Raw genomic sequence first — 72,089 nt, 5'->3', positions numbered from 1 at the left:
ATTCAATAACACTCACAAAACAATTACTGTATATTGACAATCATGTTACGCTATTTTTAAAATGTTCCCTTTTTCATAACTTCTACTTCTCCACTGCGATACGCTGGTATATATATAAATGTATATATATACCCGATCTACAGTACATACTCGCATAGACAAGCCATACGCTGTGGCGCAATTGTAGAGTCTTCGCCTCTAATGCCGACATTCGAGGTTCGATTCCCGAGAGGGGATGCACTGAGTATGTACGCGCGCTACCCGATTCATTTTACCTTCGCATCTCCTTGGTTTGGGACGTATGAAAAAATATTCGGTTAACGCAGAATCATGTTACGCTATTTTTAAAATGTTTCCCTTTATTAGCACAAGCACAGCTGAGAAGCTTCGATGCATGTACTCCATAACGCTTAAAAATAACGCATTTAATCACACTTTCAATTCCAAGCAAACGGAACTTTTGTCAATGCATGATTTCCTGGTACATCCATTACACTGATGCACACATCACAGCTACAAAAATGTTAGAGTCGGAATAAAGCGCGTTCCTACGACTGATCATTTCGACTTCCCGAGCCCTTGATAAAAGCATGGTTTTGTGCACACTGAAAAGCAAGCAAAATTAGATGCATTACAGAAAGTGGACTTTGTGGCTCTTACTGGGGATCATTGGACTTCCGTGACCGTTAGTAATTCTAATTACATCTAATTACAAAATGTTCAATGATCACACTGTTTTAGCCTAATGTACAAAATAATTTTGGCTAATGTTACTCAGAGTTTAAAGATTAAGTTGGTCAAATTACCTTTTATGTTTCTGACTTATTTTTTTAAGAAGAAAACTGCACTTTATGTTGAAATTTTGGTTATTATTTAAAGACAATACTATTCTGAAAATCTACTTAAAGTACTTAAACTACCACTTTATTTTTAAGTCTGCCCAATTTTAACCAGGGATGATATTTTTGTTTCTGTTTTGAATTCAAATGCAGTTTAAAGGCTTTTTTTTCAGAAATTAAAACAGCTTCAGTTTACAATATTCATGTCCATGTCTATTATTTGATTCTGTCGCCCACTAAAACACTTTTAAATTAAAAAAAAACATTTGCGATTTGGGGCAAATTTACGTGTGCGATTACATACGATTAATCAAGATTAATTCTTACACAGCCTCTAATTAATTGGATTAATTTTTTTAATCGAGTCCCACCCCTAATATATATATATGTGGATATATATATGTAGATTTGTATATATATGTGTATATACAGTATATATGTAGATATGTATGTGTGTATATGTATATATATATAACTGTATATATATGTGTATAGATGTGTATATATATATATATATATGCCAGCAACACTAATGACAATGACAAAACAATTACATTGTCAATCATGTTACGTTATTATTAAAATGTTTCCTTTTCTTTTTACTTCTCGCTGCCAATCGCAGGTATTTTGCTATATATATATATATATATATATACAGATATATATATATATATATATATACAAATATATATAAATATATATATATATAAATAGATAGATATGACAACAACACTCATATCAATAACAAAACAATTACATTAACAATCATCTTACGTTATTTTTAAAATGTTTGCTTTTCTTTTTCATAACTTCTTTAACACACTACTTCTCCGCTGTGAAGCGCGGGTATTCTGCTAGTCTATATATATAATTAACTAAGGCAAGACAACCATGGAAAGCATGCTGGAAGGGGCGTGGATTCACTAAGCCACCGACAAGTGAGACACCTATGGCGCACGCAGGAAGGAGCCACGCCCACCAACTCCAAGCCCATTGGATACGACGACGACTCGCAGGGCCACGCCTACCAACTTGGACGCGACGACACAGAAAAAATGGCGTCATTTATATTCGTCTATCGTAGAGGCCACATGCAGTGCAGGTCAGGTTAATGTCATGTGCATGTCATGCACCTCCGAGCTACGTTGACTGTTCATAGAGACATGTTTCTCACGGAGGTGAATCGCCATATGCAGCGTGTGAAACGGTTTGCGAGGGGTATCCCATGGGATCCTTAAAACAAACCTTTACAACTGAGGTTAATGCACAATGAAGTAAGCAGTCTTTAAAAACCAAGTTTTCGGTTACGACGCACAACCACGTGCACCATAGCAAACTGTTTTACACGCTACATACAGCTATTCGCATCCGCGACAAACATGCGTCTTCTTAGATGCTCCTGCAGGAACAGGGAAGACGTTTCCCTGCCCACCAACACTCCTTTTTCACCGGCGGCGTCTACCCTCGCTCTCTAGGCATTCACACTGCCTGCCCATTTGCCCGGACGCAAAAACTCACCGACCACCCAGTATGCACGTCTGAGCCACGCGGCGTTTGTTATGCTGCGGGTTCACTATTGTGTTGTATTCTGCTCTCTCTAGACTTCCATCTTTTCATTCACTTACTGTTGTATTCTCACACCAACCTGTTTTAGACATCCGTGTCTTTCCAGAACTGTTTAGCATTCAATAAATAATTCCGCACAACATTTACCGTGTGTCTACCCAGTGCAGAGAGGCGTGGGTAAGCCGTTGACCCCCCTCTTACCGTGGTCGGGTATCTTGGTGGATTATATATAGAAAAGCAGCCAAAACTGAGGGGTATCCCATAAGGTCCTTAAAACATTCCTTTACAACTGAGGTTAAAACACAATGAAGTAAGCAGTCTTTAAAAACCGAGTTTTCGTTACGACGCATGACCGCGTTCACCATAGCAAACTGTTTTACAGTACATGCTACATACAGCAATTCGCATCCGCGACAAATATGCGTCTTCTTAGATGCTCCTATACAAAGGCAGCCAAAACCGCACAGAGCAATGAAAAGTCCATCTTTTCATTCACTTTCTGTTGTATTCTAACACCAACCCGTTTTAGACAACCGTGTCTTTCCAGAAGTGTTTAGCATTCAATAAATAATTATGCATGACATTGAGCGTGTTTCTACCCGGCGTGGGCAAGCCTTTGAACCCCATTCGTGCTGCAAACCGTGGAATTCCCACTAAGTGCGACTCATATGCTCCCACTGCTTACGTCCCAACCCTTTGTACACACCCCCCTCCCACCTCGCTACTACCGTGGCCGGGTGTCTTAGTGGATTATATATAGAAAAGCAGCCAGATCCGCACAGAGCAATGAAAAGTCTACGTCAGTCACACGTACATCTGGACTGTATAAAGATGACGACTCAAGTGATGAGTTGTAGGTGGGCACATGAGCGGGCAGTGCATACTGAACTAGAAATCAGCAGACTAGCATGACGGACAGAGCTGAATGGACGTCCTTCTCCTCTCCTCTCCTCCCGTTCCAACCTTCGCGCCGTGCACCCCCATCCCTCCATCTGGCAGGAGGAGGCACGAGGATGGTCCGCCAGTTTTCAGTCACGGACGATTGTGTGTTGGTTCGTTCCGTGCATTGTTACAATGTTGCTTTTCTTGCTGATTTATTACATTACCAATTTTTCAAATGTTACTTTTCTCCCTGTGCTTAAAAATCATTCAAAAACGGCCTGATTATGCGGCGTATGGTACGCCGCGGGTTGGCTAGTGTATTTATAATTTCCCTAGTTGTGCCATATAAGAAAATATTATTCACTCAAGTAAAGGTATAAAATCATCCAGATTGTGCAAATCTTTTATGATCAAAATTGGTTTTCTAAGGAAGAGTCTGAACAAAATGAGAACTTCATAAACAGAAGCCTATATTAATCAAGTGCCTCAGAATAGGAACATGGTGAACCACAATCAAAGTGTAACATAATATGTAAAATGCTGCTTTACAATAGTGATGATTTGGGTATGTCACAACTAACAAAATCTCAAACTTTGAACCAAACTTAGAGGTACAACATGTGATGTAATACACAGTGTCACGCATGCGCATGGAAAACAGCTTTAAGGGCTTTGGTGATGGTAATTACCTGCAGGACAGAGTTACTAATGCCGTCTCTTCTCCTCCCTCTGCAGAATGGAAAATTTACAGCCACTGCATCTCTGACATCACGTCCATGTCTCTCTGCCTAGACCTTTCCCTTTCTGCCTCATGACCTCATAACCCAGAAATTGGCTATCTTGAGGCAGTTCTGTAATGAATGTGCAATTGCGAAGACATTCCTGCAATTGTGTTTTTTTTCCCTTAAACTACTATCTGTAAAAGCCTGCAAAAAATTTTGTTCTCCCTAAACACCCTACTGTTCCTAAACACATTCGAGGATCCTAGTATGATCTTATCACTACACCGATTGCCCGCCGATAACCGCTTTTGTTTTGCAAACATGTCAATTAGTGGCACTCAACCTGCATTCAGCCATCCCCCATTCAGGCAGCTGAAGCCATCCTACAGGCAGAATTTTCACTTTCAACTCAAGTCTGCATTGAAGGTTTTATCCAGCAATACATTGCAAGGAATTATTAAGGTAATGACATATCATTATGTGAAATACATACATTTAATGTGTGTTCCGTGCCTACAACAATCTGTGTAAATGTGGGATGACATAAGAAATGTGAGGCAAGAAATTTTGTACACATAGCTAAAATAGATTATTTTTTTGTTTGGTATAGTAATAATGACATAATGTTGACGTGAAGTGTAGAATGTGTAAAGACTGAAGTCCAAATATCAAATAAACAGTTTCACAGAAGGTATAACAAAACAAGTATGCTTTAATTCAAGATTAAAACCAAATAAAAAGAAACCATTCAAATGCCATGTTTCTGTGAATGTGTGAAGACTGTCCAAACAGAATTTTCAAATAAGGACATTTTCATGTGCATGCGTGTGTGTATGTGCGCATGCGTGAGAGAGACAAAGACAGATTCAATGTTATTCAAGTGGTTACTCGAATGAAAAATAAACACTTTCAAAAAAGGTGTAAGGAAGCAAGTGTGTTTTATTCAAAAATAAAACTGAATAAAAAAAAAATCAAGTGACATGTTGCTGTGAAGGGGTTCAGACTGTAAAGTCCATTGTGAAGGATGGCTGGACATATATTCCGGACAACACCTCCAAGCCGCCAGATGGAGCCCTCCCAGTGGCATAGAGGTTCCCAGAATTCCAGCAGAGCCTCATGGACCTTGTAGTTTTTATAAACAGCCCTGCTGGATATCATGGGGGCCACCAGGAGCCACTATAGGGAGGCTTGGGGACTGCTATGTGCCCTATAACTTGGAACTACGTCCTAGACACGTGATCAGTAGGAATGACGTGCTTCCGGTGTGAAGAAAAAGACTTTGTAGCTGACCCGGAAGTGATAGGGAATCTCATGGACTGTATGGTGGATTCACTTCTGGGTCAGGAGATATAAAAGGACCATGGGAACTCCCAGACGACAAGCTGAGCTGGGTGGTAGGAGGGCAACACGTCTGGGAGTGGAGGAGTGTGATTTATTGAATTTGTATTTTTTATTGAGGATAGTGGAGTGGTGGTGCTTTGTGCACTTTATTATTATAATAAATAATAATTATTGGACTTTTTACCTAGTGTTTTGGTGTGGTACCTGAGGGTTCAAGGGAGCGATAATGCCCACTACTGCTACACCATATATCGTTGTCAAATAAATATGTGTTTCACATTCAAGCAGTTATATTTGATATAATAAATATATTTCCCTAATTTGAAAAATAGTCTGTATAAATTTGTTAATTAGAAAAGTTAATGCTAAATGGCAAATAATGTCTGTTGTGCCATTATAATTACCTTAGCGTCACATAAGTGTGATAGTCACAAATGTAAAAACCTCACATTCAGGCAGTATATTTGATATAATACACACATACATTTGATTTGTGCCTACAAGACCTAACATTTCTTATTTCAAAGTACATTTACACAGATTGTTTATTGACATATAACACACATGAAATGTATGTACAGTATTTCAAATAAAGAAATATCATTATTTATATAATTCCTTACAACTCTTGGCTAGATAAAATCTTCAATGCAGGCTTGAGCTGAAAGTGAACATTCTGGCTGGAGGATGGCTTTGGCTAGCTGAATTGGGTATAGCTTAGTGCAGTTTGAGTGCCACTAAATGACATATTTGCAAAAAAAAGGCAATTATCGGTGGGCATTTGGTACAGTGATAAGTACATTGGAGGTTCCTCGGGTATGAAAGGAATAGTACGGTGTACAGGGAAAATGAAATTTTGGCAGGGATCCTGGTGTTAAGCCTTCTTAACCCCCTTATATGGGGTCACCAAGTTGGTGCCCCAACTCTTTATCGTTGTTTGTGTCCTTTTTTACAGTGGCATAGTTGGCAGGATTTTGCAGGAAAGTAACTGAAAAGCAAGACCTGAACACCATCAGTGAGACCATAATGGCAGAGCTCAAATGCTTTAGTTTCCAGTTAAAGGAGCAATGGACTCAGGTTGCCGAGGCAGAGCACATGTGTCTCGCCAACAGGAGTGGTCATACACTATGTCACAGGTATTGTTACTGTAACACCTGTGTTATGACATTAGGACATATTTTCTTATTTTTCAAAGAACACCCTTCCAAAAGACACTTCCACTGGGAGTGTACGGAATGAGCACACATACTGGTGCTGTTTCTGAAATGGGAAGCACAGCAAGCTTATTACAAACTTGACGAGCAGGCTGCCGCTAATTATAATTGCCTGAAAGTCAAGATGTTAATGTGACATGGCGTTACACCAGACCAGCAGGCAAGATTGTGTATGGAGTGGAGATCTGACTCCGAGCAGCCGTCTCGCTCCCAGGCATTTGACATTTAGGGGAAAGTAAGGAGTTGCTTGTGACCAGAGGTTCACAGTGCAAAAAGGGTTGTAGAACAAGACAAGTTTGACATTATTGTCAATGCCCACCCTGAATTGCTTATCCAGCCAATCTGGAGGCTAGAATATAAGAACTTGGAAGCCCTCATAGAAAGCCATGAGTGGCTCAGGGCAGTCTTGCAATGTGAGCGATCAGAACAGTCTACTCAGCAACCCATCTAGACTGGACAAGTCGTCAATTCTGAACCTACCTGTCGCGAGAAGATCCCTATGGCAGAGTCAAAGGACAGGCACACACACACCTCCTCTCCACTGTTTCCAGTGTGGGAAGATTGGGAACACCATTCTCCACCTCCTTCGACTCAATGAGCTGAATGACTGTAGCTGGGCACGAGGAGGAAGGTATTGAGTTTTGGTTAATCCCTTATCCCTTCCCTATACAGGAGTGGTGGTGAATGAGCATTGGATTGCTGCACTTACTGTATAGATTCCAGCAGCAACATTTCCACTGTTGCTCACCAATATGTGCTTCTGTGACAGTGGAATACTGGCTTGACCAGTATAATCTGTATCCACGGGGTAACCCAATTGTACAAATCTGCATCTTCAATCATAGCATATAAGTGCACAAGACATATATTATAGGTGGCTGTTATGTGCAGCCCACCTTATCCTGTGATACTGGGGTGGGACTGGTCACACAGTAAAAGTGGAAAAGCACTCACCACTTGTAGGATTGTACAAGACCTTGGTATAGACTGAAAAAACTCATCTCAAGTTGTCTCCACTCCACGCTCTCTGCCAGCTAAAGAAGACAGTCATGTTGCTTCTTAGCATAATGCAGGTGAATACATGCTGACTCATGCCATCGTCTCTACAGAGACGGATGCTAAGACGTCATGGTCAATCACCCCTCCCACTGAGGTCACCTTGGATCCGTGCTTTATTTTACAGGCAAACTCCAGCTTCTTTTAAAATAAAACAATATACCAATGATTACCTCAAATTTGCCAAAAATGCAGTTGTTCTGATTGAAAAACAGTGCACTAAACATCCAATGCCACCAGGGCCGATTTTGTTTTGAATAACGACTTACTCTATCACAGAGCAGAACATGAGGGTTAGGTGAGTTCATTGTTGCTAGTGCCGAAAACCTTCAGACCCATCTCTTAGGCACCCATTTGAGAGCCAAGAAGATGCTTGAGCGAATCAAGCTCAGATTCTGTTGGCCAGGGGTCAATGAGGAGGTCCACTGCTTTTGTATTTCATGTTCAGAATGCCAACTGTTGCTGATTCGTAAGAAGGATGGTGCTCCTCTTGTCCCCATGCCGCGAATAGAGGTCAATATAATAGGACCCCTTGAACCCTCAGCCAAAGGACATAAATACATCCTCGTTTTGGTAGATTATGTTATGTGATACCCTAAGGATATCCCCTTGAGAGTAACTAATTCCAAAAGCATTGCACTGGAATTGGTATGGGTCTTCATGCCTGTCGGTATCCCTAAGGAAGTCCTAATGGACCAACAGACACCATTCACCTCGGAGACATTCAAGTAGGTTGTCAGATTACTCAAAATTAAGCACTTAAAAACCTAAGTATGCCATCTTTAAACTGATGGTTTAGTCGAGTGCTTACATCAGATGCTCAAAAAATTCTGTTCACGGTGGTCAGTGAAGATGGGGAGAAGTTAAGGAGAGAAAAAAGGCCGGTCAGCTGTTTGGAAAAGCAAAGCTGAAACTGTGGTAGGAATGGGAACCCAGCCCCTACTCCAGTCAGACTTGTTTTTTCTTTTCAACAACAAGAGATCTAAGCAGCCATCTTGTACATCCTAGAAGTGGTGAATGAGCAAACAAGAAGGACCTTTCTGATAGCACACAACATCATAAAGGAGCCTGAGGTGATAGTCCAAGAATGCCTGTACAGTCCCCTGGAAGCAAAGCGTGCAGTAGTGTAGCTTGAGATCAAGTAAATGCTAGAACTAGGTGTTGATCGAGGAGAGTTTTAGTCCCTGTTCTAGCCCCACCATCTTGATCCCAAAGCCAGGCACTTTTGCAATGACTTCCTCTGGCTTAATCATGTCTCCTGATTTGATGCTTATCCGATTCTATGAATGGGCGAACTCCTCGAGCGGCTTGATAAAGCCACCATTGACAGGACAAAAGGGTATTGACAGATTTCTTTATTGGACTCTGCAAAGGAACAGACCATATTCAGCATCCTTAGTGGACACTGGCAGTATGATGTCCTTTGATTTGGGATTCATGGGACACCAGCAACCTTCCAGGGTCTGGTGGAGAAAGTACTATATGCCCACTGCTCCTTTAGTGCTGCCTATTTGGGTGACATGTTATTTACTCTGACACATGGGAGAAACATATGCATCATGTTCAAACCATGATTCTGACACGAAATAACCCCAAAAATGTTTCTTCGGGTTGATGGAGGCCAAATATTTCAGCTATCTGTTGGGCAGGGGTATGGTCCAACCACTGTATTCCAAAGTAGGTGCCATTCTAAGATGGCTTTGTCCAAAAATCAAGTGAAAGGTCCAAGCTTTCTTGGGATTAGCGGACTACTACTGCCAGTTTATACCCCAGTTCTCTGAGAGAGAGCGGCACCCTTGAAAGATTTAACGAAAAAAGCTGCCCCCCAACACAATGGTATGGGATACAAACACCAAGGCTGCATTTTATGACCTAAAATAGACCCTTAAATCACCACCAATTCTGATTCTGAAAACTTTTATTTGCCTTTCATCCTCCAGACTGACACTTCAGACACAAGTCTAGGTGCCATGATGAGCCAAAGTGTTGATGGTGTTGAACACGCCATCTTGTTCCTGAGCTGGAAACTGCTGGACAGGAAAACCAGGTATACAGCTGTTGACTGGGAAACCTTGGCAATTAAATGGGCTATTAATCAGCTGAGATACCTCCTTCTGGGCTGGAAATTCATGCTTCTAACTGATCATGCACCACTCCAGTGGATGGTGGTGTACAAAGAGTCGAACTCTCTTGTCACCAGATGGTTCTTGGACCTTAAACAGAATAAGTTTAAAGTCCTACATTGTAAGAGCTCCAAGCACAATACTGGTGATGCTTTTTTTTAAGTTCAAGATCTCATGGTTCAGAATGCCCGACTCGACATGTCTGGGCTAAGGTGGGAGACAGTGTCACATGTGTGCACATTGGAGACTGCTTAAGGGTTTTTGTTATATGTATCCACCGGACCAGAGGTTAGCACTGTATACTAATGTCTGCTCCTCTCTTCTCTCTGAAGAATGGAAGATTGTTAGCCCCTCCATCTCTGATGTCACATCCTTGTCTGTCCGCCTGGGCCCTCCCCTTCCTGCCTCCTCACCTCACAACCTGGAAATCGGCAATCTTGAGGCAGTTCTGTGATGAACGCACATCTGCGAAGGCATTCCAGCAATTGTTGCATTTTTTTTTTTTTTGTCTTAAGCCTTTCATTTACATGGTGTCATCAGGTTGGTGCCCCAATTCTTTATTATTGTTTATGTCCTGTTTTACAGCATATTTATACATTTCCATGCCACTTCACATGAGTTAATATTAAAGCATGCTGCATTCATGCAAACTGGTATGAAAATAAAGATCATTACCCCAAGTGTGGATGGGCACTCCTGTGGACAAGGATGCAAACTGTATTGTATATTCCAGCATATTACCCTGAAAATAAGTGGGGCAGGATAGGTGACTGACAATGAAATGTGATACAGATATGCTGAGCTCTGTATTCTATGAACACCGGAAATTCCCCATTACATTTTACAAGCTAGTACTGATCTGTTGATGAATCAAGATCACAGCACCAGTGACAGTTTTTTTTTTTGGCAGAACTGCTGCTTAACCATTGCAAACACACTCATCTTTGAGAACGTGGCTTCTAAGAGTAGTGATTGCTATGTCCACCAATGTGGGATAGCAAAAATCAAGATTCATGGTAATTTGAACTAGTCTGTGTAACATCAAGGGCTTTTAATATCAGAGACTTGTTTACCTAAGCATTGATACACGTGAAAGCTAGTAGGTAAAAGGCAATGCACAAACATATGTTATGTTGCACAATTGCACCCAATGTTCTGAAATGAGTAGTGATTTCTGTTGTTCTTTATAGTAAATGCAAATCATTGATAGCACATTCCTGGGGAATTTGAGTGCCTTCATTTAGGCTCCAATTTGTTCCCACAGTCCAAAAGCCTATAAAACTGTTACTTTCAGGTGACTTTAGAATTGTGTGTATGTGAGAGTCTCAGTTGCCTAATGTGGACTGGCATCCAGACCAAACTGAAACTCTATTGTGCAAGTGTTGTTGTTGGCATAGGCTCCCGAGACAGAAAACAGCTGCTAGGTAGGCTATTTTCTTTTAACAAAAGAACCCTTATTGAGTAGCAGGGAGACATCTTTAAGAGATAAATGTAACAATCATTGAATTAACAGTAAATCTACTAACAGTTTGATGTAGCAAAGCCATTGTTTACTGTATAATGAGCATGTTCAGAGAATTTTATTATTTTTGTATATAAGTCTAAACTTCAAAAGACTGAATATCTTGTCATTATTTTTATATTTTGTTTCGTTTATATTTGCTAATTTCTTCTAGTACATTTAGGCTCTACAGGAGTCAGTACAAAAATAATACTATAAAAATCAAAAGCTGACAACATTTAGAAATCAAAAAGGTCTTATTATTTTTATTTTGTATTTGGTATTAAAAGTTATTAATACACACACCATATATAAAGTAATTTCACATTGGTTTTAGATAATACTGAAATTATTTGTTTTGGAAAGACTATTGCACACAAATAATGGTCATATACAGTATAATTTGCCAGGTGATCAGTTTTGGTGGCTTCCTGAGCGTTTCACTCAAAATAGGCACATTGTGGAGGACATTTTTTTTTATTTGATGAGCTGTAATGTGATTTCTTGCAGTTAAGGCCCATGTAACTAGATATGCACTCTTTTTTTGGCTCATTTGTCTTGTTAATATACATTTTTTTCTGATAATCTGGCATAATCAGTAATCATGGACACGTATTTTCTAATAAGTTTGTAAATACTGCTTTGGTTCTAAAGCTGCATCCAGTGAAATTAAAGTGGACACTAATTTGTGACCAGGAATAAAACGTAACAGATCCTGTCCTGTAAGGTACCCCTTTGCCCATTATGAACTACTGCCCAGAAAAAGATCTGTGCCTGTCACTGATTATCAGTTACTATATCTTAGGGACACGAGTTAATCTAACATGCACTTCAATGAAAAGAAAAAAAAGATGAGGTGCAAGAAGAATATGCAAACCCCGCACAGACAATGAACAGCATTGAAAGGAACCTAAACTTCTAGGGTTATGAGATAATATTACTAATGTCAGTACCAGCACAACACCACAAGGAGGTGTGAAAGGCTCTGGCTTCCTATGAGCCTGTAAAAGGAGAAAGTGGGCATGATAAACTGAGGAATGGATAGGCTGATTTAAAAAAAGAAACAATTATTTTCATGTTAGCATGTGTCTGGTTTATCTGCATTGTAAAATGTTCAATAGCATATTTAAACACCAAGCTGCAGGTGATGTTGAGATGTTTGGAGGAAGGTAATGAGAAAAAGAGTGTTGACAAAGTGAAGTCAAGGGACATGAAGTTATCCAAGGTAGGCATTGAGGTGAGAATGGGCAGGAAGTGTCAGGCAGGGAACTCAGTGTGACCAGTAAGCAGGTGGAGTAGTGTCATGAGGCAGAGCAGGACTGAGGTTTCAGATTACCAATTTTGAATCTGTCAGGTGGAAGAAGAACCATGGCTTGGTGCAAAGAAAGGTGAGAATAGCATTAGAGGAGCTGAGGTTGTGCAGGATGGTAGCTATGAAGCAACAGGGTGTCTAGATAAGGTGGGTCAATGCTCTAAAGAGGAAAGTGACATAAGTTGAACTGTGAAGAGCTGAGCCAGCTCAGATACAGTTTCTTGTCTGGGCAGTCTATGATGTGCTACCCAGTCCAATGAACCTCTGAACCTTTACACCTTAAAGGAGAGACACCATCATGCTCATTGTTTTCAAAAAGAGGAACCCTAAAGCATATACTCATTTGCAGCTCCAAGACACTGTCGAAAATGAGAAGCTGCGGGAGACACAATCAGGTACTGAAAGTAATCGCAGAACCCATCAGAGCAGTAATAGAACAGAACACACAGTTCCACCCCATAAAAAAAGACTGTCACTATCATCCAGGCCAGGCAGCATCCAAACTCTGCAAAGGTAAATACAAAAATATTAACTCCTGCAACAGATGGCCTGTTGATAGTAGAACTGGAAAAACAACTAAAGTTACCCCAACACATTGCCAGCACTACACTAAGACCATGTCCTCCTTGTGTGTCCGTGTCCACCAGGCAATTCAACAGGTTGGAGCTAACAGTCTGTTGGGAAGATCATTTGGCTGAACCCTAAGAAAGGAAGCTCTCCTAATACAAGGAACATAATGGCTAATGAAAACATGGAGGCCAGAAGACAAAGTGCTTCCCAGTCTAGGTTGGCTACAGAGGATTTGCAGCATACAATCTTTGACCAGAGCCTTCAGTGCACTGGACATTTTAGGACACTGGAAGAGAAGAGCCTTCCCCAATGCCACCAAAGAGCAGAAAAAGCCTCTCAGTGGCTATGGCTCAAGAGAAGCATTGGGGGTAAAGTAGCTAACTGGAGTCTGACCAGCCCCTGTTGGGTCATCTGGAGGATGCATGATGCTGAAAGACAAGAAACATCCCATGATTCCAGGAACATCACTTGAGGATCTGCCCAAATGTGGATCAGTAGATGTGTTAATAACCAATTAATGTTATGTTTACATAATTTTTGTTACTTATGGTGCCTTATAAAATGAGATACTGGGATTTTTCCTATCTTTCGCTCTGTTATTAATTTATAGTTTATTTTGCATTTTTATCATTCACGCAATAATAGATTGCTAGCAGTAGTTCTACAAAAGAGTGTATTCCTTTCTTTATTATCTAATTATATTAAACTCATTTTGAGAATCTTAAACTGTAAAATTATTTTCGTTTTTTCAAAACGACGCTTGTCCCTGCACTTCAACGATCCTTTAACTGTTTGCGCTTCATTCGCTAATGGCGCAGTGAACTTAAGGTGATTTCGACAGAAACACAAGTCAATGGTTAATCATTCATTTTGTGTACACAGTGTGCGTGAGTTAAATCAGCAAATCGGGGTGGTTTGTCCACCCCTCCTCACTGTGTAAACGATTTAAAGAACATATTTACGGTTAACTGTAGTATTATATACAACCCGGCTTTATATAAATACTGTAAATTAGAAACAGCACCATTATGTCTGATCGCTCATTTACGATCACTTCTCACCGTTACAAGTCATACAAGTTCCATCCTTCCATGCAAGCACCACACTGAGAAAGACTCAGCTCTGTATCAAGATTACAGGTTTAAGTACAACATCTGTGATTTGATGAGAACCCTATACACCGCGGATAAATGCCAAACAAAATTGTACTTTTATACACACACATATATATATATATACATATATATACTGTACTATTACGACTGCTGAAATCTTAAAATAAACCAAGATTTTTCTTTCGAATTATAAGCAAAGGATTCGTATAATTTTCAAATTACTATTATTTATGCATGTGGCCAAATGATGTGCAGGAGTAACTAAAATGCAAAGGTCCTTTGACCCTGTCATTATAGTCATCGTTGGTTCGTCTTCTTACGCGGTTTTCAACAGAAATGACCAGTTTGACTGCTGTTGACATTCTCATTCCACAGAAGGGGAAAGTTGAAAGTGGCGAAAGATGAAGTTTAAATACCTTACCTTAAATATACAAGTCCTTTTCTCGTTGCTACACGGTTCTCCTTCTTACATTACATATTTAAAAATGCGTGATAGAGTCTCCCAGAATGTATAACGACTTTGGGGTTTAAGATTCGCATTCTGTCTTTTGTATTTTATTACAATCAATGCGTTTATTCAATCTGATTGAAGTATTCGGTTTCATTTTCCGAATGAGCTGCTTTCGATGTGTGCTCCACCGTGTTCCAGCTGATGAGGACTTAGTTTTCTAAGTCCCAAATCTTGCTGATAAATTACAGCTCCACACTGGCCTTTGATTCTGGTAGTGCCTTCGATGGTAATTTCCAGTTCCAGGTTGGTTTCGGCATTGCTTTTTATTATAACAGTTTTAATGTAAGCAGTACTTAAAAAGCAAATTCAAATGAAGATGAACTGGTTTGCTGCCTGAGTCAGATAAACCGTAAAATAGCTGCGTCTCTAGTTACTACATCCACGCGTAATTGTCCGAGATTAGATTTATCATTTAGGAATACAGGCTTTGAGGACTAGCTACAGTAAATCAATTTAACTCTTAATGCTGCTCCCCACAAAGCTTTTATTAAGCACTTTTTACACGGCACCAAAGTACTAGATTCATTATAACTTGCCCTACTCTAAATTGCCACTGGTGCTATTATACTTTCGATTAAGACTAAAGATTATTTGTTAAGATTTTGTTATACAGAAATATCTGACTAATCGATGAACATAGGTGGTCTCATTAAATACTTATCTTAATTTATTTTTCGCTGTTTCTACTGAAATTACATGTATTTATGTGTGCGCTTCTTTTTACTGTATACTAGCTATATACAGTAAACAGATTCGGTATGAATGTAGAAGTTCGCCAATGTGCCCAGTGAAGGACTTGCATCCCGATCACGGATGTCTCTGGCCTTGAGCCTAATGCTGCTGCTGGTGGTATGGTATAGTGCGAAGGGTGGGTAGATAAAGAATGTGTCTGTCCTGCGTGCAATAACAGAACATTTGGCAAATCAATAAAGTATATAATATGTGTGAAGTTCATTATGCTAGTTAAATTGATATGGAGTAAATGTGAGGACGTGTAACTTTGTCCTGCATGGACCAGCGCCCGGCCAAGTGCGGATTCCTGTTTGGTTAGCGGTGACCATGAAATGGAAAGAAAGATATTTTGTGTGAATTCTACTACGGAAACTTCCAAATTTCTGGAAACAATTAATAAAGGCGTTATTAAAGTTAATAAACAATGCGAACTCCGCTTCGTAATGAACTTTGTACATATTTTTGTTTTATTTGAAATGAAATACATGTTTTTACACACTGCTTGATTGAAAACGAACCCAAACCAGATACATTAACCAAATCCTCAAGTTACTGAAGGGTCCTCTTACCTATGTCGGCCTCAAATTGGGTACGGGAATGCTTGCTTTGTATCTAGGCACTGCTTTAAAAACTCCTTTAATTTAGCGTTGCCAAACTTTAAATCTAAATATTCATTGTTCAAACTATTGTCATTTTTTAAAATACATCTTTGAAAAGCGACGTTTTGAATTGCTGACATATTTCAGTAGTACTCTGGCCAGCCGTGTTGCGGTAACTGCGCAGCAAAGTAATCGCCAAGTACAAATGATTTCTTCTGTTAATAAATGTACTCGTAGCCCATATAAAACTAGAGCGTGACCGCTGTTTGCGCGCCATCAACATAGAACTGAATCATTTGCTTTTAGTTACTGCGCTCAACAATAAAGTTACGCTTTATAGATATAGTCGTGTTCGAAAATGTTACGTAATATTCTTAAATATTAATATATTTTTTTTATTTAATGTTAATATATTAAATATTCTCTGTTAATTGTAGAGTGTAAAATCAAAGCACTTTCTCTTAATGTATTCTCCAGATTAAATTCCCGAATTTACCACAAATAGCGAATAAACGCGCATTAGAATTTAAAGTGTAGACACTGTACAGTGACCGAAAATTCATAAGCGCTGAATTATGACCACGAAGAAATGTTTCAGGGTGGCAAATAAACCAAATGGATGCATACAGTAAAAGCTCATAGTTACAAGAAAATACGCGATAAAGAATGAATATGTTCTCATTGAAAGGATAGCAAAAGGAGACAAAAATGCATCGCTGATATCAGTCGGCACTCGCCAGACCCCTTTGCAGTGCCTCAAGATATTTCACTCACGCGGCGGCCAGAAGGGAGGAACAATTTGCAAAGTTAATTTCCCAGTAATGTCCATGCAATTATTTCCCAATTACTGGCAGTAACATAACTGAATGCCACATATAATCATCTCAGAGGAGCGTAATGTTACTTTTATCAGAAGAGACCACTATGTCCCTCAGCCTTTAGGGTTGTTCCTTTCCTTAAGTGAGAGTTGGTACAGTCCAATTAAACTTCCAACGTCGATTGTATAAATACAGTGCCGCTTAGCTTTCTTTGGACTGCAGCGAAGGCGCCAGAGTGGATCGATAAAGATTACCTGCACATTAACTATGGAGCACACTGAATTGATTAAACCAGAAACCTTAGATGACTTAATTAAGGCTTTGCATGAAAAGTTTTCCGGCGATACAGTTAATGTTGAAGAAGTGCAAAATCTTATGGAATCGTATGAGAGTAACCCTCATGAATGGATGAAATACGGCAAATTCGATCAGTTCAGGTAGTGTTTTTTATGAGTAGTGTAAATATTATACTAACTTGTTAGTTGGGATGAGTGTTTAACAGAATTAAGCTGATTTACAAACATACTATTTTGAGAGACATAATATACAAATGTTTGCTTATTTAACAGGTCATAATGTACATCACTTGTCTAGATTATTACGGACAATGTTTTATGTAGAGTGAAGTAATTGGTAACACGTTTTTCACTTTTTGTCATAATAAATTGTATCAATTTTGGCACCCCGTTTAAATACACAGCAAGACACATTCTTATTTCTCCACTTATTTAAGTGTTGGTGTTTGCTGATGTTGCTGTTTTCTGATACCTAATTTGCAGCTGGACAGCCAGGGATTCTTATGTGAACAACTAGGGGACAGATGAATATTAAAAACAGAATAATGGACTCTGACTACTGGCTACGTGCGCACTTTAGGATTCTCGCATGTCCTGTATTTGCTGAATACTTCATAACTACTAAAGAGAGAGAGAGAGAGGGGAACAGTGAGCAGGAGAGCACAGCCCTCTAACTCCCCCCGCCTCACTCGGGCAGAAACGAGGGTGGGTCCCAGAAGACCAATCACGATTTAGGGTAGGCGCACACCCTCAACCCTAGTTACTGACCAACTTGGATCAGCTCAGGGGAGTCGATGTACGTTTTTAGCAAGACGTTCTTTTATAGGCGCAACACGTTTTTTGTGCTGAACTAATAGTTCTGCAGAGTTAATCAAATAGGGTGAGGTAATAGTCGTTAGTTTTAAATTCCCTTTTATTTTTAGTAGAAATGTGATTTTAATGTCACAGATAATTCTGATTTACTTAATTTCATATTTCTTGTTTTAGATTGCTATAGTTGCAAATGATATTTTTCCCTGGCGCTGCATACCCATAGGCTGTTGTTGCATACCATAGGCTACATCTGCACATAACTTTAAACTGCAATAAAAAGTAAATAGAGGGCTAGTTATTTATTTCATTACCTTATTATTTGTTACAGATATTTTTTCTAAGAGTTGCCCAGTGGTGCAGTGGTTAATACAGCTGCCTCACTGATTCAGTGCTCTGGATTTGAATCCTGCACCTGGTTGTTGTCTATGTGGTGTTTGTTCTTCCCATGTCTGTCAGGATTACTCTGGGTAATCTGGTTTTATTCCCACATGCAGAAGATGTACGGGTTAACTTTACTGGTAGTTGCAAATTCTTTCTGTTGCATGAGTGGGCTAGTGATGGAACAGTGCTCGGTACAGGGTTTGTTATGGCCTTGTACCAAATAATGCTGGACTAGGCTTTAGACCCTTACAACCATGAACTTAATTCAAATTGAGAACAATGTGTTCATCTATAATTTTCTATTAATATATATAAAATTGCATATTCTGCAGTATGTTGGCAACAAGGAGACCACTGTTCAAGTGTCAGGTGCTCCCTGCATAGAGATTGTATGTTCTCCCTGTATCCACATGGTTTTCCTCCAGATGCTTGATTTTCTTGCCACTGTCCAAAGTCATGTTGATTGGGTGGATTGCTGTTGCTAAATTGGCCCCAAAGTGTGTGTGTTCACCCTGTGATGGAGTGGCACAGTTTTTATAAATTATTCATGGCTTGCACCACATTGTTTGACAGGATAGGTTTCAGGTTCCCTGTGGTTCTGAACTGGATAAGTGAGTTTGGAAGATGGGTGAATGTAAGCTACATGTCTTTGACTGCATCACAGACTGACAAGAAATTCTTGGCTGCCTGCAGACTATAAGCCCAGAAAAATCCAGTCTCCCCAAAACATTAATTTACATATGAAAAAATTGGAGATGATAATGATGCTTTGCAAACAGTCAGAAAGAGCAGTCTTAGTGCCAGTCTGCAGCAGTTTTAGAACAGCATTAATGGTAACATGTCTGTCCTTGATTTATAGGCATCATGGTTCCATTCCTGCATGTATCCTTTTTTGTCTTGATCTTATTTATGTTTTCAATTGAAAAAATCTTATGGGATCGTATGAGAGTAACCCTCATGAATGGATGAAATACGGCAAATTCGATCAGTTCAGGTAGTGTTTTTTATGAATAGTGTCAAAACTGTATGCTTATCCAATTTCTAAGCTTAAAAGAAAACTGTATACTTATCCCATTTTTGAGCTTAAAATGAGTCTTTTAAGTCTCTATGTACTGGGACCTGTTCTAAACAACTGAGCTCATTATCACACTGTTTCTCAGTTACAGTAAGAGGGTTCTATCTCTTGATAACTAATAGGGGGAAAAGACTATACCATAAGTTATGACTATGAAAGAAATTTATGTTCTATTCAAATTAAGCAAACATTAATATAAGTTTAACTGAAAACTTTAACTTTCTAAGATTGGTTTTTACATTTCCGGCCCCTAATTTGCTATGCAGGAGCGGAGGCAATTACTATACTTTACTTCAATATGAGCCAATTACTTTATATTAACTATTCTTTTCAAATCACTAGCAATAACACTGCAAACAAACATTTTAAGAATTTCATATTTTAAACATATTTCTTGAAGCAGGCAGTTTATTCACGGGTCTTTTCAGTGTGCTGGATTTGGTCTGCACACAAACTCTTCTGACTGCACCTTTGGCACATGGCATTGTCTTGATGACTCGACCCATTACCCAGGAATTGTGAGGAGTAGCTTTGTCTACAATTAAAAACGTCCCCTGGTTCAAAATTTCTTCTTGGTGCAAGCCATTTTTGAAGTTCTTGAAGTATAGCGTTGATTTGTTTCATGTTCCAATTTTTTAGTAGCTTCTCATAGCTGTCTTTCTGCTCCAACAAAATTTGTTCCGTTGTCTGAGCGCATGATTTTGATGTCCTCCTTTCTTCGCAGTTGCACTCTGGAAAATCTGTGTTATACTGTTGCAGCAACATATCTTCAACCTCTGTTATTGACATGCGATTGATTGAATGTTCGGGCAGCTTACCACTTTTTGTGAGGTCATCTATCTCTATATATGGTCCACCAACCATCCATCCGAATGCAGTCTTCATGGCGTAAGGTCCACCTCCTTGGCTAGGTATGATTCGTGACTGCTTGAAGATTTCTGGGTAGTTGATTTCTATTAAAAGATCAACTTCAGAGTCAATATGAGATAAACGTACCTCTAAGATATACCCACTTATCGATATCTTCATGTAGTGGAATACTTTCTCTGTTCACTGGAATAGAGACCTGTGTGAAGACCTTTGGCTAATCAATATATTCAACGTCATTGAGACCACAGACTTGTAAATCTGATAAAACAGAACATTGGGTTAGCATTTCTGAATCATCATCATAGTTACTCATAGTTTTGAGGAATACTTGCGTCCTTCTCCCTTGAAAGCTCAATTGTCTCTGGAGCCTTTCAGTGCAAATTGTTACTGTACTGCCGAGGTCTATAAAGGCGTATGTTTCTACATACCTTTCACTTTTCTTAGATTTTACCTTAACAGGAACTACTTTGAATGCGCATTCTTCTCCGGCCCCAGTAAAGGCACAAGTTTTAGTCTCAGTTTCCATTTCAGTAGATTTTGCCACACTAGCCGTAGCTTTAGATACTGCTCCACTGTCCCTTTTAATGTGTAGGACATCTGGGTGCTGTAAGGAACATGTCTGACATTTCATTCTTTCTTTACAGTTCTTACTTAGATGACCCTGTTTGAGACAGCGAAAACATAAATCTTTAGATTTTAAAAAGTCAATTCTTTCTTTATGTGGCAGTTCTTTGATTTTTCCACATTTGGCGAGGATATGCTGGCCACTGCAAAAGGCACAAGGTTTTTCAAATGCACATGTATCGTTAACAGTCATTAAGACAGAGATTTCTTGAGTCCTTTTCAGCAGCATCTATATATAATTAACTAAGGCAAGACAACCATGGAAAGCACGCCGGAAGGGGCGTGGATTCACTGAGCAGCCGACAAGTGAGACACCTATGGTGCAACCAGGAAGAAGCTACGCCCACCAACTCCAAGACCATTGGATATGACGACAACTCGCAGGGCCACGCCCACCCACTCGGACGCGTCGACACAGAAAAAATGGCATCATTTATGTTCGTCTGTTGTAGAGGCCACATGCAGTGCAGGTCAGGTTAATGTCATGTACCTCCGAGCTACGTTGACTGTTCATAGAGGCATGTTTCTCGCGGAGGTGAATCGCCATATGCAGTGTGTGAAACTGTTTGCGAGGGGTATCCCATGGGATCTTTAAAACATTCCTTTACAACTGAGGTTAAAACACAGTGAAGTGAGCAGTGTTTAAAAACCGAGTTTTCGGTTACGACGCCCGACCGCGTGCAGCATAGCAAAGTGTTTTACACGCTACATACAGCAATTCGCATCCACGACAAATATGCGTCTTCTTAGATGCTCCTGCACTTTGTACACACCCACCTCGCTACGCCGCACGGACGATTGTGTGTTGGTTCGTTCCGTGCATTGTTACAATGTTGCTTTTCTTGCTGATTTATTACATTACCGATTTTTCAAATGTTAATTTTCTCCCTGTGCTTAAAAATTATTAAAAAACCGGCCTGATTATGCGGCGTATGGTACCCGCGGGTTGGCTAGTCAGATATGTTTGTAGTGAAAATATTTCCTGATTTCTGTCCATACTTAAGAGATCAAATTTTGTCGTTTTTTCCTTTTTCTCTACATCACCATAAACGGGATGCATAAATTTCTCAGCCTGTTTATGTAAAAAGACAGTTAAATTGTGAATGTCGATCTCTCTATCTTTCATCTTCAATTTCATAAGCTACGTCTCGCCACTTATCTCGTATAGAATATGGGAGCTTTGAGAGAATAGTATGGATATTTTCATTGCTATTGAATGCTGCTCGATTTCTTGCTTTAGTCATGGAGTCCATACAGTTATCAAGAAAGGTTGCATAATCTCTCAAGGCTTCCCCATTTTGTTTTATTTGAGGCCACTTCAAAGCTTTGCTTACGTATTTATCTATTACGAATGCTTGGTTGCCATAGTAACTTTCAAGCTGTTTTCTAGCCTTTTCATATCCTTCATCTGGTGGCAATTGTTTACACCCTTCAATCATTTCTTGGGCTGGTCCTCTTGTATATTGAATCAAATAATCTAATTTATCTTGTGGGTCTACTAATATGTCACCTACAGCATGATTGAAGGTTCTGATAAATTTTGCATAAGTCAGTGGGTCACCTGAAAAAAAGGGACCAGTCTGTGTGGTACTTCACCACGCAGCGCTGGAGGTGTTGGAACAGGTGTTATTTTTTGATCAGTTAACGATCTAGCCATTTCAGTAATTGCCTTTTGACATTCAGCTTGATTCTTCTGATGTTCGAATTGATTCCGTGCTAGCACCTCTAGTATGTCATCCAATTTTCTGGAGCTCTGCGTGTCTGTTATTGTGCTAGTTGTGGGCTGTTCCTGTTTTTCCGCTTTAAGTTCATGTTAACATTTGTAGGATACTATCGAGTGTCGATTGTTCAGTCAATGCTGCTGTAGAAGATGATGATGTGGCAGCGGTTTTCTGGGCTAAAAAATCAAGTTTAATATCGAGAGCACGTTTTTAACTGAGGAGACGTCTTTCGTGTTTTTGACTTTGAGCGATCTCGTTCTTGTAATTGCATCTCTTTGACTTGATTAACTAGCTGTTCATCAGATGTGTGTGTGTGTGTTAACAGTCTATTTGCATCTTTCAGCCATGCCGCTGTAGCGACAGCAAATTCATTCCATTTCTTAGAGCTTTCCGCAAAAGTTGTTTTTTCGGATAGAGGATCTACATAAGGCTTCTATCTCACTGTGCATCTCACAAAAGATTCCAAGCTTTTGCGCTACTTCTGTACGATTTTCTTTAGTATCTTTAAGGCTGTTGATTTTCAGTCATAAGTACAGAAAGCTTATCTTTCCTTCTACTTATGTGATCTTTAAGATCTCCAATTACATTCTGTGGCTGAGTCCGTACTCAAGTCACTCCCGACTTCACTTGAGCTATGCTTGACGTTGCCATGACAGCAGCTCGAGTAACTAACAGTGCGTTTCCTGAGAGCAGCAAACGTCACAGTCGAACACTGAAAATAGACGACTTCCTTACAGCGAGGCTTCCATGACTCGGACAAAAGCACAACCAATCATCCACAATGTCTTTTATAATATCAGTCTTTTTAAAATTTTCTCAAGGTACGGTGACCTTGCCTTATGGCGCTTTTCCACTGCATAGTACGGCACGACACGGTTCGGTTCAGCTCACTTTTGGGGGGTTTTCCACTGGTAACAGTACCTAGTACCTGGTCCTTTTTTTAGTACCACCTCAGCCGAGGTTCCAAGCTCGCCGAACCGTTACCAAAACGTGACGTGTAAACTCTGCTGGTCACTGATTGGCCGGAGAAAATCGTCATTACTGCGTCACTGAACTTGCAACACGAGACACAACGGACCCGCTAGATTTTTAGCACAGCCAGCGAAGGTTCGGATGCACCATTTTGTTTTAACCAAAAATGGCTGTTTCGTGGTCTATTGAGGAAGTACAGACGTTCCTCGTTCGTAGCCGAGGAGCGGATCCAGCGAGAGCTGGATGGGGCGACGCGAAATGAGTTTTTCAGGAGGTCGCTAAGCTCTTGGGCGCACGCGGCTACCATCGGACTTACAAACAGTTAAAAACATCCACATGCCGAGAATGAAGAACACCATTCCGTCGATATGCTCCATTGTTGTGTGTTTGTTTGTGGCGCGTTTACGATGTCACGGCAGTAGAGGCGGTGCAACTATAACGACACGTGAATAATCCCGGCCACTCTAAATCGGTACTAAACTGCAGTCGAAACGCAAACCGAGCCGAACTGAGCCGAACCAAGGTGAGCTGTACTGAACCGTGCTGTGCCGTACTATGCAGTGGAAAAGCGCCATTAATTTATGATCACGCGAAGGTAGTAGATAAGAGCACAGTACCTTCTGAATGATTCAGATCTTTTTCTTCGTTGACGGATTCTGGAGCAGAAGTGTCCTCTGTACTCGGATGGTAGATTCCAGTCCAAGTTCAGGCCTTCAGATGGCAAGTTTTCTGACGAAAATGTAGCTGCGTTTTCCCAAAATTATCAAAGTTCAGCAGCTTCAACTCAAAAAATGGGATTCAATAAAAGCCTGACGCGCAGAAATGATTCCACAGACAAAATATCTTCGTTTTTAAAAGTTTTAAAGTAAAACAGTTAACACAAAAAAGGAAAATGAAAATAGCAAAAAAGGAATGTTACATCTCAAATCGTTACTATTTACTTAACATTTCTGAACTATTTCAAAACGGTCAGAAAACTGTATGCTTATCCCATTTCCAGGCTTAAAATGAGTCTTTTAAGTCCCTATGTACTGGGACCTGTTCTAAACAACAGCTGAGCTCATTATCACACTGTTTCTCAGATACAGTAAGAAGGTTCTATCTCTTGATAACTAATAGGGGGAAAAGACTATACCATAAGTTATGACTATGAAAGAAATTTATGTTCAATTCAAATTAAGCAAACATTAATATGAGTTTAACTCAAAACTTTAACTTTCTAAGATTGGCTCTTACACCACTGATGAACAGATTGTTGGTATGCAAGATTATCAAAGATGAAAGAAAGTGCTTTGTGAAATTACAGGGAAATCTTCCTACACTGCCTGACCCTGCATGATATCCAATAAAAACTTCTTGCTGACCAGCTGTAGAGGTCTGTTGATTATTCTTATCAGCACTGATGAAGGTAACTGAGTGTTAACAAATTAATTTTTTTTACTGTAGAACTGTCATCATTTAATATCAACACATATTGGAAGCGATCCTTTTTAGTGGTTTATTAGAGTATTTTATTTGTGACAAGAGTTAACAGAGCTAAACATCACACTAAAAATAGTTTACATATTACATGAATGATTAACTTAGATGATTGGTAAAAATATCATTTGAATTAGTGCGGTCTTCCACCCATTCTATTCCATCACTGTAGTTTCAGAAGACTTAAGGCCTGTGCCCGATTCCTAGCTAGTTTGGTTAATTTTTTGAGTTGACTTTGCTTTTTGTTCCACATGGTCGTGTTAGTCTTCAGATTGCTTGGTATCCTTTGAACAGTGCAAAGACAAACTGCTTAATTGATGTATTGTGTGCCGTAATACCACTACATGCATTTGATTGAGCATCATAGAATGTGCATGTTAACTTAGGAAAAAAAATATTGAGCAGGACTAGATTTGGAGGTGAAAGAAATACAGAAAGTATTGCTGTAGAAAAATATGTAACAAATATTAAAAAATCAAGAAAGTGACAGAATACACGGGAGTGAAGACACCATTGGGAGCTTCTTGTCAAGCAAACATTCTGAACTGGTGCTTTTTGCTAGTAGCTTTTATTGCATCTCTTCATGATCCGGAATCAAACAGAGCAGGACATTATTAAATAATTTAAAAACCAGTATTCTGTGTTTTATAGTGGCAGCATGTCCTGCAGACTGTGTATATTTATGGGTTGTCACGTGTAACCAGTAAACTGTGATATATTTTGTGTTTCATTATTTGATAAATTCTCTTCATTTCAAAAAAGGAAAAAAAACTTGGTTATGAGTTGTGGTGGTCACAGAGATGGCTATTGTACATCCATACTGTATTTAAATTGTTTATGGAACCTGCAATCTTGAATTAAAATATAGTGTTAAGCTATTCACAATAAGCAAATACTTTGTCACAGGCTTTCCTGGATTACTGTTGTGTACATGCAGTCTTAGAGAATTTTGGAAGCAGCTTAGAACAGTTATGTAACATGAATTTGGTTTCAAGTTGCACATGTTAATTTGATCAGTTCCAAGTCTAATTTTTTTTGGCTGTTGCTATTTTTACTCCTAAAAGGTTACATGAATGTAAAGTTTACATGGAAAGTTTTTGAAATTTGCAAAGGTGAGTAGAAGACATTCTGCTAATTTTCCTAATTTAACATATTTTCCTAGCTTTTCTATAACCAAGTGAAGCAGGATACATGAGGCCAAGGTGGCCAGAATACTACAAAATACAAATTTTATTGGAGTAAAAGTGAGAGAGGGATGAATAAAAGAAGTAAACACAATACAGTTGCACAATGCGAAAACAAAAACCCAATTGACTCTTTTGGATTATCATAAAAGGTTTTGTCTAACCATTGGCTTGGCTGCCAACTTACCCAACAAAATGTAATTTCTAGCATCATATCAATCTGTCTGTCTCTCTCTCCCTCCCCTAGTTCAGGTCTCTCTTAAGTTCAATTATTGCAGAACTCCCCAATGAATCACAATCCAAATCTGTTTTCAATTAAACATTAAAGACATGGCTTTGTGCTGCCATCCTGAGACCACTTCTGGGACAACTCTGGGAACCACGTCTAGGCTCATATATACTGTACAGAAGCCATGTGGCCATATGGCTAGAGCTCCTTCTGGTAGTCCCAAGTGTTCCTGCACTCAAGTCCCAAATGAGATTTAAAGTAGGTACTATGTCCACTATACTGGGCAGCCAACGTTCATGCATAATATGTTAGATCACTAAGCTGTCCTTCAAGAGATGTGCTTTTATCCAACTGAATACCCACTAGAAATTTAAAGGTCCTTAAAAGTACTGTAAATACTATGCAATACTATAAAGTACTGTATGTATGTATGTATGTATGTAATGCAAAGTTGGGTGACTGACTCACTTACTCATCAATAAAAACACTATTTCCAATTTATTTAAAGTTGCAATTTGGTAGAATGGCACATCTAGTTCACTAGGTATCTGCGAAGAAAGAATATTTCGATTTATGAGTATTTAGGGGTAAATCCTCCTAGTTTAGAAAAACAAAATATCTCAAAAATACTTTGGCGTATTTGGTGAAGGGCTTTATTCAAATGAAGCACACAGCAGAAGTGAACGGCGGCATTGTGAATACCACCACTAGCCAATTGGGTTGTCAGATGGCTGAAAACGGGGTAGTTTAATTGATAGGGAAAAAAATGTGATATTATGAAATGGAAAGAGAAAGTGGTGAAGCTCAAGGAAGAAGCATCACTCAGCACTGTTTTTTGCTGTTCACTACTGGCACTCTTAGAGTACAAGCTTTGCAGCCTTGGATCTGGTCGTGGCACTGAAAATCGAAATGGTCTTCAATTGTGGTGCTGCACACCAACGGAGAAATGTCAGCACTTGAATTTCTAATGTAAAATGCTCTGAATTCCTCAATCTTCATGTTAATACATCGGTATAACACATAGGCTATCGGCACTTATGTACTGTATACCCACTTCAAACACTGCTTTGCATATATATTGAAATCTGTGGACTTTAAAGGGGGCTACATACAAATGATGAAAAACACAAAAAGAAATACTGTACTTGAGTGAACAGTGTAAACAGATGAAAGCTGTAAACATAAAATAATGATAATAGGTAAACCTGAAATGCTGCTTATAAAACAAATTATAAGATGCTGGTCAGCAGTGCTGTTCTGGAGGAAGTGTTGAGAAGGATGGCTAGTGGGCATGATATATGCAAATATTGGCATTCTTAAAGTTCGAGGTATGGAAACCTCCATGGGAGACTGCACAAAATATCCAAGTATACTGTATCTCTCTGCAGCTGCCAACTAACTTAACTCCACCTACTTGGAAGTCCAGGGTGAAGGCTCAGGGCTGCAGAAATACCAGACTCTAAAGTGACAGAGTGGGCTGTCAAAAGGAAGAAATGTTCTGTGGAGAATGGACCATAATAGGATTGCTGTGCAGTGAGATTCTCAGGTAGAACTTTCTCTGAGAAGCATGTGTTTTCCAAGGCCCAAACTTTGGAGCAGACTTGAAGAATTAATGTTACTATGCTGTGGGTTCAGAACCGCACAGCCGGGGGGAGAGACATTCGAGGACAGCAGCTGTACAGGCTTTGAAATGATTGACACGCAGCACGAGAAGCAGAACACGCAGCATGGCAGGAGGATCAGTAAGCAAACCGGTAATCCATCTGCATCTCCAAAGCATGCGTTCAATCACCCCCTTCACAACACAAGTGGCCGAGACGCAAAGTGGCTGGTGTGTGGTGCACCCTGGTGTGGGAGCATGGGGCAAAGCCCACTAGTATAATATATAAAACTATATTGGCTAATTTTTCCTATTTGGTTCTATTTTTTTTCGTCCTTTACCTGCATTCCAAGTACTACTTTGCCTTCTCCATTAAACATTTTTCCTGTCCTTGTCAGAGTCTCCTCAACCAGCTTGTGGAAGAGAGGTGAAAAGAGTGCAGGCAGGGTGGAATGGAGTAATTTGTGACAGACAGGTATCGGCAAGAGTGAAAGGGAAAGTCTACAAAATAGTAGTGAGACCAGCAATGTTATACGGGTTGGAGACGGTGGCACTGACCAAAAAACAGGAGACCGAGCTGGAGGTGGCAGAGTTAAAGTTGTTAAAATTTGCATTGGGTGTAACAAGGATGGACAGAATTAGAAATGAGTACATTAGAGGGTCCGCTCAAGTTAGATGGTTGGGAGACAAAGTCAGAGAGGCAAGATTGCGTTGGTTTGGACATGTGCAGATGAGAGATACTGGGCATATTGGGTAAAGGATGCTAAGAATAGAGCTGCCAGACAAGAGGAAAAGAAGAATGCCTAAAAGAAGGTTTATGGATGTGGTGAGAGAGGACATGCAGGTGAAGCGTGTAACAAATCAAGATGCAGAGGACAGGATAATATGGAACAAGATGATCTGCTGTGGTAACCCCTAACTGGAGCAGCCAAAAGAAGTCAGTTTCCTCACAACAGGACAATCTTATACTGTTCATAACGCTGGGATTTTTGAATATCTATTTAGACAAAGAGAAAGCAAAGGGAGAAACAGTAATGCCAACAGCTAGTTAAAGATCTTAAATCAGTCCTCTACCATCTTAATAATCACAAACTGTGCCAGAATTGAAAGGATGAGAAAGAAGTGATATCCTTTTTCCTCCACAAAATTAAAAAAAATGTTTTGGGATGCACAGTTTAAGGGTAGTCCAACATTCCTATATTTATCGTTAATAAAATTGTGAGTTTTTGCATTTAGACTGGTCCAAATACTGGTTTGTAGACATCACAATAGTTATTTGCCAACTGCATCAAATATAAGTGGCTAAAAAGCTGCTGAAATTATATAGGATGATGTGACTCAATGTTTTTTTTTTTTTTTTAATGTACTCTGTTTTATTGTATAGGTATAGGTGTTGCTGCAATACTAATTGTAAAAATAATTCAAATAACAATAAAAATGACATGAGTAATAAACTTCCTTTTTTAACTGATATTTGCACATTTTTAAAAAGCATCTGACTGAGAAAGGAACAAATTAGCTACTCATATTAGCTAATCAGACATGTTTGATAGATTGAATGGTCTCCTTTCATTTCTTAAACATCTCTTCTTATGATGTTCCAAAAAGATATGACTTTCTTGAACCATCACATTTTTATCTTTTCTAAAATTGATAAATCAACATGAATAGCTTAATTAATTAATTTGTATTTATCGTTTAATCTAAATGATTGGTTATTTCTCCAGGTATACAAGAAATCTTGTGGATGAGGGAAATGGAAAGTTCAATCTCATGATTCTCTGTTGGGGGGAAGGTCATGGCAGGTAATTAGTTTTTTTTTTCATTTTCTTTTGGTACATGAAATGATTAACTTTTTTGTTATTGTACTCTTTGCCCTGAAGCTATTGTAACACATACTTTCCAAAATATATTATAACAATAACTGCAGTCTTTCATGTCACTTTTCCTAATATAAATATTAATAGTTAATATTTTCCTAATAATAATATGGACTTCATTGCTCTACAGCACTTATGACATAAAGGTTATTTTTCAGTTATATTAGAAAATGAAAATATCATCTTTACTGAAAATTAGGTTGCTGGTTTATTTTAATGTATTTTTGGGAGTTTGCAAGAATGTACTATACTTTATTACATAGTATGTGCATCAGTCTCAACATGCCTAATTTTATTAAATGTGCACAGCACCAGCACACTGACAAAAAGAAGAATGTTCTTTTATTTTTTTTTACAACTATGCAACTATGTTTTCTGCTTTCAAAACTTTGTAGTTGATATTAGACATAATGCACAGCATTATTGTAGGTCTGGAATAATACTATCATAAATTCCCTATAATCCCAGAGTAAGTTTATGATTAGCAGAGTGAAGACTGTCTGTAAAAAAAATTACATTTCTCTCTTATTGTTCAGATAGAAAATAAGGTCATGTTTTAGAAACTGAATTTTAAGAATGCTGTAGCATTGTTCAAACAAAGAAGAAAGTGAATGTAATAAGGTGAATTTTGCTAGTATAAAGAAGTATATATATTTAATTTACAAGAACAATTTGAAATGTGTTACAATTCCTTGGCTTGTGTAGGAAAAACATCTGTTCTAATGGGAATGCAATGTATGGTCTTTTAGCATTAAAAAAAAAATGTAAAATTTACACATGGTTTATCCACAAATAGCTTTCTGAAGGTATGCTCACCCCACTGAAAATTTATATAAATTTGTAAAAAAAAAAAAAATTGAATATGACTGAGAATGCTGGGAGAAAATTCATTTAGTGTTGGAATGTAGAATTACTAAGGCACTCAAGGACACTCTTAGAACAAGTAGTGGTCTGCTCATTGGCCATGATGGACAGTTCTTTACTGTAATGGAGAACCTCTTAAAGGGACCAGAAATTGGAGTGGTAGTGGCCCGGCAGGTAGGCAGAGTCAGCTGTTGGTGACGGATTGTTTTTTGGGTTGGTGACTTTGGGACTGCAAAGAAAGCAGATGGACTTGGGAGATCTCTGGCTTTATCTAAAACACTTCTCTGATTCCTTTGCCTTATAGATGGGTCCATAAATATTTGGACAGAGACAACTTTTTTCTAATTTTGGTTCTGTACATTAACATGATGAATTTTAAATGAAACAACTCAGATGCAGTTGAAGTGCAGACTTTCAGCTTTAATTCAGTGGGTTGAACAAAAAGACTGCATAAAAATGTGAGGCAACTAAAGTATTTTTTTAACACAATCACTTCATTTCAGGGGCTCAAAAGTAATTGGACAATTGACTCAAAGGCTATTTCATGGGCAGGTGTGGGCAAGTCTGTCGTTATGTCATTATCAATTAAGCAGATAAAAGGCCTGGAGTTGATTTGAGGTGTGGTGCTTGCATGTAGAAGATTTTGCTGTGAACAGACAACATGCGGTCAAAGGAGCTCTCCATGCAGGTGAAAGAAGCCATCCTTAAGCTGCAAAAACAGAAAAAACCCATCCGAGAAATTGCTACAATATTACGAGTGGCAAAATCTACAGTTTGGTACATCCTGAGAAAGAAAGCAAGCACTGGTAAACTAGTAACGCAAAAAGACCTGGATGTCCACAGAAGACAACAGTGGTGGATGATCGCAGAATCATTTCCATGGTGAAGATAAGCCCCTTCACAACAGCCAACCAAGTGAATAAAACTCTCTAGGGGGTAGGCGTATCGATATCCAAGTCTACCATAAAGAGAACTGCATGAAAGTAAATACAGAGGGTGCACTGCTAGGTGCAAGCCACTCATAAGCCTCAAGAATAGAAAGGCTAGATTGGACTTTGCTAAAGAACATCTAAAAAAGCCAGCACAGTTCTGGAAAAACATTCTTTGGACAGATGAAACCAAGATCAACCTCTACCAGAATGATTGCAAGGAAAAAGTATGGAGAAGGCGTGGAACAGCTCATTATCCAAAGCATACCCATCATCTGTAAAACACGGTGGAGGCAGTGTGATGGCTAGGGTGTGCATGGCTGCCAGTGGCATTGGGACACTAGTGTTTATTGATGATGTGACACAGGACAAAAGCAGCTGAATGAATTCTGAGGTGTTCAGAGACATACTGTCTGCTCAAATCCAGCTAAATGTAGTCAAATTGATTGGGCGGCATTTCATGATACAGATGGACAATGACCCAAAACATACAGCCAAAGCAATCCAGGAGTTTATTAAAAGAAAGAAGTGGAAAATTCTTGAATGTCCAAGTCAGTCACCTGATCTTAACCTAATTGAGCATGCATTTCAATTGTTGAAGACTAAACTTCGGATAGAAAGGCCCACAGACGAACAACTGAAAGCCGCTGCAGTAAAGGCCTGGCAAAGCATTAAAAAGGCGGAAACCCAGCATCTGGTGATGTCTATGAGTTCAAGACTTCAGGCTGTCATTGGCAGCAAAGGGTTTTCAACCAAGTATTAGAAATGAACATTTTATTTCCAGTTATTTAATTTGTCCAATTACTTCTGAGCCCCTGAAATAAAGGGATTGTGTTAAAAAAATGCTTTAGTTGCCTCACATTTTTATGCAATCTTTTTGTTCAACCCACTGAATTAAAGCTGAAAGTCTGTACTTCAGCTGCATTTGAGTTGTTTCATTTAAAATTCATTGTGGTAATGTACAGAACCAAAATTAGAAAAAAGTTGTCTCTGTCCAAATACTTATGGACCTAACTGTAAATAGATTTATGTGGATAATCACACTGTTGAAAAATTACTCATTGAAAATACAAAATTGTGTAATATATTTAAATATTTGATACTGCCTGAAGTAATGCATAATACCATTTTTCATTTATTGATCTTCACCCATTCAGTCTGATTTTCTAACCCACTCTGAACTTTATGGCTGTCCAACGCACGGTGCACTCTTGAACATAACTATACTCATTAATTTCAAGCCTAAATATTAATTTATCAGTTAAGATACGTGTACATTTTAGGCTAGTGGAAAGAGCCTGAATTCTTGAAGAAAAATTCCTCACAATCATGGGGAAAATGTGCATGTTTCATCCAAACAATGAATAGGCCTGATATTTGAGTCTTTAGGAGGTGTTAGGCAACAGTGTTAGCTACTGTTACCACCCTTATTACAAAAGAAAAAGGCATAAATGTTAAAATGCTCACCCAGTCACATTTCAGTATCATGGGCACTGTCTGTGTCAGTGGATCCTAAGCTCAAGTCCAAGATTCCAATGTGGCTTCATTTTATTATTAATCAGTGGCTTGTTCATGCCCCATTTCATATTTGTGTTCAGTTAGTTACTTCTCTCAATGGGTTAAAATAGAATGGGGAATCAGCATATTTCTGTCATAGTGCAAAACGTTTTTTTTTTTATTATGAACTAGCAGACCTCGCGTGCTTCGTTGCAGTTGCTGTAGTTGGAATAATTGCGTATTTACATGCGACTTATAGAGCTTCTTTATATACAACATTTTTGGTTTGTCCTCCTGGAGCCAAAATATATAAATTTTCTCCATGACTAATTCGTGAACATGTTACATAACAAATAGAAACGGGAAATACGGCAACATCGCCAGGAACAACACTAAATGAGATAAAGTAAAAGTCTACTGGGGCAGCACGGTGGCGCAGTGCTAGCGCTGCTGCCTCACAGTTAAGAGACCCGGGTTCGCTTCCCGGGTCCTCCCTGCGTGGAGTTTGCATGTTCTCCCCGTGTCTGGGTGGGTTTCCTCCGGGCGCTCCGATTTCCTCCCACAGGTTAAGTGAATTGGTGATTCTGAATTGGCCCTAATGCGTTACTGTGGGTGTGTTTGTGTGTTTACTGCGGTGGGTTGGCAACCTGCCCGGGATTGGTTCCTGCTTTGTGTTGGCTGGGATTGGCTCCAGCAGACCCCCGTGACCCTGTGTTCGGATTCAGCGGGTTAGAAAATGGATGGATGGATAAAAGTCTACTAAACACTAAAATAGTATTTAGCAGTAAACCGCAACACCGCCGGGAACACTGGCACACCACGTCTACTTAACACTAAGTAGAAACACTAAAGGAAAAAATACTATTCAGTAAGTACTGCGTCTAGTAAACAGTAAATCAGTAAAGGACTAAACACTTAAGGAAAAAGAACGGCAAGACCGCGTCAGCTGTGGAGCTCAGTTCGGAGCGAAATGAAGTGAATGAAATGAGGTGAATGGAGGGGAGATGATCACGTGACTCCCCCACCCGCCTTAACTCTCAATCCCTCCACAAACAGTCTCTCGGATACCAACTCTCCTTTATATAAATCAGTAAAGGAGAGAGGACTAAACACTAAGGAAAGAACGGCAGGACTGCGTCAGCTGCGGAACTCAGCAGAGCTCAGCTCGGAGCGAAATGACGTGAATGGGAGGGGAGATGATCATGTGACTCCCCCACCTGCCTTAACTCTCCATCCCTCCACAAACACAGTCTCTCGGATCCCAACTCTCATATATATGTATATGTATATGTGTGTGTGTGTGTGTGTGTATATGTATGTGTATGTATATATATATATATATATATATGTATATGTGTATGTGTATGTGTATGTGTATGTGTATGTGTATGTGTATGTGTATGTGTATGTGTATGTGTATGTGTATGTGTATGTGTATGTGTATGTGTATGTGTATGTGTATGTGTATGTGTATGTGTATGTGTATGTGAATTAGATGCATTTTTAACCATTTACTCTCTTGATATCTTCCTTTAAAAATCAATTCACAAAACCATGCACATTCCATCATACCACTCTGTTCATCATCTCAGGACTGCTTTGGCAATGAATATAGGGAAAGAAATGAGAGCAAAATGTTAAAAAATGCTCGGGGAAAAATAAGCTATGCCTGTATGTAAAACTTAAAATATGAAAGAAGAGTATTCATAGATGACACATTAAATACAAAAAACAAAGCAAGATCCTTGTTTTCAATAAAGCTGAGAGTCCAATTTTGAGAAGTGCACCTTGGCCAAGTTTATAGAGCCACTGATCTGTGCGATCAAAATGATAGCAAGTGTACAGAAGATGAAGAACTTCCTGGTCTTTTGTTGTTCATCTGTGTCAAGCCTGAGTTTAAGATGTTCTCAGAGTCACTACACAGGCATCTATACTTATTTAAGAAAGCTAACATTTTTTCATACTTTTATTTTAGATAATCTGTGAAAAATCAAATATATTTTTTACCTATTTGTAGCTTCTGCCTGCACTGATTAAACGTGGAAAATTCTGACATGTTAACTTGACCCTGTAGTTAAGACATAGTAGTTTGGATAATGGATGGATGGATAACTAGTTTAGAATTTTGTCTCTATATACTGTGTTTTATGATGCTATTTTGAGATCAATAAAGTATTTATGTAATTACCATTTTTATCTTTATTGATCATTTTTACTTTATTGTATATCTAGACATCCAAGCAGAGCTTTGAATCCACCTTTTAAAAAATATTATAAAAATAAATTGGATTGGACAAAATAAATTGACAACAGAAGTGAAACATTAAAATATGCTAGAGGTAATACAGTGTTACATCAGTCAGTTATTGTAAACGTTTAGCATTTAAGTATACAATGCATACAACATGCTCTGCCTAGGGATGATTTGGTTTTATTAGCTATTCTGCGTGTTTTTCTCCATGCCATGTTTTTCCTGAGTTCGGATTTGTTCTTACCCATATATAGCAGCATCCATGATCACACGGATTCTCATTGCTTCTTGAAGCTTCTTCAAGGCCAACTAAAGGAAACGCTTTTTGACTGGCCAGATAATAAAGTACGGCAAGGAATGACCAAAAAATCAGAGCGAATTTTAAAAGAAAACCAGTGTGCTTACATAAACGGTAAGTGTTTTTGCATGTTTGTCTTGTAAATTTTTTTATTTTTTTTTATGGAAACATATGGATTAACTTATCCCAGGTACTTAAACACTTTTGCATTACAGTGTGGCAATGGTTGTGGATTCAGTCTTAACAGTCTATCACTGGTGTTTAATCTAACATGCATATATTAAAAAAGAGGAGATTCATTACTGATCAAGGCACCAGAGAGAGATATGTGCTTTGTATCGGTCAAGCATGCTAACAAAAATGTAATTGTACTCTGGAAATAAAGTTGAACTTGAACTGACATCAATGAATATCCATGCAAAAATAGAATGTACAGACTTTATAAAGTCAAGAAACATCTCAAACTGAGCTCTCATCTCCTGGATCAGCAGCACAAACTATTGTACTAACTTGTTTTCAATTTCATTAACTAATCAAAATAGATTTTTTTTGTATGGTTAAAAAGATTTATAATATCTTCTATTTGTCATGTATAATGGTTTTTATTTGTGCAGTAGATCTATGGCTCAGAAAAAATGTTCTAAAGCTGTGTTTCTCTGATAGCAGTCAGAAGAAAAGATTATAATGTTCTGTGTGACAGACTGTCCTCTAGTACAATATTAACTTATCTAAAGAGACAATGAATTGAGCCGTGAAATCTGTCCATAGGTGCTTTCATTAACCTTTTAAACTTTCACTTGAGATGGAAGAAAAGCACAGTAGCTGACGCAGGAGATATCTAATTTTTAAGTTGTCTGTTGCAAGTTGGATCAACAGTGAATTTAATCATTAGACTTAGCAATCAACCACTAGATAATGTACTGCATTTCATCAGTAAGCTTTAATGAAAGGATATAAAACAGCATTATATTTATGGTTAGGTTCACAAAATTGTATTGTAACTCTTTGTTGTACCTGTTACAGTCTGTGTGAACAATGGGAGAGTTCAGTTTCAATAAACCGGTATGGGTTTACAAAAGGGACACATATTCCTTGTCAAATATGCCTGAGCCTGCGAAATGCCCAAAAGAAAAATAGGAAAGTGTTAATGAAACCAAAAGAAAGTAAATGACCAAATTACCAAATTATGTCAGCTTTCTTAAGTATTATACTTTTGTTTCATTCTGAATATGCTAACCCTGGGTACAAATAGGAAATTGAAAACTCGGACTATTGCTTGCACTGTAAATAGTACAAGCAAATTAAACTTAGAAATGAGTGGCAGTACTTTACATTAAGTATGTGTGCATGTTAACCCTTTTCTCGTGTGACAAATGTGATTACAGTTTTGGTTGGCTGCAAAAAGAGATCTCTCTGCTGGTTTAATGGACATTTTTGGGTTGACCTTGGATATTTGTTTGCTCCCAAACCCTCCCTGTTTGTTTGCTTCCTGTTATTGGAACAGAAAGGTTAGTGGCCTGATACCTTCCTAGAAGCCAACCTACTCCAGCTATATTCTGTTTTTAGTATGATGTAAACTTTAAACAAATCTCTTTAAAATGAGTATTTAATAACCCATGTCTGCATTAATTATTCTCCTACACCCCCAAAGATATGCAAATTAGGTTAAATATCAACACTAAATTGTGCCTGTGTAGTGTGTGTGTGTGTGTGGTGAGAGAGAGAGTGGGCCTGGCAATGGATTAGTATTCTACCCAAGGGACTGGAACTAAACATTTTTTGTTTTTAGAAATCATTTTTTTTTTCTCTTCAGTACAAAGCTATAGGGAACCAAAGCTTAGTTCAGAAGAATCCAGCTTTATAGGGGACACCAATCCATTATACACCTTGTTAGTTGGCTGCAAATAACGGCATATTTTGGCACTTATATTCCTTGTAAAAACCTGATATAAGTGCAGACAGAACATGTAGGCTCCATTTTTCAGATGAACTCAGTATTCAGTACTTGCCATTTAATAAAAAAAATAATCTGCTTTAGATTAACATCTAATCCACATACTTTTCTTATCAGGATGTCTTTTCTTAGTGTTTAGTCCCTGAGGGAATTTGTCTTTTTGCATGACCTTTGGGGGTCAGAGTGCTGGGTCAGCCATTGTACGGCACTCTGGAGAAATTTTCTTGTTAATGGCCATGCTTGAGGGCTCAATGGAGTAGGATCCCTTCTGGCAGTAATTGGATTTGAACATTTGTTAAAACAATATCGAGTTAAAAGCTAAGACCCCATGGTGTTCATTTAAAAATGGCAAGTGGTTTCCTGTGTTTTGTATTTGCGTATAAGAAGTGGTGTCTTACATTTGTGTGAAATTTATCCAGTAGCATTTAGTGATGACAAAATGATGTTCAGTCTACCAATTTCTTGGGCATTATTTAGTAGTACCTGCTTATTCATTTATTTTGCATTTTACTTTGACTGAAAACACTTGGCTTTGTTTCCCTTTAACCCTTGATTGCACTTCACTGGAAGTTCTTTTGAATCATTTTTGTTATTTAGACGGCAAATAAGTGCACAATATATAAACATAATCTTGTATGTCTGAAGCCATATGATTATAGCTGTGAGAGCTCCTTTTTCATATGGCAGAAACAAGTATGTAAGTATTTTGTTTTCAGGCTATAAGCTGCTTACTCAAGTAAGGCTGACTGAAAGGACAGCCAACTGACACTGAGCCTTAGTCATCAGCTTGTCACATTCTCTAGTTAGAAAATAATTTATGAAATAATAAACTGTCACAGTTGTTGCTGCTATTGTGAAAATGAACTGCAGCACGGCAACTGCTTACCACAACACAAACATGTTTTTATTTATATTCTTACTGCTTAGTTTCAAAGAGATCACTATGAAAGTCTTTTTCTCACATCAAACACATCACAACCGATTATTTATTTTTAAGCAATATTTCATCTTGTAGAAATCGCTTTCTGAAGTGAAATTATGGTGCTATTAGGCATTTTGTTGCATCCGTGTAAAGATCTGGAGCACTCTGTGTAATATTCTTTGTGTAATCTCATTAAAAACTTATCTGCCTTTTGTCAGATTTGTACTCGGTGATGAAGTGACCTCACTGCATGTGAATCATGGGTTTATACCCTTGTCTAGTCATCATCTGAGTGTATTTTGAATGTTGTCACAGTGTCTTTGACATTTCTGTTTTTGCTTTGGTTTCCTCATACATCACACAGTTGTGTATGTTAACTAAGGGAAGGAACACTTGATCTGCTATGAGCCCTGCAAAGAACTTATTCCCCAACTAGTTTTTTCCTGACAGTAGGGCCACTTGTTGATCAGAACATTTTGCAAACCTCTTTCCAGCCACCATTTCACTGAAAACCTTAACAAAAAACAAAAAAACGCTGCCGTTATGGAGCACCATGCATTATAGAGTAATTACAGGTTTATTGGTTCATTACTATCGCATGTATAGTGTACTATGAAAATTCTTACTGACATTTGTATTGCAAGGTCTGCCGGCCCCTTGGGTCCTCTCCCCTGGCATACTGAGCTGCAGTGTCCCCAGCAGTGTGAGACAGATATTTTATTTGAGATACCTTCTCAAATAATTGTTGGGTGTGTCCTTGTTCCACTAATGTCTTGCTAACAGGGCACCCGTTTACAACAAATATAAGGATTTTAATGCAATAAATCAAGAATGACTTGTTTTTCTAGTGTATGTTTGATGAATGGTTAGGCTTTCCTATTTTATTTCTGTTTCTTTTAGTTATTGTGCTCATAAAACTCTTCATAAGTAGGAACATCATATGTGGTATACATCTCTGTACAAAGGCCAATAATAGTCCTAGATAAATATAGAAAAGGGTTTAACAAACACTGACAGACAACATTTGTAAAAAAGGTTTAACCAACCAACCAACATTCAAACTGCAGTTAAAATAAAAATAAAGGTACCGGTATTAGACTTGACGACTATCATGTGCCTGTTCTGTTTTGTACTAATTTACAGGACAGTCTGTGCTGAACCTTACAGGTGACATTTTAAAAGGACAGTCAAGTTCTCATTAACACATTGACAGCTTTTCTTTTAAACAAGATGTGCTGTAGTAAGTAAGCCTGCCTGACAACTTTTTGAGATGAGTGGCAATATTCAGAAATACTTAGTCAAGTGGAACACGGGTTAAACTATCAGATAAACAAGAGCAAGACACAGGAGGACTTATCCAGTTGCAAAAAATTGTTTCAAATTATAGGCCAAGGTAGAGACAAGGATAAGGACCTTAAAGGAGAACACTACTACTCTTTCAGTCATCTTAAAATAGGACTTTAGAAACCTTCATATCTCAACTTGATATGTTAGAGAATAAGGATGGATGAGTTTCTTGAGTTGAATCACCTGTTCTTATCACAATTATTCTAATGTCAATTAAAGATATTTAATTATTTTAATTAACTTATTAGAATGAGGAAATGAATCAACTTTGTACTTGTACTTTATAAATGGTTTTGGTGCAAACCTGTACTATAAATGCTTGTAAGCTTTTATTTGGTGGAAGCACTAATATGAGGTATAATTAAATAATTAGGATTGGAAGTTAGACTGTTCACAGTATCCAGTGTACGTAGGGAGCTACTTGATCACTTTCAAAAATTAAACTGATAAAAAAAAATTAAATCCTGGAGTGCATAGGTCACAATTCTAGAAAAATGCTTCAGCATTTATTTACAGTAAGCTTGAAACAAAATACTCTCTATGGAAAACTTTTATATGTGTGTTTAACTACTTAGCGGGTGTTCGTGCCACGCTAAAAATGACAGATTGTTTATGTGACTGAGGAGGAAAGATTAAGGTGACTATTCTAGCATAACCAGAGTTTTAAAATAGCTTCAAATTATTCAAAATCAGGAATTAGATAATACGATAGCTGCAAATGCTTGATAGCACAGGGCGAGTCAACATTATATTAACATTTGAATGGCAGAAACAATTTATTCACCAAACATTTCATATCTGCAAGATTTACAGGAATGTCTCAGCCTTTTCGCCATCATGTTCAACACATGTACCATATGTGTCACATAAATTGTCCACAAAAATTGTATATGTATAAACATAGCAGTACCCTTAGTGTTAACATAATTTTGACCCATCCTGTATATTGCCTAACTGGAATATGAAAGGATACCTGTGGCACTGATACTGTGTATCCAAACATTAATATTGACTGATGAAGTAGATTCAGCTGCATTCTTTCAGCTTAATGGTGAATCACATACTGGATGACACCAATGGAAATTAAGGGGACGTATGTTTAGGACTGAAGCCAGGAAGCATTTTTTTACTCCAAGTGCTGTGGCAATCTAGAGAAAGCTACCAAGACATATAGTTGTAGTTGAAAGATAAATCCTGACAACCTTTAAGAAGTATCTGGACGAGATACTGGGACAGCTTAGCTAATAGTTAAACAAATGAGCCTGATGGATTGAATGGTCTCCTCTTGTCTGTCATATTTTATATATTGTGATGTAATTTTTTTACCCAGTGTAATTCTGTAAAAATAAACTACTGTTATGTGAATATCAGTTTACCCACAGAAGAAAAATTCAAAGGCATTCTATTTTAAAACTTTGGTTACTAATGCATACTGTATATGTTCCAGGTATATATTAAATGTTTGTTTGATAAAAATGAAATCTTATATATAAGATGGACAGTTGTATGTATTCAAACCTGACCATATCTATAGTACAGTACAAGTCCCTTAAGTCATATTGTGTGTTTTTATCATTTTTTTTAATCATCATTCTTAGCACATTGTTTAGATTTTCTATCTTTTTCTTGTAAATTATTTATTATTTTGATTCATTATTCCTGTTGCTCACTTGGGTACTGAGACTTTGTAACATTTTCTTTGTCTGTGTTAAAATCTCATTGTGATACATCTGAGTCTGATTCAACAATAATATGCAAAACGCTGTCTATTGAGTATTTTGGTTTGCACATTCGCTTCACTTTCTCATCGGATCCGCCTTTAGCTCAGGCCGCCAGAGCCTGCATGAACAAATATTCAGCACTCAACGTTGGAATATGGGTTGCATATGAATAATGTCTAACATCTGTAATGTCCTGTAATCTCAGAGTCTTCCATTTCAACTTTGTCTTATATTCCATGCATTCTCCAGTCTATGCAGATACATCTCTTGAATGTTCCTTCCTGCCTGTAGTAACCTACACATTCTCTATACCTTGTGAGTTTGTATCTGCTGGAGTCAGTTATCCATTGTACTTGTTAAATTACTTGGTCTCCCATTAACTTACTGCAAGGGTCAGGTTATTTAAAGTAACAGGACCTTTCTCCGTGGTTCCCAACACTACAGACAAAGTACTGGATGTTTATGCTTTTTTCCAGCCTTATAATTAAAGAGCTTCTTTCCATCCTGCACTTCTTCACTGCCAAGAAACTTTAGCAATTTTCAGTAGTGCAGGATCAGAGTGTAAAATGAAAAGTTACATGTGCAATAATTTATTTCTTGTTGCATTCTTTATCGTATTCCTCTCTTATAATTGTGCATATGTGAATAGATCATCTGCATATTGTGTACATCTAATTTTTAAAATACAAAGATTTGGAAATTGGGCACATTTGAGTCAAGATGATAGTATATTACAACTGTTAATCTTTATAGTTGAGTTGTGAATGATTTAGTGTTTGTTATTCTGTATCCTGTAATCTAAGTACTAATCAGCTGTTGTAAGTATTATGTCACAAAATCAGATATTTGCTTGAAAAGATCTTGTGATTTATTACAGCTTAATCTGGTGACCCTTACAGGCACGTCAAAACTTTGATATTCATGTCTTTTGAACTACAATGTAACCTGTTTATTGTTTAAACAGTATTTTGTCTGATAAAAATAAAATTTTAAAAACTGCTTAAGTTGACAGAAATGAGTCCAGCCTTTTGAAAAACTGTAGAACTGAAGTGAAAGTACCTACAATTCTTTTTTTATGATAGGTAAATTACTTAGCCATTTACAATTTAACCAATTATATCTGATAGCAGTTTTTTTTTTTTATTTTAACTGTTGAACCATTTCCAGAATATCAGAAGAGTTGTTCCATGAGTTTTATAGAATTTTTTTTAACCCCATAGAACAGAATATACAGTATTGGGATGACTTAACATCTGATACAAGCGAACTTGGCATCCATACAAAGAGCCCCACAAGTATAAACAGTGTGCCAGTATAAGAATATTTTTCTTGAACTCGGTGCAGTATTCCACCAAACCTGGCTTGTTAACCCCTTTTCACCTAACTTTTGCAAATTTCAATGTCATGTGTAAAGGTCCCCAAAGTACAATTCTAATGCAAAAAATGAAGCACTGCATTTAACATCAGCACCTGTCAAATTTGTCAAATTCCTTAAAGAGAGAATACCTGCTGTTTAAATATCCATGAGCTGCCTTATTTGTGCCTTTGTAAGTCACTGCCATAATATTCTTTCAACATACTGGTTATGCACACATGGAACAAAGTTAATATTGTGTCTAGAAATGCAGCACTGCTGCCCATAGTACATTAGAAGGCACACATCCCACTGTGTTCTTTAGTTTTTAAAAAAAAAAAAAAAAAAAAGCTGGCAGTAATAGCTTGTTACACTGAAGTAATGATTGGGATGGGATAAGGAGAGGAGTGGGGGAAGGGTGCCACGTAGACTAACCTAATTGTTTTTACTGCTGCTTACAGATTCCATTGGACTACACCGTGTTGAAAATGTCAGTCACACAGAGCAGGCTGTAAGCCTGCACTTGTACAGCCCACCCTTCAACCACTGTAACATTTTCGATCAGAGGACGGGACACAAAAACACTGTGAAGATGACATTCTGGAGCAAATTTGGAACAAGAACCCCCTTTGTACGTAAATGCTTTTGATTTGGCTGTATTCACTAGTCAATCATCTTGATTCTCAGTGCCTTCATTGACATTTTATGATTGTTGTATTTAACTTCTTTCTGTAGTCTGGAGTTTTCTCTGTCAGCAATTGCATTATGCAATAGTGTACATGTGGAAAAGTTTCTTTGAGAGGTCTGCTTCTAATTATATGTTAACCACATGGCTAACAGAGTGAAACATATAAAGTTTCTGCATTTTTTAATTTAGGTTGTGCAGGATGTTTAAAAATATATGAACATTTTAGCAAAAAATATAAACTCAAAAATTGATGTTTAATCTGCTTCATGAATCAGTAATGTAAAGTGAAGGAGCAACACTTCAGAACTAAAGAATTTATGTAAAGAAGTGAAGTGCAGACATTCTATCAGGTATCTTGATGAAAGACTTGTGCACAATTGTGTCTTAGTGCAGACAGAGCCTTTTGACTTTAACCATTCAATACTCCATACAAATTGTTGCTTTTATGTTTGCCAGACATATACTTGTTTAAAATTATGCAAAGGACATGCAGTTTATTTCATAAGATGATGATATAAGTAAGGTACACCAGCCACAGGGGATGCACAAACCAGTGTGTTTCTTCGCGCCGGTCCCAAGCCTGGATAAATGGGGAGGGTTACGTCAGGAAGGGCATCCGGTGTAAAATTTTGCCAAATCAATATGCGGACATATGATCGACTGGGGCAAACCCTAATGGGAGTAGCCTAAAGAAGAAAAAGAAGAGGATATAAGTAAGGTGTAATGCATCCTGTCTCTCTTAAAAAATGTATATTTAGATTATTATAGACAAAGTATACCTAAATGCAGTATAGTGGTATAGTACTGCCTCAGTTCTCAGCTTAGCTTCTGTCGATGCAGGATCTCCACATGTCTCTGTACATCTTCTTTAGGTTCTTCAGTTTCTTGCCACATCCTAAAAATAAGCAGTCATTCTCGTACATGCTGAATTCAATTCAGGGTCACTTGGACCTAAGCATAACCAAGAACAAAATAGGAAACATCCTTAGACAGGACACCAGTCCATCAAATCAATCCTTCACACATCCTTACCCAGTCTCAGACTGGGTGGCCAGTTGACCTGACCTGTACATCTTTGATGTGGGAGGAAAACCCATGGAGACACAGAGGAGAAAAGGTAAATTCCACAACCTGGACAATAAATTAGTTTTGGCATTTAAACCTATGTCATTGGTTCAATTCATGAAGCAGCAGCATTAACCACTATTTGCCTATGAAACCCTTAAAATATGTGCATGTTAGGTTAATTTGGAAGAGGAATTGGATATAATTGAGTGAATGTGCCCAGCAATAGACTGGTAGACTCCTGTCTTGCAACTAAGACTTCTAGGATGGGCTGTAGCTCTCCATGACACTGATAAGAGTAAATGGTTTCAACAGATGGGTCCGCAGCACTGGGGCAGAACAGGCACCAATTGCAAATAGCCCTTATCACTCTCAATTAGTCTTCTATTAAATCTGTGAGTGTGGAAGTCAGATTTTTTCAAACTTAACAGAAAGGAGTTAAATAAATTATTTGTTTACAGGTCCAATCAGAATGGACCCATAACATAAATAATATAAGTGGTTACCTGTACTTTTGTTGTATCAAATTGGCCAGAATGTATTGGAATTCTACAAAACTATACCCGTTTTGTTGAAGAATTACTGAGAAGGGAACTCCCACATTATGCAGTTTAAGGAAGTTGCTTTTGTAGGAGGAGGGGGATTTAATATATAAATTCTTGTCCAGTTTGACAATGTAAGGATCAGAGAGTACACTGCAAAAAATGAAATCTAAGCAAGTGAAAAGTATTTACATTATGACATTAAATATTGTTTTCCTTATTATAAGAATTATTGACTTGTTAAAAAAACTTTTAAAAAGCATTTACAATTATCTAGCATGCTTTAAGAGATCTTAAGTAAGTTTTACTTACCCCATTGGCAGATTTTATTGCTAAGTAAAAGCTAAACAACTGTCATTTAAATATTTTTTTTTTTTTTTTGTCTAGTTTTTGCATATGCATTTTTTGCAGTGTGGGATCTCACCCTGACTCTTTAACCTACATGCCTTAGCTATTAAGAGAGGCTATGGAACATCTAATCCATTAGTCGCACTTGAGCCAACTCCAAGCCCAATAGTGACACCTCTGAACTTTCTCCAGCAGTGTTTCACATTATTTCTTAGATATGATCTTATCTACCACAGATGTACATTATGTAAACAAACTTTAGACAAATGCGTAAGAAAGAAGCATCCGAGTAATGTTGCAGACTCACATTTCCAAAGTCCAAATTCTTGTATGGCTACAGTCTGTAATTGTTTGGGCATTTCACCAATGTCTGTATGGGTCTTTTTCTGTTTCGGTACCAAATCAGGTGTGTTTTTGGTTAAACGGTGAAAGAATCAATGTGAGTGTGTTCAACTGTGTCCCAAGGTGGTCTGGATTCACAGCCAAGTTTGGTTACTGTCCTGTACCTAAAGCTTCTTGACTAAGCTGTAGACTGTAGAAGCCAGAACTAGAGTGTGCGTGTTTGCAAATGAAAACGTGGGTGGACTTGAGCAACCTGCCACCACTCTTTTGCTCTTTTTTTTTATTTTCTCAGGCGGTCTTCCAGCTTTCTTTAACAGTGATGGTTTCCCATTATTTTTGAACATTAGTTTCTGGTCCAATATCTATTTACCCTTGCCTATTATGTCTCTTTTTTTTAGTTGCTATATCCAGATGCCATACTGGGCTTTTGGCCTTAACAAGTGCCTGAAGCTCTAAAAGCAAAATTTTATTGAAGTGGTATAACATAGGAATGGTTTTACAAGTTTAAACACTTGCCTCTCAAAATATTACAAAACTATCATGAATTTATCCCAAGGACAAGTCTGCATTCCTACAAAAATCAGTAGAATAAAAATAACAGCCACACACAAAGGTGGGAAAAATTTCACCTTTCAGCTTACAAAGGGGACTGTGCTACCCACCAATTCATACATATTATGTGTTGTGGCCAGGTGCAGGATTGATGAAGCAAGAAAAATAGGGGTATCAACTGGGTTGTCCTGTTTATTGCACTGGGGCACAAAAGGCAAATAAAAAAATTCTCTTTGGCATGTACTTCTCGTTATGTAGTGTATCAAAATAAAGAGAAGAGGCTTGCTGATCTGGTTAGCCAAGGTCACAGCTGTAGCGGAGCTTCTTCCAACAGCTCACTTGTGCCAGGAATGAGGGTCAGGCTTTTATGGAGGCTTAACTGGGAGGCACAAGGTCAGTTGCCTTCACTAGACAGTTTTCCTGCACTGTGAGGAAAAAAGGAGATGACAGTGTTAGCAATAGCATCCTCTCTCATCCCACAGTGGAGAACCTGTGAGGAGGTCCTCTGACGCACAGTGACAGTGTTAACTTTTCACGATTCAGTGCTACATGAAAGCAATGTTAGAAATGGATCTCCAGAGGTGGTGGTTATTTCACTCATCTAGCACAATTATTGTTTACCTGATAAAAGATTTGATTTTGATAAGCTTACAATGTGCACTTGTTAAGAGTAGATTTCTCAGCAGTGTTACAAAGTGTTTCTTCATGTAGATAAAACTACAGACACATGGAATACATTTCTAAGTAGTGTGTTAAGTAGCAGTGCCTTAGGGACTTGATGTTTTTTTTTGGAAAAAACTGGAAAATAGGTCTGGCAAGCCTTGTTTGGCTGAACAGTCTGTTCTAGTCAAAAATGTTCTAATGTTTGCCGGAGTTGCCGTCCCTTCTTTTACTTTCACTTTGTGTCCTTTAAATTATATCCTATTCACAGAACATGACAGTGTACACCAGTAACAGCCTCCTGTTCATTGAAATCCACCCCATATGCTTTTCATTAAAAAGAAGAGCTTTATTTAAATGTCCATGGAGATAAAAAGCAATAGATACAAATGTAGAAGGAAGGTAGAATTTGACATCTACTTCCATTGTTCACCTCCATGAAAATAACTGGTAAACTGCATGGAGTTACACACAGAAATGCATCACCTTCAGCCTTATCATTATCTAAGCATGTCTGTGGTGAGACAGTGAGACTTTAAAATGTATATAAAAAATTGATTCCTATTGATGGAACTGTTAAAGTGTAAAACTCCCTTTTCTATGTTGTGGCAGTGTTCCAAGACCCTACTCTCTGGGTGAAATGAAGACTCTTTGCATACCCAATAAAAGTGTAAGGATGCATAATGTATGAATGGCTGGTTTATTCTGAACTCACAACAATGATCTTTATACAGTTGTGGTAGGCCAAATTAGAGAGGTGTCAGCTGCCAACTCTGGTGGGAAAGCAATGTAATCTCGAACAAAAACAAGGCGTATGATGCTTGGTAACTTGGGGATGCGCTAGGAAGCTTAAATAACATTTTGTTTTTTTGGGAAGCGCATTCTTTCCAGTAGCTTTCTTCTCAAGCTGTGTCACAAAGGAGGGCATTTAGAGTTGCTGTTGGCTTTGCTGATTTTTTTTAATTTATGAGTTTACAGTTCAGATTTGTACTTTTTTTGTTCTACTTTGTGAGTTGGTACTTTAAAAAGAAATTAATAGGTTAGGCTTATTTTTCAGAAGTTTAGACCACAGTGTTAATGCAGGGCATGAAAAGTAAATACATTTTCATTAAAAAACTTGAAAAAAGATTAGCGCTTTTTTTTTTTTTTTCAAAATTAATGAGAAGATAAATAAATCATAAAATGTCTTCAACTTGTATACTTATTTTTATAAATGTTCCTTACTGAATGTCCAGAGCAGGTAAAATGATGATGTAGAAGTGCCTCATGACTTTAATTTTTTTTTTGTCTTTATTGCTGTACAATGTTGACATTAAACATAGAGAACAAGGTAGACTCCTCAAGCACAAAAAAAGAAATGGCAGTTCAGTGTAATGGAAACAAACACAAAGCTTAAAAACAGGCAAGATGCCCAAATTGCTTTGCCATGCAGCTATAAGTCACCTATTTTCTGACTAGGTTCTAACATGGGTTGGTTTTGTTTTGTTTTTTTAATATTAGCCATTTATAAAAAGGTAGCTGGTAATACAAAACATGAAGTGCAAATTCCAAAAGAAACTTAATGTGGAACAATGCATGAGGATTGTACATCAGATGTTTAAAGAACTCAGAACTTGCAGATACAAGAAACTGCATTTTCATAAAGTATTCACTTCATGTTCTACCAGTTGTTTAACTGAAAACAAAGCAGCAAATTAAATACAAGCAGAAATTTATTTGTATACACAAAAGAAAAACTCCTTTGCCATGATCTTTTCTGCACTTGTCTACACAGCTTTTCGCTGATACTATACCTGGTTAGTTCATGTAGCAGTGCAGGCATTGGGGGATCTAACTTGAAACCTTTAAGTTACAGCCCCAGTTTACCTGGATAGGCAGTCTGACACTAGGTAGAGTTCCTTCATGCATTAATTTTCATCAGTAAGTGGGCTGACATTCTCACAGTGTGGGTAGGAACTTGCATGTTGTAGAAAATTACAAAACAGGTTATCGGTTGAGTTTCTTCAAAGCTAGGTAGCTCCTTTTAACATTACGGTAATTTTTTTTTACAACCTAAGGTAATGCAGTCTTACAAAATGAGTTGACCTTCAACCAACCCAAGTACAGTAGGTGGTTTCATACTTTGCACAGTTACAGCCTAGGCTAACTCATAGAGGAGGGTGGGATAACCCTGTTTCAGTGTGGCCAGGCACAAATTATGCAGAGTTTACACTCATGGTAGCTGGCAGCAGTAATTGAGTTCATCCTTATCCTGCCCAACTAGACACCTCCACATTAGGTTACAACCCAGATTGACTCACATAAATTATGAAGAGTTTCTCTCGCCACTAGCTGGGCAGATTCTTAACCCGAATTTTCATTTTGTCAATATAGAGAATTACAAATCAAATTAACTTACACTGATAGTGACACTCAGCCCAAGCAGACACACTTACACTATGCAGAATTACAAACCAATATGCCACACCAAAGTAGGTGTATTAACCAACACTCCATCACAATTGACAATATCACATCATGCATGGTGTGAAAGGATCAGACTCGACACACTTAAAATGGTTTGGGGCAGCCACCCATATATTATCCCTGGCTGCAATGGGTTTGTCGTAAGACAGAAGTGCCTTTGATGGAATCCAGACATGAACTCACTGAGGTCTGATAAGATGGAGGTTTTAACTAGAAAAACCAGAAGTGGCGTATGGGGAACTGGATGTGATCTTCGTTTGACATCATCGTAGGCATCAGAACCGGAAGTGACATCTTCAACGATGAGTCAGACCGGTTTTCCTGCGGCTGGCCTGTAGAGATAACAGGAGAAGGGTTAGTGCACCCCGCCACCCCCGGCCTGGCGTGGAATTATCTTCACTTGGTCCATACAATGTCCTCCTACTCGCACATACGTGACAATGGTTAAAACCCACTTTGATTACATTCATTAGCTTGGCAGGTCCTCTTCAAACCTTTGAAAGCCCTGGAGCTGCAGTCAAGGCTGGAGTGCTAATGTAAAACCACTTTTAAGATGTTTATCTGGTACAACTAACTATCTTCACACCATAACACAACTTTTTTAGCTGTTGCGATTGACCTTCATTTTAAAATCCCACTCAAAATTTGAACAACATGCACCGTGACATAAATTTTAATATATCATCCACAAAAAAAACTTGTCCTCCTCATATTCAAGGTCTTGATGTTGCTCTCTCAGTCTCCTGCCTCTAGTGATACTTTTGCCTGTCTGTCTTCCATCCATATTGTGAAGTTGTTTGTCCCACTACCTCACCCTAGGGAGGTGAAGACTCTCTACCTCCTTGCTTCTGTTCTGTAGAATTTTTGATACTGTAAATAAAGAAAAAATAAAAATAGGACTATCGACCTACTGTATGCAAATGTTAAAGACGCATACAGTGCCACCCCGCTGCCTGCGCTTGGGAAAGCAGATCATAACCTGGTTCTGCTTCAGTCTCACTACAAACCAAGAGTGAAGGCGCTACCTACAACCACACGATCATTCAGGAAGTGGTCCCCTGAGGCAGAGCAGGCTCTGAGAGACTGCTTTGGAACTACAGACTGGGATATACTGCTGGGGTCACATAGTGAGAACATTGAAAAAGGCTGTTGACTGCACAACTGATTACATCAACTTCTGTATGGACATTGTAGTTCTAGTAAGAACAGTATGCTGCTTTACTAACAACAAGCCATGGATTACAAGTGACATCAAAGGCCTTTTGAACCAGAAGAAAAGGGCTTTTAAAGACGGTGATCAGTGTGAGCTCAAGCGCGTGCAGAAGGAACTCCGAGTCCAGCTCAGGGCAGCGAAAGAGCAGTACAGGAGAAAGCTGGAGCAGAAGTTGCAGAATAACAGCATGAAGGAAGTGTGGGATGGGATGAAGATTATCACTGGCTGCAGCTCGACGCGGGGTGCCACCATCGAGACAGACGTGGAGAGAGAAAACCAAATGAACAACTTCTTTAATAGGTTTGATCAACCTAACCCACTCTCACCTCGGAGTACTGCATCCTCCAACCATCCTTCTGCTGATACCAGCATAGGTGAGACATCCCCACCCACAATTACAGCAGCCCATGTGAGCAGAGAGCTGAGAGACTTGTGCCAGCAAAGCAGTGGGTCCAGATGGTGTATCGCCACGACTGCTGAAGGCCTGTGCATTGGAACTGGGGAGTCCTCTACAGCGCATCTTCAACCTGAGCCTGGAACAGGGGAGAGTCCCAAGGCTTTGGAAAACATCTTGTATCACCCCAGTCCCAAAGGTATCACGTCCTAGTGAGCTGAATGACTTCCGGCCTGTTGCTCTGACGTCACATCTGATGAAGACCATGGAGCGGCTGCTGCTTCACCACCTGAGGCCACAGGTCCGCCACACCCTCGACCCTCTGCAGTTCGCATACCAGGAGAAGGTGGGAGCGGAGGATGCCATCATCTATATGCTACACCGATCCCTCTCCCACTTGGACAGAGGCAGTGGTGCTGTAAGAATTATGTTTTTGGACTTCTCTAGCGCCTTCAACACCATCCAACCTCTGCTCCTTAGAGACAAGCTGACTGAGATGGGAGTAGACTCACACCTGGTGGCATGGATCGTGGACTATCTTACAGACAGACCTCAATATGTGTGTGTTGGGAACTGCAGGTCTGACATTGTGATCAGCAACACAGAAGCGCCGCAGGGGACTGTACTTTCTCCAGTCCTGTTCAATCTATACACATCAGACTTCCAATACGACTTGGAGTCCTGCCACGTGCAAAAGTTCGCTGATGACACTGCTATCGTGGGCTGCATCAGGAGTGGGCAGGAGGAGGAGTACAGGAAGCTAATCAAAGACTTTGTTAAATGGTGTGACTCAAACCACTTACACCTTAACACCAGCAAGACCAAGGAACTGGTGGTGGATTTTAGGAGGCCCAGGCCCCTCATGGACCCTGTGATCATCAGAGGTGAATGTGTGCAGAGGGTGCAGACCTATAAATATCTGGGAGTGCAGCTAGATGACAAATTGAACTGGACTGCCAATACTGATGATCTATGTAAGAAAGGTCAGAGCCGACTATACCTTCTTAGAAGGTTGGTGTTCTTCAACATCTGCAACCGCCAGGCGGTTGTGGCGAGTGCCCTCTTCTACGGTGGTGTGCTGGGGAGGCAGCATAAAGACGAAAGACGCCTCACGCCTGGACAAACTTGTTAAGAAGGCAGGCTCTATTGTAGGAGTAAAGTTGGACAGTTTAACATCTGTGGCAGAGCGACAGGCATTAAGAAACTCCTGTCAATCATGAAGAATCCACTGCATCCACTGAACAGTGTCATTTCCAGGCAGAGAGTAGCTTCAGTGACAGACTGAGGAGATCGTTCCTCCCCCACACTACGCGACTCTTCAATTCCACCCTTAAATGCTAACATTACTCAAAGTTATTGTCTGCTTTTACATGTATTTTTATTACTATTTAATTTAATATTGTTTTTGTATCAGTATACTGCTGCTGGATTATGTGAATTTCCCCTTGGGATTAATAAAGTTTATCTATCTATCTATCTATCTATCTATCTATCTATCTATCTATCTATCTATCTATCTATCTATCTATCTATCTATCTATCTATCTATCTATCTATCTATCTATCTATCTATCTATCTATCTATCTATCTATCTATCTATCTATCTATCTATCTATCTATCTATCTATCTATCTATCTATCTATCTAAACCAGTACCTAAAGCCCACCCATAATGAACCAGATAGGCCTTTGAAAACAGACTTATAGCTGGAATGCAATCATTAAAAAAAAAAACGCTTTGGTACAATGCAGTGATGTTTCTCTTGATGCCTTTGTTCTTTGTTTTATTTTACTTTTTTTTTTCTTTTAGGAATCCACTGTTGCACAAGAAAACAATTGAGGAACCAGATGGAGTTGTCCTTTTCCAACAAGCAATAACAGAAATTTAAATCCAGAGGAAAAGAAAGTGTGCTTTATGAGCAGTACAGGAAAAAAAATAATAAATGAGAGAGTAGATCTGCAAATCCATGGCGATAATTAGAGCAGCGTTATTACATCACTTTATAATCCTAACTAATGCTGATTAATGGACACTGTCTAACAAAATAGTGGCATTAGGATCAGCAGAGAGATAGATCTACTCTTTGTTTTTTAAGCTCTAAGAAACACTCTGTCAATGCCAGAATTCTTTTGTATCTCTGACCTGTATAATTCCACTTTTGTACTGTAACAGGGAACAACAATATTCAGTCAGTTGATTGTGCCTCCCTCCAATGAAACAAAGTCCATGAAATGTTTCACTCAGTTTACGTTAAATTAAACAGGGCAATACTGTCAAGCGCCTTTGTTCAGAAAAGGGATATATATTATGTGTTTCTTGTAGATTTGTTGATTGTGTCAAAACACTAATATACTGTCCTTCTGTATTAAGAGAACTGCATCAAAATAAACTGTACAGGTTGATTATGTTACAACATCATTTTTAAGTAAAAAAAATGTAATTTTTTCCAGTATTTTAAATTAGGTGTAATAAAAGTGATGGATACATTTTGCCTTTGCAATAAAAAGATTTGTCCTTTTCATTCCATTTTACTTTAACTAGGTATGTCCTCATTAAGGGTGGCTAGTACTGCTGCCTTATGGTGCGAGTTTCTGCATGAGTGGAAATAAGGTGTTCACTCTACATTGGCTTTGCTTAAGTGATGGTGGCTGTGTGTGCATAAAGGTGCCTTGTTATAAAGTGGCATCCCATCCAACTATGCCTCCTTTCATTCACGCAACATTTACATTTTAGTGGTTGTCAAGTATATACTGTATCCTTTTATCAAACATTTTTAATGCCAAAATGTTTTTTTATGTCTTTTGTAATATTGAATTATGTACCCTTTTATATCATGGCTGTTTTGCCTGAACCAGTGAACATAATGTACATTAAGCTTTTAGGTATAGCAATATCAGCAGGCTAGGCTAATCATTCTAATTATTTTTGAAGATTTCATGATTTTGATTTTAGTTTAGACAATGTGAGTGCTGCTGCCTTGCAGTAAGGAGGCCTAGGATTTGCATTCAGAGTCCTCTCTGTGTGGAGGTTGCATGTTTTCCCCATGTTTGTGTGGAGACTCTTGGTTCATCATGTCCAAACATATGCATGTTAGGTGAATTGTTGGTGCTAAAGTGTGTGTTTGGTGTGTGCATGTGTGTTCATTCTGCGATGGACTGGCGCGCCCTGTGCAGGGGTTGTTCCTGTCTTGCGTCCTATGCTAGCTGGGATAGACTCTAGCCCCTCCCACAACCCTGGTCTGGATTAAGCAGGTTTGAAAATGACGTGACATTTAGATGATCTGTTATTAACAAAAAGACAGTAATATTTTGTACTGATAAAGAAGAACATTTGCTCTTTGACCTTTCTTCATATACAGTATTATGATTTTTGGAAATGATGAACCTAGGTGTAAAATTTATTTGCAGAAATCTCTGCAAAAGTACATAAAAGTTTAAGTGCCATTATGTGTTAGTTTATGGAATTGACAACTGATCAAACAAATGTAGCTGTGTACGAGTATTTACAACTAAAATCACAATGTGAACACTGGGAGGAACTCCAGAGCTGTACCTGAGCCCAGAATTATCCAAACAAAGGGTATTTTTATTAAAGGAGAATACAGCTCACAGTGAGGGGTAACTGTCAGGATTATAGAAATAATGCTTCATTTTTTTTTTAATTATATATTCCCATTACCATGATTGCAGCAACTTTGGGGCTCTATCTTTCATGGCCGCCTCCATTTTGGAACACCTGTTCACTTATTATACTGGATACATGGTTTACGTGACACTTGACATAATAGTGGACATATCATCTAAGATCACCCTGTAGTTTTAAGAATGTTGCAACTTTGAAATAAAAAGAAGACTTTAGGTCCTAAAACTTAATTTTTGGATTCTGGTTTTGATTTAGCTTTGTTGTCTATTTTAAAGTTAGTGTTGCCCCATGAACTTTGGATTTCATTTATTTGTGTGCCATTCTTTGCTATGCCCGATTATTTTTTCAAAATTTTATTAAAAACCGAACAACACTTTTAACCCTCTTCATAAAACTGCCCAAGAGGATTAGGGCAAGAAAGTTCACCACGGTAGCCGCGAGAAGCCATACAAAGTACAAGTGAAGAGGAAAAGAAGGCATGGCGTGACTCCTCTCTTGGCACCCTTACCTGTCTTTTGGGGTGGCTTGTCTGATTCTGCAATAAACCACATGAATAACTAAACTACCTTTGTCTCACCCCCCATTCTCACTTCTTCCAACCACCGGAGTGCCTGTCCCAGGTTTTCTATCCATTCTGCAGTCAACAGGCTTCTAATTAGAAAACTGTAAAGCTCTTCTTAGGATCAGATCCATCATCAGAGACCACCCTGTATTTGCCCTGGAAAGACCAGGCCAGAAGTCCGACTAGCGGCCTTTGGTTTTTGTGCACATGTAAGGGTCATGTCAACTTGAGTGCCCACAATGCTCTGTTTTTTCTCAGTGGGGCAGCACAGATGCATATGCTTACTAGAGGAATCGTGTGCCCTCTATTAGTCTGTATACCCTTTATTAACATATTTGATGGAACAAGCAGGAGGTCCCAGGAAATCAATATTGTAGGAAGAGGTAAAAGATTTCTTAGAGTCTTTATTTTAGGAGTCTGTAGGGGCCTAGCCTGTAACATTTAGCAGGGTCGGTGCAAAGTAATTATTATTTATACTCTTGTTTTTTTGACATTACAAAAACTAATCCAGAATCAAAACTAAACGATTCAGGCCAATAATTCTTTTCTGCAGTCCTTGGGATTAATAAAGTATCTATCTATCTATCTATCTATCTTATTCTATTTGTTGTTAGTTCCAGCACTAAATCTTTTAAAGCGTAATTGTGTCGACATTAAACATTACACACTCAAGAACCATGTTGCTTGGAAATGCACCATATACATGGAAACCAAATAGGCATTGGAAATCATGCAGACAATAAAAATGAAAACAATTTAATAATCTATTGAAACAAAAACATACACAATACATTAAACAAGTACATGGAAAGTTTTGATTAATTTATAACCTTGTGTCATTAAATTCATTTTGAAGGAAACCAGACTGCTGTTTCTATTAAAGTGAACTTTTCATGGCATTTCTAATTTTTTGTTTTATGAATTACAGGTGCCGGTCATAAAATTAGAATATCATGACAAAGTTGATTTATTTCAGTAATTCCATTCAAAAAGTGAAACTTGTATATTAGATTCATTCATTACACACAGACTGATGTATTTCAAATGTTTATTTCTCTTAATTTTGATGATTATAACTGACAACTAATGAAAGTCCCAAATTCAGTATCTCAGAAAATTAGAATATCAATTAAGACCGATGCAAAAAAAGGATTTTTAGAAACGTTCGCCAACTGAAAGGTATGAACATGAAAAGTATGAGCATGTACAGCACTCAATATTTAGTTGGGGCTCCTTTGGCCTGGATTACTGCAGCAATGCGGCGTGGCATGGAGTCGATCAGTCTGTGGCACTGCTCAGGTGTTATGAGAGCCCATGTTGCTCTGATAGTGGCCTTCAGCTCTTCTGAATTGTTGGGTCTGGCGTATTGCATCTTCCTCTTCACAATACCCCATAGATTTTCTATGGGGTTAAGGTCCGGCAAGTTTGCTGGCCAATCAAGAACAGGGACGTCATAGTCCTTAAACCAGGTACTGGTAGTTTTGGAACTTTGTGCAGGTGCCAGGTCCTGTTGGAAAATGAAATCTGCATCTCCATAAAGTGCTCTAAAACTTCCTGGTAGATGGCTGCGTTGACCTTGGACCTCAGAAAACACAATGGACCAACACCAGCAGATGACATGGCACCCCAAACCATCACTGACTGTGGAAACTTTACCCTGGACCTCAAGCAACGTGGATTCTGTGCCTCTCCTCTCTTCCTCCAGACTCTGGGACCTTGATTTCCAAAGGAAATGCAAAATTTACTTTCATCGGAGAACATAACTTTGGACCAATTAGCAGCAGTCCAGTCGAGACGCTTCTGACACTGTCTCTTGTTCAAGAGTGGCTTGACACAAGGAATGTGACAGCTGAAACCCATGTCTTGCATACGTCTGTGCGTGGTGGTTCTTGAAGCACTGACTCCAGCTGCAGTCCACTCTTTGTGAATCTCCCCCACAGTTTTGAATGGGTTCTGTTTCACAAGCCTCTCCAGGGTGTGGTTATCCCTATTGCTTGTACACTTTTTTTCTACCACATCTTGTCCTTCCCTTCACCTCTCTATTAATGTGCTTGGACAAAGAGCTCTGTGAACAGCCAGCCTCTTTAGCAATGACCTTTTGTGTCTTGCCCTCCTTGTGCAAGGTGTCAATGGTCGTCTTTTGGACAACTGTCAAGTCAGCAGTCTTCCCCATGATTGTGTAGCCTACAGAACTAGAGAGAGAGACCATTTAAAGGCTTTTGCAGGTGTTTTGAGTTAATTAGCTGATTAGAGTGTGGTACCAGGTGTCTTCAATATTGAACCTTTTCACAATATTATACATTTCCGAGATACTAAATTTGGGTCTTTCATTACTTGTCAGTTAAAATCATCAAAATTAAAAGAAATAAACATTTGAAATACATCAGCCTGTGTGTAATGAATGAATCTAATATACAAGTTTCACTTCTTGAATGGAATTACTGAAATAAATCAACTTTGTTATGATATTCTAATTTTATGACCGGCACCTGTACTTTTTTACATAATAAAGGTACAGATGTTTCGGTATTGGTGACTTCTTCACCTTGTCAGGCTGAGAGAGCTCAGCAAATGTGTTCAAGAACCTTATTTTTACTGCTTGCACTTAAGATCTTATTGTTTCACTTGGCAGCATTTTTCATCCCAAGTGTCCACCAATCTGTTGTAGGACAAAGCAGGCATTGTCAGTTTAGCTGGACTTTCAGTGGTGCACAAGACCTGAATTCCTCAGTTAACACTGAAGTGAATGGCTGATCTGCATTCTTGTGAACACTTTGGTCAGCTCTGTACATCATCTGATAACAAATGTGTACATCAGAGTTGAGATGACACTTCTTTAAAGACAAAAAGGCACCAAGATTGATGTTAATTGTAGGCCTGTAACCTCAATCTGAACTATACCTGCATGTGATGGACAAATTAAGGAACCTATAATCAGGCACAGGATCTATAGCTGGAAGTTACTTTGATCCAATCACCAGAGGTTACACCTTCCATCAAAATTAGCTGCATTCAGTCTCTTTGGGGAGCTGAGAGCTGACAATCATTTCTTTGGGAAACTTAAAGCTGATGAGCCACTCTATTTTGGGATGAGAAGCCTCCCATTCATTTGCAGGGCAGAAAGCTCACAAACATACTTCGGCCTGAAAGCTACTCTCCATAGAGCCTGGAGCTGGACACCCTGAACTAGCACTAGGAGCCACTTTGTCACGCCAAGCTCTGTGTTAGTGACTGAGCCCAGTCTGAGAAAACTGAAAAGCAGCACTACCTCAAGAAACAAACTTCAGCACCTACACTCTTGTGCCAGGAAGAGGAACACTTTTCTCTATGAAGTTACAGAGGGCATAGCAAAGAATCTAAAAGCAAGCTAAGGAAAGCAGCATCACATTACACTTTGAAACAAAGAACCATGTACCAAACTCCAAGAGTGCACTCCAACACGAAAAAAGAGTGTTCATCTTGAACCCGGAGCACAAACACTCAGATCAACACAGCATCAGACATCATGCTTAAAGGCTTGATATCATAAAACTGCTTATCTGTGCCATGATTAATTAGAATGCTAAATAATAATAATAATAATAATATGTTTTATTTATTCATAGGCACCTTTCTAAACACTTAAGGACACCGAACAATAGATAAAACACACATTATAAACAAAACTAAAAATTCTAAATTTAAAATCAGACAGAGCAGTTGTAGTCAAAGAGAAAAAACAGTCTTAAGCAAATGAGTTTTAAGTTTAGATTTGAAAAGTGAAAATAATTCAATATTTCTAAGCTCAGATGGTAGTTAGTTCCAGAGCTGCTCTGCTTCGCTCCCCGTGGTGGTAAGACGTACGAAGGAGACAGTCAAGTGGATGAATGAAGAGAATCTAAGGGTGCGGGAGGGAACGGCAACATGGAGGAGTTCAGACAGATATGGAGGGGCAAGGTTGTGGATAGCCTTGAAAGTTAACAGAAGAATTTTGAATTCAATGCAGGACTTAACTGGAAGCCAGTGAAGCTGCTGCAAGACGGGAGTGATATGGTGAATAGAGGGAGTTCTAGTAATGATGTGGGCAGCTGAATTCTGGACCAGTTGAGGCTTATAAAGAGATTTGCGAGAAAGACCAAAGAAAAGGGAATTGTAATAATCCAGATGAGAAGTGACGAAGCTATGAACAAGGATAGCAGTGGTGTGGGGAGTGAGGGAGGGGCGAATACAATTAATGTTACGCAAGTGGAAATATGCAGACCGGGAGATGTTATTGATGTGGGACTGAAAGGATAAAGTACTGTCAAGGATGAACCCAGACTCTTAACCTGTGGGGAAGGGGAGACAGAGGAATTATGAATAATAAATGAAAAATGATCAGTATTGGATAATGTTGATTTTGTACCAATGAGGAGAACCTCAGTTTTGTCACTATTTAATTTAAGAAAATTTGAAGAAAACCAGGATTTAATTTCTGCTATGCAATAAATAAGCGAGGAAGGTGGAAAGGAAATAGTAGGTTTTCTATTGAGGTAGAGCTTGGTGTAATCAGCATAACAGTGAAAGCTAATGTTATATTTACGAAAGATATTGCCAAGGGGAAGGAGGCAAATAATGAAAAGGAGAGGTCCCAGGACAGAGCCCTGAAGCACACAGCGGTGGGTTAGGATGTAAAAGTTTTAAGCTGAACAAACTGAGTGCAGCCTAAGAGATAGGATCTAAACCAATCTAGTGAAGTGTGGGTAATGCCAATCGAAGATAATCTATTAAGAAGAGTAGTGTGACAAACAGTGTCAAAGGCCACACTCTGATCAAGAAGGATGAGAATAGTGATTAGACCAGAATCAGCTGGAATAAGGAGGTCATTAGTAATTTTGATAAGTGCCAGTAAACAGCCAGTCTCTTAGGTATTATAGGTTTGTCTGCCTCATCAGTCTTGGTTCCTGTCTTCTATGTCGATATATATATATATATATATATTCAGTTATTATATTTCTATAATTCTTGTGTTTACCAATAAATTGCATTGTAATGTTTTTTACAATAAATGTGCTTCAATTACTGTGATATAAGTCTAATGGCTGGTGTGACGGATGGCCGGGGCCCATGCCTGGCCGGGACGCCCCTTCACCACATCTGCCAGAGGGACAAGGGTGGGAAGCCCAGTATCTCCCCCTGGATGGTAGATGGCAGCCTCCCTGGGTTGCAGCGGTGCCTCGGACTCTCCCAGGGCTTCATGGGGGTTGGAGTTCTGCGCAGCTCTGTGGGGTTCCGCAGGCGCTGCCAGGTAGTGCTGCAACAGAAGCGGCTGGCCCCTTTTGGGCACTGGTTTCGCCTTACCCGGAAGTGCAGCCGGATGTTGGCAATCAACCATCTGGAGCACTTCCAGGTGCCTGATAAAAGGGAGCCAGCGACCACCACTCAGCGGCCAGAGTCAGGTGGAGTGGAGGTGCCAAAGAGGAAGAGAGAGTGTGGTGCATTAGTGGTGTGCTTGGGAATGTGTACTTTCCCGTGACCCACAGGGGAAGAAAATAAAAAGTATTTGTTTATTTTACACGTGCCTCCCATGTCCAATCTATGTCGGGCTGGGCGCTATACAGCATCCGAAAATAAAATGGGAGCCTTACAAATTATATAATTAACTAGGTGTGTAAGCCCGTGCTGTAAAAATCATCAGAATAAAAAATGAATTGCAGAGTTGGTCATTTTGTTTTGTGGACATGCTCGCCCCCCTTGTCTATCGGTGGCTAAGCGCGTTTCATTCTCATTTGTCTTTCCTTCTGCGGTTTCACTTTAGTAACAGAGTCGCTTTCTTTCAGCTTTATGCTGTAGCCTCGTACTTCTTTCTTCTTCTGACTTATTAACTTGGGTCTGCCTTGCCGGTTCTTTGAGCTTCATGCTGTAGCCTAGCACTTCTGGGCTGGACAGACACACACACGTCCACGTGTAGATGTTTACATATAAGATTACTGGTATTACCAAAGGCAAAACTGATAATTAACCAACTGATTAACATCAATCAATCAATTCTTCTTCTCACATCTGTACATATTTTCCTAAAGTGTCCTAGGATTGTCATTATAATACAGTCCAACCACCTTGCCTCTAGAGTTAAGCTTTTTATATGTGGTATATTATTAAAAGAAGCTGGTATCACACTGCATGACTTCAAAATCAGAGAATATGACTTGATCTTGTTACCTTTAGGAGGTCAGATTAGTATGACTAGGACTCCCTCCGATTGATGGATTGCAAGACTCCCTTACAAGTTTTCAGGTCAGTTTTAATATTGCAAGATATCTTGATCTTGCTCCTTTTTGACAGCCAATTAACATGCTGCCTGACAGTGTCGGTGGCTGTACAAGTATTTTCCAGGTATGATGAGTTCCCAGACCTTCATTTTTCTTTATACCATTCTGTTGTGTTATGACAAATATGAGACATCAAACAAACAAGCTTCTCTTCTCTTCAAGGTCCAAAACACATGCTTTTCTTCTTTCCTCGTATCTTGCACTGTATGTGTGATGGGTACTTTTATTATGCTCAGGTATAAAAAGAAATGAACTGAGATAAGGACTGTACAATCCTTTCAGTCCTTTCCTGAAACTTGGTTTGTTAATATTCTTTTACTGTTGTGGCACTTTATTGCTGTGTATCTGTAACATCTGCCATTTTGTGATAATTGCCTGTACAGTCTTTAATGAAGGAAGCAACTTACTGACCGTAAGCATATGTACAAAGTGAAAAATGTAAAAGACCTCTAAAGCATTGTATGTTTTTAGAAGTGCTGCTATGTTACTTTTCACTGATAAAAATGTCTGTTACAGTTTTACTGCTGCTGCTTCACTATATACCCCTCACCTAACTCCCTGTTTTCTGGATTCTGAGTGTAAGAACCACTTTTGATTGGTTTCAGAGGTTCTGTTTTTGAGTGTATCATTTGTGGCAAAGCTTTGATGGCACCAGATCTCAATGCGAGTTAGCATGAGTATGCCACGCTGTCCTCCTGGTCTGACTGGTTTTAGGAGCACCACTCATGGTAACTGTGTGTGAAGCACATCTATTGTCTTGTCTTGACAGGAAAACAGATAACTAGTTTCTTGAGATAAACCGGAAGATGCATGCAAAAGGCGAAACAAACAAAAATAAAAAATGAAGAAACCAAAACGCTGATGAGAGGCAAAAGTCATAATCGATATACAGTTAGGTCCATAAATATTTGGACAGAGACAACTTTTTTCTAATTTTGGTTCTGTGCATTACCACTATGAATTTTAAATGAAACAACTAAGATGCAGTTGAAGTGCAGACTTTCAGCTTTAATTCAGTGGGGTAAAAAATAAATGATTGCATAAAAATGTGAGGCAACTAAAGCATTTTTTTAATACAATCCCTTCATTTCAGGGGCTCAAAAGTAATTGGACAAATTAAATAACTGGAAATAAAATGTTCATTTCTAATATGTCTGAATAAGTCAGAAACCATGCAAGGCATGAAAAATAATCACAACAGATTTCAAAAATGTACTGTAAAGAAGTTTTTACCTGTAGATGATATAGTGCCTACTGTAAAAGGCTGAACTTTTATCCCATCACAACAGTGGAGACCACGCACCTAGAAACCCAGGACGCGGCCCTGATAACAGTATACAAAAATGGCTTCCAATACAGGAAAAAGACTATAAGACTTCAAATTTCTTCAAATTTCTCAGCCTTAATGATGACATCTAAAAAAAGCATGGATGTACAGTAGTTATATAAGCTCCTTATGTGGAAGCAAGTGTTTATGGGCTCCAAGATGGCTTTTCCAGAGACTTTAGATACATAAGCCCTTCCCCATGAAGGAATTCTGAAGAATGGGACAGTAGGATTTTTTAAGCCTTAGTAATAGTAGGACTATTTAAAGTCAAATAATGAATAAACTAGGTAGAGAGAGGGAGACCAGAGAGAGAGGCCTATTTGTTTTTGTTTGTGGGACTAGCTATTTGGAAGATTAAAACTTATTAAGGCAGTTCTTCTGCTTGTAGGTTTTGCTCTATCTTTTCGCCAAGACTTGGGAACTAGCTAGATCAATCAAAGGTGAGGAACACAAAATTCTCCTAAGAAATAAGCTATTGTGACAGTCATACCCGGATGAAGTCCAGGAGAAGGATACTGACAGAAGCTAGTTGACCATAGTTTTGGATGTAAATACCTTGCAAAAGGACATTTACAGTATGTTTCCCAACGCCTTTCCCACAATAAAGCATTGTCACTGGAAGAGGGAGAGCAGGGTAATTTGATTTTATAGTGCAATAAAACAGTATACATTTTTCTCCTGACTAAGTGCTCTCTAGTTGTCGACTCTCACAAACACAGGAGACCACTCTTTCAACTTAAACTTTGTCATGGTGAGTCGCACAGCAATATAATTGTCATTGGGAATCTCACACTCCATGACAGCCAGTTACAGGACTGCACCATGACTGTCTACAACTCGCTAAGATTATGTACCGTATATACTTGTGGATAAGTTCTCCCACGGATAAGTCGGGACTTGATTTTACTTTATAATTTCTGGTATTTTATAATGTTGGTCGTATAAGTCAAATGCGGAAAACTCATGCTATTGGTCCAAGAGATTATGATATGCTAACGCCCACCAGAGAGAGTAACCATGGAGCACACTGCCTTTATTTTCTATGTGGGTATGGCAATGCCCTCTATCAGTTTGTGCTCCTAACCTCTCTATTGTGCCTACGTGACCACAGGGTAAAACCGCTTGCACTGATTTGTGTTTTTTTTATCTCACACCCTCATACACCTTTATTGTAAGAGCATTCTTTATCTACGATGGATTGTTCAATCAGAAGTAAATATGAAGCTGGTTTTAAATTAAACGCCGTTGAAGTAGGAAAGGAAATTGGTAACTGCGGTGCTGCAACAAAATTCGATGTGTCTGAGAAACTGATGTGAGATTGGTAAGAGGCAAGAAGATGTACAAAAAAAATAAAAAATTAAGTGTAACATTTTCGAATGGTAATATAAGTTGAGGTCTGATTTTATAATTGATTTTTCGGGTTTCAAGACCCAATTTATACGTGAGTATAGGGTGGTCCAGATCTAATTATGCAATTTTCATTACTCTATAACTTATTAAGTTTATTACATAGAAAATCACCCAAAAAATCCTGGACCATCGAGAAGTGTGCGAACTGACGATATGAAGAATCGTCTTTGCACCAAACTGGAATCGTCCCTGCATAAATCAAAGTCATCCAGATGATCTGGATCTGAATAATTAGATCTGGACCACCCTGTATATACGGTATATGAAAACATGGTGTGATGTCTTACTGTTTGAACTGACTACCTTTATGGACTAATTATAGTTACTTTAACTTATTAAATTTTGATTTACAATTGATTTTAAAATATTGTTGAGATAACTCTACACAGAGATACTGAGTTAAACCTATAAGTGGTTAAATATAATATGTGTTTTCTCTCATGGACTTTAATACTTGTGTCTCATGCATTTTTGACATTACATTGTATACTGCACACGGGCAATACTACTATTACTATTATTAAGATAGCACTGAATGAGAGTCTAGTGTTTTAGTGATGATGGCGATCCTACAAAGAGTAAATTAGTTTTGCCAGTGATCAGCTGTACAAATTAAGATGTTACTTCTTTTTTTAAAATAGTCTTTAAATGAGGCATAATTTTCTCTTGTTTAATTTTCAGTACTGGATCATAGGGATCAGTGAGAAAAGTGCTATATAAGTGTGAAGCATTATTATTAGCTGTAGTATCAAGAGCAAGGCAGAATTAATGGGCAGGATGCTGGGGGTCATCATTGCAATCACTTATCTTGGAACAATCAGGAATCGCAAATTAACCTAACATGTAAATCTTATGGATTTGTTTCAAACCCTGAGTTCCTGAGTAACCCGAAGAGCATACAAACTCCACTCTGGCAGGGACTTGACTGTAATTTGATTAAAGGACTAGATGTGTGAAATAATTCCGATACTGCTATTCAATGTCTTGTAAAGAGTAAATATTGGAAAAAAGTGAGAAAATCTTAAAGAGAAACTAAAACTTAGTGATGTAAACCTAAGGAACGTAAGCAGAGTTTTCTGTTACCAAGTTGATATTTTTTTCATTATCATGGTTTCCTATTCCGATTGTAAGTAACTGAATCTTTTTCTTGCTACTCTGGTGTTGTTGTTTGTTTAATGTATAGCATAGTTGAACTAACAAATGGAGGAAACTCCCTCAGTGCTATGAGCGACTTATTTTTGCAGTAAATCTTTTTTGTCCAAGCAGTGTGATATGTTGCTATACCTCATTAAGGTGAGGAAAAACGATAAGAATACCGCAGCAACAATTAGAAAATGTTTCAATGATGCTATCTGCTTATTTGGTATTGTAAATAGAATGATATACTGTAGCTACTGAATGTGCTTAAAGATGGAGAATATTAGCTTGTAGTGTAAAGGCTTAAATACTAGAAACTCTATGCAGTGTACAACAACAGGTCAGTAAATTAAAGTAGTGTGTTCAACAAGATAAAGTGTACAAAATGAGATGCAAGAAATGGGCACCTCCACACAATGAAAACGTTAAACTTAAAGAAAAGGACAATGAACAATTATTCACACAGATAGTGTTAGTATATACCTCAAAATGTCACTACATCCTCAAGTCCTCAATAGCCATCAAAGAAGCAGGTTTCCAAGATGTTGTCTCAACTGTTAAAGTGGCCATATGATTCTGCTTAAACAAGTCAGGGGCAGAGATGGTTGCAAGTTACTGGCCTTATAACTATTTTCTCTGGAATCATTCCTAAAATGAGAACAGGGTGCCAGCTTCACTGGATAAACAGTATAATAATGTACTGCCTTTTGGCTTGAGATCTTTTGGAAGTCCTCTGTAGCATTCTTCTCTTATCAAAGATTTGGCTGAGCATGGCATCTGCTGGGGCAGCTTCTCTCTAATATCCTTAGAGAACTAGGTATGTTTCCACCCCAGCGTGCTACTCTCTCTGTTCTGTACCAGTGTCCTTGAATGTTTCACTTCCATACAAGCATCCCTAACAAGTGGTACTGCTTCCTGCAGGGCCCTGACCTTTCAAAATGGCACCCAGAATTGTTCTCTCCATGGTAGTTTAGGCCATTTCTGTTTCATGGGTGTTTCCCGCAGCACTTCTAGATGTCCATTTTGGGGTGTTCTTGTCCATAGTAAACTCTAGCCTGGCAACCCACATCCTGTCTTTCTCCCTTTGTAAATATGTATAGTATGCCTATAGCACCATCTTTTCCTTATTTTCCTGTGTATATTTTTAACATGTTTAAACATTGATAATATTGGGAATATTTAGTTAATGAAGAACATAAAATAATAATTATAATAATTATAAACTTACTTTTAAACATATGTGTCCTCTCTTTGTCTTGTTTATTTTATGTGATCTCTAAACATTCTTATTTTAATGCTATTTTCTTGATGTTTTTTCAGGCCCATTTTGTGCTCATTTTTTTAAGTTTTTGTGGCCTTGACCATATTGTTTGTGGTTACCACACCCATTGCTGCTCCAGCTTAAATTCTAAACAAACAGGACAGGACGCACAATGTTTCCTGGATCTTTAAGGCAGCAGGCGTACCCACTGCACCAGCTTGTTAAATTTAAATTTGATTTGTTCAAAAATGCCTCTGGCGATTAAGTGGAAGAAATTTGCGAAGAGAGAGTGAGAATAATAACTGGATAAAACCAACAACACTGAAATGGAACTGGATTATGGTTTGAGAATGTTATATTAAGTAATATAAAAGTAAAAAAAAAAAAAGAGGAAATTTAAAAAAAAATAAATGTCCTAAATAGCTAACCTGTGTTGGAAAACATATTATTACAAACTAATATGTTTTGTCATGGAAGTAAAACAACCTAGGACACATTCAAAAGAAATCTGTAATACAGCAGGACCCCTGTATCCGTAGATTTACTTACTGTGGTTTCGGTTATCTATGGTTTACTGTGGCCCAAAAATGATTAATTATTAAATGAAAAATTCCATAAATAAACACTTGCTGTATTCTATGAAAACCCAGTACATACAAGCACTGTGCGGGGACATGTCTCTATTTCTGATGTCATTTTCACCATGCTGACATGTCAAGTACAGCATAAACCAGTCTTCAGCATTCTTGGAGTGCACATTTGTTGCTGTGTTATCGCAGTGTTGTTGTGAAAATAACCCTAATTTTGCTTAATAATGTCCCAAAAGTACAAAAGTACATCTAGTGATTTTGGCAGTTCTTCAAAGCCTAAGAGAAGCAATGAAGTGCTTCCCCATCAGTGGAAACGATGCAAAACGGAGAAGCTAGTGAGTACTCACAATAAGCTAAGATATTTTAAAAAAATTAATGTTAAACTGTAATGTAAATATATGTTTAAACTGTGTGTATATACAAGATACTTTTCATTGCTACATCGTCCCTCGAGGGTTAAGCTAAAATGTCCAATTCTTGTTCATTCGAGAGAGAGAGAGAGAGAGAGAAAGGGACCACAAGTAAAATAATGTACAATATATTTTATTATTATTTAATGTCCTATTGCACATAATGTATTAATTAAACATTATCATAGATATCTATGTAAATGAAAAATTACATATATAGGACTCGTTACTATTTGCGGTTTTAGGCATCTGCAGTAGGTCTTGAAACATATCACTTGTAGATATGGGGGTACTACTGTACTCTGTGGCACAAATATGAACACACATTTTTTATGGTTATACACTAATGCCTTGATTAACAAGCCTAAGAAAAAGTTCCTTCATAACGAAGGCTGCATAAAACATAAGTATGCTTGTGATCAAGTACAGTTCAGTGGAACCGCGGGTCATGACCCGAAGTAATTTCCCCCCATAGGATTGTATGTAAATACAATTAATCCATTCCAGACAGTACGAACTGTATGTAAATATATTTTTTTAAAGATTTTTAAGCACAAAAATAGTTAATTATACCATAGAATGCACAGCGTGGTAGTAAACCAAATGTAAAAACATAACACTGAGAAAACTAACATTGCAAGAATTCACGCTTACAAACTGCTCGCTGTAAACACTTTTATTTTATGAGTTTTAAGCACAGGGAAAAAATGAACATTTGAAAAATCCGTAATTTAGTAAACAACCAAGAAAAGTAACATTCCAACAATTCACGCTACAAACTGAAAAATGAACATTTAAAAAATCCATAATACAAAAACTAACCATAAACTAACCTTGCATGAGTTGAGTTCTGGCATGAAGGAAGTGAGGAGGAACTGGGTGGAGAGGAGATTATAGTTTTGAGGTAAAGTCTGTGACGATGCGGGTTCGCTGCATGCTCCCATCTCACTTCCGGGAACCCTTAAACCTGTCACCACCGATAATGTTACCAATGAGCACGGCAGTGAGGCACTACAATGGAGCAATCAGATGGTGCAAAAAGTGCCAAGTGCTTTTATTAAAATCAACAAAACAGCAATCAAAATCAATGTCCAAATTAAATAGAGTGCAGTGCTTTCAGAATCCTTCAATAAATAACTAATCCCATAAAAACAGAAGTGAAGTGGAGGTTAAAATCCAATAGAAAAAAGTCTTCATTTAATACACCAATATCAAAACAATGCTCAAAGCAGTCTCTTTAAAAACAAGCCTGGTGTATTCTTTTACCTTATGTGGCCAGTCGTCCTTCCCCTGGTCACTCCAGCTCCTTGATCGCTCAGCTGGAGCGACCGCTTCCTTCTGCCCCACCAAGTGTCGGCCAAAACACCCCTGCTTGGGCTCACTGCCCGGCTGCCTGCCTGCGAGTGCTCGCTCCCTTGCTCACACCGGTTCTTTCCACACTGCTTCCTGCTTACTTCCTCACTCTGCAACCTCCGTCTTTCTGTTCTTTTTCCTCCCTTTAGCCGCCGCGTGCTGTAGCAATCAACCACTACGCCCCCTCGCTAAGCTGCAAGCGCGGCGATTATTTATTTAAAACTGGCCTCTTGACATGAGCTGTGGACCCGCTATACCACAAAGTCCCTCTGCACGATGCCCGTCTGACCAAGAACAATGTACTGTACAGGGAGAGACTGAACATGTGTGTAAATCACCAGTGCATACGAACCAGAAGAGAAATGAAATAGAGCACAAAGAGTTCACAGCGAATGCACAGGGAGAGACTGAACACATGCGGAAATCATCGGCGCATACGAATCGGAAGGGAAACTGGCTTGTTTGTCACCCGAGTGTGTGGTCGTGAACAGATGCAAAGGTTTGGCGAACTTTTTGGTCGTAAACCGATTTGCACGTGGTCCGAGACGTTCGTGACCCAAGGTTCCACTGTACCAGTCTACTAGAACAACCTCTCTACACACAACAGTCGTTGTCTTTCATTAATATTGTGTGTATCATGGGTACTATTATATTTAGTGACAGTATCACTTGTGGGTGGCTAAGGAAGTAGTTGGCAGTTTCAGCCCACTAGGGGTCAGTATAATACCCATCCTTATTCCTCTTAAGGTACAGTCAGTCAGTCAGTCAGTCATTTTCCAACCCTCTATATCCTAACTACAGGGTCACAGGGGTCTGCTGGAGCCAATCCCAGCCAACACAGGGCGCAAGGCAGGAAACAAACCCCAGGCAGGGTACCTGCCCACCGCAGCTGGTCATTTATGTCTAGCTAAAATAAATTGGGTGCGGTATTATTGGCCAAAAGGCTCAGTACAATTTGTGAACTCTTGAATGAAAAAAGTAAAGTTCTGTGACAGCATCTGACACAGCAGTTGAAATTTATGAGGCAATAACAAAAATAAACATAAACATTACACCGATAATTTCTAGGAAGATAAACAACTAATTTAAAATTTATAATTTTGTTTCGTTATCAATCCAAATGCGTTCTTGTTCTGCACAGAAAACATCCCCACCTATCACTTGTACACTACACTGGTTCTGGTTTTCGCAGTGTAATTATTTTAAAATAATAATTAGAACACGGCTTATCAATGCATCTCTACTATATTCTTGTCTAGTTGATGCTTATAAATAATTATGTGAAAAATTATTGATGTTTTTCCATATATGAATAAATCTATTCAAAATTTATCTTAATTTTCCTCTATACATCATTTTAATTTTCTATTTAAATATATTAACATATTCAGATATGTTGGGGGCTGCAAAGTGAACCACCGCACCGCCCTGAGTGGCACGAACTCTAGCTACGCCCCTGACAGTGCATTGCTATACCTACCTCAGGATCCCAAATTAGGACCCGAACGCAGCCGTGCAATGGGTGACACCTCAGCTCCACACTCGTTTAAATGGAATAGAACCGTGTGAGTTTTTTTACAGTGGTTGGAGTGCCAATCCTGCTATCCGCCCCGCAAGTTTTCCCTGCAATTTGGAGGACCTGTTTGCAAAGCTGGATGCAGGTTAACATCATATGTTTGTAATAAAAAACACATTTGTATTATTCTGAGAACTACATTATATTGTTTAGATATTTTTAATTGTTAACTCCAAAGGAGTTTTATTTTCTTAAATAAAATTAAATGGACACTGTTGATAAAAGCACAGTCAGTTATTGGGTTTCACTAATTCCATATTCTGAGAAAGGCCTGGTAGAGATCACTGGCTGGTCAACAACAGCAGCCACTTTGGCATTGCTAGTTAAGCATGCTAATAGGTTATGATAAGAAAAACTATAACTGAGTTCTTGATATTCAAGAAAAGTATTCACAACATTATTGATACCTTAGAAAATTTAAATGTATCTATTTTGGGTCCCTCAAAACAATCACAAAACCCTGTAAAAAGATGTGAATTTAAGATTGCTCTCCCATTCCGAGACTGAGATTGAAAGCTTACTGTCATTGATTGTTAAAGGGGATGAAACATGGATTCATCTCTTTAAACAGGAGATCAAGATTTCCAACTTTCTGGAGCCTGCAAAGACACCATTTTTGGGAAAAGGTTTTTGCGCAATGACAAGATTATGGAAGAAAAGTAAGATTTGGACTGGAAAAAGAAGAAGATACATGCTGTTGTTTCTCACTAGTGCAAGGCTGATGAAGACGATGGAGGTTATGTAGAGTATAGCAACCCTTATGTGAATAGGGTTTCCAATATTGGTTGGTTTTACTTGTGACATATTTCCTGTATTCATTACATCAGTCTATTCCTCCATTTTCAGAACATAATTACTCCAGTGTGTATTGCCAGGGGGCTGGAGCCTATCTTAGCAAAATCAAGTTCAACGCAGGAACCAGTCCTAAATTGTTTCAGATTACATTGCTAACCTCTGATTTATAATGTAAATAAACTGCATAAATAAATATACTGTGATTGAAGTACTTCTGTAAGCCTGACACTCCAAAATCCTGGAAACCATTTATTTTGTCAAAAAAGGGCTTATGTACAAATTAAAAGCAAGACAAGGCTAAA

The 72,089-nt window shown here is 38.5% G+C and overlaps 1 protein-coding gene across 3 annotated transcripts; it reads left to right on the top strand.

Moving 5' to 3' along the window:
- Positions 1 to 17,104: 17,104 nt before the first annotated feature.
- On the top strand, positions 17,105 to 53,925 carry cdo1 (cysteine dioxygenase, type I). 3 transcript variants are annotated; one of them, XM_039758956.1, is made up of 6 exons: positions 17,105 to 17,314; positions 19,362 to 19,385; positions 29,873 to 29,950; positions 35,821 to 35,978; positions 43,624 to 43,793; positions 53,244 to 53,925. In XM_039758956.1, exons 1-6 carry the CDS (start codon positions 17,169 to 17,171, stop codon positions 53,271 to 53,273), a joined length of 606 nt encoding a protein of 201 aa, XP_039614890.1. In that variant the 5' UTR covers positions 17,105 to 17,168; the 3' UTR covers positions 53,274 to 53,925. The 3 variants fall into 3 exon arrangements, with proteins under 3 accessions (XP_039614890.1, XP_039614889.1, XP_039614891.1); XM_039758955.1 differs by lacking the exon at positions 19,362 to 19,385 and having other exon boundaries at positions 17,105 to 17,338; XM_039758957.1 differs by lacking the exon at positions 17,105 to 17,314 and having other exon boundaries at positions 19,318 to 19,385.
- Positions 53,926 to 72,089: the final 18,164 nt, after the last annotated feature.

Source organism: Polypterus senegalus, chromosome 7, assembly GCF_016835505.1.
Source record: "Polypterus senegalus isolate Bchr_013 chromosome 7, ASM1683550v1, whole genome shotgun sequence".
Lineage (NCBI taxonomy): Eukaryota > Metazoa > Chordata > Cladistia > Polypteriformes > Polypteridae > Polypterus > Polypterus senegalus.
The sequence above is the reverse complement of the archived record's forward strand: the minus strand, read 5'-3'. Positions and strand labels throughout refer to the sequence as shown.

Coding starts and splice junctions, on each gene's coding strand:
- cdo1 (XM_039758956.1), top strand. CDS start 17,169: ATGGAGCACACTGAATTGATTAAACCAGAAACCTTAGATGACTTAATT. Junction 29,951..35,820: donor TGGGGGGAAGGTCATGGCAG/GTAATTAGTTTT, acceptor ACCCATATATAG/CAGCATCCATGATCACACGG. Junction 35,979..43,623: donor CCAGTGTGCTTACATAAACG/GTAAGTGTTTTT, acceptor TGCTGCTTACAG/ATTCCATTGGACTACACCGT.